Genomic DNA, 72,089 nt, shown 5'->3' with positions numbered 1-72,089 from the left:
CGTATCTTTTCTTGCTTTCCCTTCTGTCTACTGTAAGCCTAAAAGCATTTATAATTGATACACTCCTATTCTTGGTCATTAGAGGTAACTTAATTACATGTACTTCTGATAGCTTGAAAAGAAATGTTTCAAGGTGTCAAACAAGTTATGAACAAGATCCACTTATGGCAGGAGTTTTGGAGTCTAAGTAATAAAACTCACTGTGAAGAGCCAAGTGGCAAATTCACTAAGACTAAGAAAGGATAGAAAATTCAAGATGCATAATTCATAACTTGATTTCTTGTGGTTGCTAATGCCATTTTTTTGCCTAAGGAAGTATTTTCCCCTGATCTACTAGAAGAATGAACATGGCTTCTGTGTATATAAAAATGAGCAAAGAAGTTCAAGTAAATCCAAAAGGATCCACATGTAAGTCACATTCTAAGTTGCTTACAGGTGAAAACATTAAGTGTCCAATTTGTATATAGCCAGGTGTGCAATGGTCTTATAGGTCTTATCTAAAAATAAATAAATAAATAAATGTCTATGGCATTAATCTGCAGTGGGTATTAAACCCTTTTATGTCAGGGCTATGTCTGAATTGATTTTATGAGTTATTTTCATTTTTAGGACACCCTAGAAGTGTACTTCTAGTTACGACTGTCTGAAAGAAACTGAGCTTTCCCAGATGATTGTAGACAAATGTTACTTATTCTTTGGAAGGAATAAATACCTTTTCTATCCTCGAGGAAAACAAACAAACAAACAAGCAAACAACAACAACAAACAACAAAAGTCCCAACATTATAGTAGTTCTAAAATACATATTTCTGTGGCTTCACAACAGTTGTCAGGACTGGAGATACAAATATACATTCAGAGCTTTATGGCTATTTTCAGTTATATGTACATTTTCCTGCATATAGGTTTCAAAGGCTCTTAACTCCTGAGTGCAACTTAGTGTAGTCATAACACTGCTTTAATTTTGGATAACAGGCTACCTAGTTCAGGAATACAAGAAGAGAAAGATATTTTTCTTCTGCATTTTTCATTGTGGTGCCAACTGTGCCAACTGTGGCTAAACCAGAACAGATACTTTACCTAATTAGATGTATTTAAAGAAATGTTTTTCTCTATTAAAGGCTTTAGAGCTAAGCACATAATTAGTCTATGCTATAATTAAGCTGTGAATTATAGATCAGTTGGTCTATAGCTAAGAGTGCTAAGAGTATTAATTTATATTTTTATCCACTTTTTTAATATGTTTTGTCTACAATGGGATCCACATTTTCATGTGCAGGTACTATGCAGAGAGTCTGAGAAACTGAGGAACTTCTTTGTAGACTATTTCATTTTAACTGGTTATTAATTAAATTAGAGTTGTCTCTCTGTAGGTGCCAGAATATCACTTGACCAAAATTAATATGTAGTAAATGGGTTTCCTTTGATATCAAATAACATGCTGGGTTAGATGCCTAGGACCTTTGTAATGTTAGCTAGATTCTGTTTCATGTGTTATGAACAACTCCAAAATTATTTCCTGATATATCTGTAGTAGAGGTACACAAGGAAGGAATATACCATGTGACCCTGAGGTATTAAAAGCCCTAGGGAAAATAAAAAATAATATAATATTTAATGTGAATATATATGTATATAAAATGCAAAAATAGTCCTGGTAGCATAAGCAAGATTCAAAGTCTTACAAGGCAGCCTACCCACCAGACTACAAAGTCAGATTCACTCTGTGCCTCCTCTCTGGTCCAATGAAGCCCGAACTCTTATCCAACTGGGAACATCTTCAAAAGAGATGCAGACTGTCTTCCTACACTTCAGGAGACTATAGCCTGGTGACTAGGACATGCACTTTGAAGGTGGAAGATGCAGATCAGAGTTTTCAGTAAAAGGATGGGACCGAACACAGGAGTCCAATCTGCTCAGTGGGTGCACTAAGTAAGCAGTAAGCTTACATACAGCTTACATACATTCACTCTAGTATTCAACATACTACATGGGAAACATGGGAAGCACTTCTCATATCTCTTCTCCATCTGTGGTCTAAAACTGACCTACTTTAGATTTGCAGTGTTTGAAGAGAGTGGTCCTGCCATGTTCTATGTCCTCTGGAAGTGTTTTTACTGGATTAAGCTCTTGGGGTGATTCACTCCCCTAGTTTCTCAATCTAAACTGAGCTCAGACATGATCTAACTGCTGAACTATGTAAGCCTGCCAAATACAGGACAGTTCTGGGCATGTGCAGTGACTTAATAGGTACTGAAGAGATTTAACATCAAAAGTTGAGAAGCTTATAGAGATTAGTTGTCTCCAGCTCAGGAGGTGAGTCAGGACTTTACAATCACAATTTCCCCTGAACAGCCCAAACTTACTTTCTTCTAGTACTTAAATCTTGTACTAGAACTTGCCTTGAAAGCCCTCTTTATCTAAAATTAAAATAAAAAACCCTACCATTATAAAGTAGCAGGATTCCCCCCCCCCCTTTTTTTTTTTCTTCTAGTAGTCAACTGCAGAAATATCTTTCTTTAGAGAACAAACCATAGTAGCACATAAAATACTCATCAGCAGAGCAACATCTCATCAGCCATATTCCTTCACCTATGACCTTTCTTATCTGGGTAATAGCAGTACTTAACCCTTGCGTTTAAGTAGAGAAAATGTGTATAGAAACAAGAAAAATGCACCAGGCACATGACATTGAGAATATGTTTGCCTGGTAGTATGACCAGCATTACTGATACTCAACCCCCAAGCTAATTCACTTCAGTGCCATTATTTTTTGAAACAATTGGGACATGCAGTAATGTAGAAATATGCCAGAAGATGCTGTCTAAAATTAAGTCACGTGTGCTGATCATCATCACTGAATATAGCTAAAGAAATTTGATCTTTTTAGGATGCTGAATAGTAATCAGAGAGAAACTTTGTAGCAAGTCATCACACAATCCTTAGAGCTTCTATATGAAAACTCACTTTCTAAATCAACTCCAAGCCAGCTGATACACATTTGGATATTAGTTCATATGATCCAGGAGGTATAGACATGATGACCTTTATTATTACCTGTAGTTAGGTGTCAAAGAAGATACAACCAATCAAAAAAAAAAAAAAGTAGTTATAAATTTCATAATTGTTTCTGAATCTTCACCCTGGGGAAAAAAAAAAGTGTAATTCTTAGTTGTCTAGAGTTCTTGCCACTGCCACTGGCTTCAGCAAGCTTTTCTTTGATCATTACATCTACCCTGAAATCCACATATCTCTTTAAGTGCTTTATTTCCAAGTCATTCATGTTTGGAAGTAGTGGGTCAAGCTCTTTGTTGTGACAAATATAAAAGCGAACCCTCAGAATGAAACTATTTAAATGAGTCCTCAAATCTTCATAAATCTCTTTTTAGAGACTCTTTTATTAGAACTTTAAAGACATTATTGCATGGGAAAAGGAGGTTCCTCAAGTACTGAAGTTACCAGACAAAACAGAGACTGAGATGAAATCAATGTGTACATAACTCTAAGTCTGTGGGTTTTCTGTCCTTAGAAGAAAGCTCAGATAGATGGCATATTGTTCTCAGCACACACGTTCCTAAACTGCCATAGATAATAGCATGTTAATTAAATTAATTACATCATATAAGTGCACTTCAGATAAATTTCTTTGCTTATGCTACATTCATCTGAAACCAATAATACTCATTATTCTTTAATTCTTACAATTGATGGTATAGTATTTTAAAACCTACTAATTCTTCTTTCTAAATCTTCTGCCACATTGTAAGTTAGCTTGGGATCAGTCACATATATATATATTTCCATCTTTATTCAGGCTGAAGTCTGCTGGGAAGGGAAAATGAAACTTGGAAAATCAAAAGGATCTGAAAGTAGATAAAAGTACATTTTCTTTTTAAGGTGCATTTCTTTTTTGTCTTCTGATTTTTTAAGATCTTTACCACAGACTGATGTTCTCAAGCCACAGGCTATTGAACTTTCTAGTACAAAGATCCAGCTGGTACTGAATAATCACACAGAACTTTTGTTTGATCTCTTCAACATAAAGCTTTTAAAGTCAGGATTCCGAGCCTGCTGCCCACCACGCTGACCAATACTGTACCATTTCTTCCTTGTACTTCCCTGCCAGTCTGCACACATCTGTTGCCTCTTGCTTTGTCTTACATTCAGTCACAAACTTTTTCGATGTAGTTACTTGTTTCTGAAGTGTTCTCCTAAGTATTACCATAGTGCAAATAGAAAACAAGACTTACATTAAATCATTTGCTTTACTTTACTGTTTCCTTTTTGCAACAATAGAAAATGTGTGTAACATGGTTCTAGTGTGGTACTTCAGGATAACATATCTGCATTTGAAGGTAATTCCAATGCAAATGTTTTTAATATAATAAAATAAGTTCTTTAAATATTCAGCACTGTGAAAGTTGGAATCAAGATTAATATTTTTTTTTTTTTTGGTGTGTGTGTGTGTATGAGAAAGTCTCAAATATCAGTGAAATGAGAAATTCATACACAGAAATACTTGCATTACTATGTGATTCTGAAAAGTGAGTACAACTGAGAAAAGAAATAATTAAATATTTAGCAATCTCTGTTTCTTATTTAACAAGATTCCATAGGACTATATTTCCTCAATATATGCCTAATGCCTCTTAGTCTGACTCTTCAAGAAATCATATACTCACTCACCCAAGTATAATCTACATTACAAAATTCCTCTCCTGGATTCCAGAAACAGCAAATACATGACTAGATTCTAAAAATTCTGTATTTTTTTATAGAATCATAGAATCATTTAGGTTTGAAAAGACCTTTAAGATCACCATGTCCAACCATCCACCTAACACTAGAAGTTCCCTGCTAAACCATGTCCCTAAGTGACACATCCATACATCTCTTAAGTACCTTCAGGGATGGCAACTCCATGACCTCCCTGAGCAGCTTGTTCCAATGCTTAACCACCCTTTCCATTAACAAGTCCTTCCTGATATCCAATCTAAACTTCCTCTGGTGCAACTTGATTCCATTTCCTCACATCCTATCACTTATCACTGGAAAAAAAGACCAACACCCACCTTGCAACCTCCTTTCAGGTAATTATAGAGAACAATGACGTGTCCCCTCAGCCTCCTTTTCTCCAGACTAAACAGCCCCAGTTCCCTCAGCTGCTCCTTATTTATCTTATTTTCTACCCCTTTCACCATCTTTATTACTCTTCTCTACACATGCTCAAGTTACTCAAGTAACTTGGTATTCTTGTAGTGAGGGCCCCAAGACCGAACAAGGTGTGGTCTCACCAGCGTTGAGTAGGGAGGGACAATCACTTCCCTAGTCCTGCTGACCACACTGTTTCTGATACAAGCCAGGATGCCATAGGCCTTCTTGGTCACCTGGACACACTGCTGGTTCATGTTCATCTATCTGTCAACCAGCACCTCAAGGTCCTTTTCTTCCAGCCAGCTTTGTAGCCATTCTTCCCCAAGCCTGTATCTCTGCACAATGTTGCTATGACCCAAGTGCTGGACCTGGCATTTGGCCTTGTTGAATGTCATGTGATTGGATATGGCCCATTGATCCAACCTATCCAGATCCTTATACAGAGGCTTCCTATCCTTAAGGAGATCAACACTCCCACCCAACTTGGTGCCATCTGCAAACTTACTGAAGGTGAACTTGATCCCCTCATCAATATCGCCGTTAAAGATATTCAACAAAATTGGCCCCATACTGAGCCCAGGGGAACACCGTTTGTGTGACCAGTCACCAAACTTATTTAACTCTATTCACAACAACCCTTTGGCCTGGACATCCAGTTTTTTACCCAACAAACATCCATCCAAACCATGAGCAGACAGTTTCTTCAGGAGAACTCTCTGGGAGACAATATCAAATGCTTTGCTAATGTCCAAGTAAAAAACATCCACAGCCTTTTCCCTCCTCTACTAAACAAGTCATCTAATTGTAGAAGGAGATCAGATTAGTCAAGCAAGACCTCCCTTTTATAAACCCACACTGATCGGATCTGATCACCTGGTTGCCCTGTACGTGTTGTGTGATGGCACTCAAGATGATCTGCTCCATGACCTTCACTGTCACCAAGGTCAGACTGACATGCCTCTAATTCCCTGGATCCTCCTTCTTGCCCTTTGTGTAGATAGGTATCACATTCGTCAGCTTCCAGTCAGATAATCCTTGGTTATCCAGGACTGCTAATACATTTTGAAAAGTGGCTTGGTGAGTATTTCTGCCAGCTCCTTCAGCACCCTTGGAAGGATCCCATCTGTCCTTGTAGATTTGTGGGTGTTCAAGTGGTTTAGGAGGACACTAAAAATTTCCCCTTGGATTATAAGGGCTTCATTCTGCTCCCTGTCTTTATCTTCCAGCTCAGTGGGCTGGGTATCCTGAGAAGAATTAGTCTTACTGACACAGACCAAGACAAAGAAGTCATTAAGTACCTCAACCTTTTCCTCATCTCTCATCACTATGTTTCCCCCTGCATCCAATAAAGGATGGAGATTTTACCTATTCCTCCTTTTCTTTTTTATGTACTTACAAAAACATTTTTAATTGTCTTTTACTGTGGTGGACAGATTGTAATCATGAATTGTCACATATAGCTGTATTAAATCATGTCAGTTGCTGTCTTCGTAAAATGAGCTTAGTCTGCTACATAAAGCACTATTATGAATTTAAGTGATAAAAAAGGTTTAGAAGAATCCCTTTTCTTCAAGTTATCTACCACTCAGGGACTTCTCATCTGAAACATTATAAATGCCCCATTAAATATATTTGGAATTTACTATCCCAAAGGATAAATATATGAGAAAAAGGTTTTCTGTTTGTTTGTTTTTGTTTTAAACTGTATGCAAAAATTTTAATTCTATTCCTCTATTGACATGGCTGTACAGCTGCATTAAATGAAATTACAACCAAAACAATATCTACTAAACCACTTATTTCCAGTTAGAGTAGTTAGCAATATAAATATTTTAGCATTTGCTTTATTAATACACATAATAAAGATTCTACTAGGATTTACAAAAAGACTAAAGATAAAATGGATGATTCAATTTATTGTAATTTTCTTCTCTACTTATTTAATATTTGCTGTTTGAAAAACTGTGGGTTTACAATCTGCATGAAAACTCAAACCTGCAATCCAAGTGTGAGATAGAGACTCAAATCAGGGGTGAGGAAAAGTTGTCTTGTGCTAATGGAAAATATTACAACATTAAAGAGGAGTTTGTTGCAGAAATTTTCACATTGTCTGCCTCCCTTTATTGCTTTCTGTCACATTCTTATGTGACTTTTTTTTTTTTAAATTAAAAATAAATTTATTTATTTATTTATTTATTTATTTATTTTCTGAAAGAATGGTACGCATGCATCAGGATGTTGTTGGACTTTTTATGTTCATACACAGAAGTTTCTTTACATCCCATATTTATTATGCCAGAAAACTAACTGTTCCAATCAGGAAGTAACATTTATTTGTGTGCAGAAATGGCACCAGAGAATGACAATTGTCACTGCATATTATTAATATATGCTTGTTATTCAAATTCAAAATAGCAAAACTTTAATTGGAGTAGCATGAAATTTTGTTATGTAATTATACTAAGGAAATAACTCCATGTTACCTCTTCACCAAATGCCCTCTCCTCTACAGAAACAGTTAATTGGTTGTAGAAGAATATCCTACTAGAGTCATTAGGTATACTATTCATTTTCTCTGTGGCAACTTGGTCTGATCAAAAGGAAGGATGCTTGGCTAGAGTTTCTATACCTGGCAGTTACAACATCTATTAGAGCTAATCCTCTATTTTTTTTTCTTTTACTTTTATTCTATTTTTAAAAACCATTTAACTATATAGTGTTTAGTTGCAGTCTTTCTTTTTTATCCTATAGTTCTTAAGCTATGGCCTTAATTATTTATTTTTAATTACAAGTCAAAGCAGTTTTGAGTCAGATGTTCAAAAAGACTCTACAATGCAAGAAGGAGACTGTTGATTTTTATATTATCTATCATCTTTTGTATTATACCAATTATTGTGGTAAAGTACTTGGTATTTATACTGAGTTAAAAGAAATGGACCCCCAAACTGAACATGGTATTCACTTCCTGTAGCTTCAACCATTTAAAAGGCAGATATTGTCTTATCTTTTAAGCTCTCTCTACAGCGAGGGGTACCTGTAGAAGGTGATTCATTCCACTGCAAGGTTCATATCTAACACATTGTGAATCATACTTGTTCTTCTTCATCAAGAAAATCTAGGTGACTGGGTAGGTTGGTGCTTATGTTTTAGGCTGCTAAAATGAGGAGTGATAAATTTCACCTTGTTGATCTGAACCCAGCAAGGATATAAAGACAATCATTTGTATTACTATCTCACATTTATAAACAGGTACATAAATGTAATTACATTATTGCTTTACTCAGATTGACTTAGAATACCAAATTTATTTTCTCTTTTGTTCTGTCAGTCCCAGTCTGTGTCAAATGGCAAACTGTGTGAAACACGGATTACCTTTTTTCTTGCCCTCTTGTGACATGATTTATGTTGAAAAAATAGTTACAAAATATTTTTTTTCTGTTCATTTTTTCTAAGCAGTAAAGTCTGCAGGAATGAGAAACTTGTACATGATGGCTGTGTTCTTGCACCAGATAATGTGATAACATTTATCTCTCTCACTGCTAAATGACACTCTCCCTATTCTCACCAGCCTTATTTGAGACTATTAAATAGTTCAATAATTTAAAACAGTTTTCAGTTTCAGAAAAATGAGAAGAAAGTTTCCAATTTAATGGGATCAAATTTTAAAATATAACTGAGCTGTGAGGTTAAACTGTATATTTAGATTCAGTGTAAATTAAAGAGGATGAAAAACAAAAGGCTTTGAAAGTCTATTTCAGTCTTTAAAATTTAGTTAGGGAAGAAGAGCTTGCATTGCATATTACTGCTTGGAAATGACACTTGTTTGGCAGTAGCAGGCAGAATTCTTTTGCATTACCTCTAGTCAGAAAATAAGAACACTTCAAATGAGGGAAAGCTTTTTTCTTCATTTCTTCTGTTTGTTGCTCACTCATTGTTTTATTCAGAACTGCTGTGCATACAGGATCACCAGTTAATATGTTTGATGACTAAATAGTACATTGCAACCCTTACAATTCATATCATTGTAAACCCATCACTTTGCAAACTTGAACATAGCAAAATAGCATTTTAAAAGTAAGATGAGATAATAAACATCACCCACCCTTCTTGTTTATACTGCAGCAGTCAGTGCTTATTATTGTTCTGTGCAAAACACTAAGAAAACAATCATTTCCAGGCTGCATAAAAGCAGTGTAAATATCATCAGGTGTATTTAGTGCTATTAACCTGACTGTAAAGAGCTTATTTGCACAGAATGTTCAGGAAGAAACTCTTATTACTTGGCAATGTTACTGGACAATATAGTCTTTAAACAAATGCTGAAATCACTAATTAGAACCTAACCGTGCATAGAATGGAAGCAGTGTTTAAAAGCCTGGTAAAACAGTCTGAACAGGACCAAGCATCTTTCTGCTACTCAGTTATAATGAAAGTAGCAAACTTCACTTTGCAAAATGAGTTTCTTTTGATGAAAACCACATTACCATTACTTTTAGACACAAAGATAGGCATTTCTGGATAGAACTCCGTTTCTCAGCAAGGCACTTCATAACCTGAAACATAGCTGTAAATTGAGTGAGTGAAGTCAGATTCACTAGATCGCTATCATTACCATTCTGAATTATTGATTGAAATCAATACTTCTTTCTATTATAATCACTAACAATTGGTTTGCAGATAAGATTTTTCACTGTCCATATTTATACAGCTGGAGCTGGCTGTAGTTGAGTAACTCAGTCTTGTATAATTTTGCTGTTGCTGCATAAGAAGATCAGAAAGAACCAATGAAGAACAGCTGAGTATTTTTCAAAGAACATACGTGTTTTTTGGTTTGCTTTATCTTGCTTTTTGTTGTTCTTGATGTTTTCTGTTTTTGTTTTGTTTTCCCTGGCAAGAGTAAACTCAGTTATTTGTGGGCTATAATGAAGCAAAGAAAAAAGAAGAAACAATGAAAGAAGTATTGACTAAATAGATACTAATTCCAGAACTTTTTTTGGGGAAAAAAAAATAAAAAAGAGAGAGAGAGATGAAGATACCACTGTTCTGGATCATGGAAAAATACATATAACAGCAATTTTACCAGTGTTTATATTGACTACAACTACTAGGTAAATAAGTCAACAATTGGGAAAATCCACAGGCCACCACCCACTGATGTTTTCTCCCTGATAGCAGAAATAATTGATCACTTGGTATAAATAACTCCTAGTTCTCCAGTTGGAATGTTTTCGTACTCAATATTTGAAATGCTAAGAAAACATGATTTTTTTCCATGAATTACTCAATCTTGATCTTTTTCTTTACTTTTTTTTTTTTAATTATTATTATTATTATTTTATTTTATTTTATTTTTTTTAGTAAGACACTCGAGTAAGCTACTCCTGACTCAATTCTAACTCAAATATAAAAAGTAAATTGGTACATGTGACTGAACTATGAGCTACCTTTTATCTTCTGTTTAAATATGTTACACTAGGATAAGGGTTTATAAGATCCCTAATAGTATGATATCAACTTTAAAGAGACAGTGGAAATTGGAAAAGAGTACAAAAAGATTAGGAAAAGATATTTAAAATCAATTTAAATACAATAAATAAATAAATAAATAAATAAGAAACCAGAAGGCAAGAAAAATAAAATAAGTAAATGATGATAATGATGATAAACTTAATGTTTATATCTGTCCTCTGGAAACTAAAAAGACAATCCTAGGGAAGGGAAGACAAAATACTTCAAATTTGAAAAACAACCCTCTCAAACAATCGCCACGATCAACAACAACACACCCCAGCCTTGCAAACTGGAAGCATATCTGTGAACATCAGTTTTCACTCAGTACATTTAACATTTTTCTAATAAATAATAATCATAAAAATCTGATAGCTCTTTCACTCACACAGCAGGATAGTTAAAGCAATTCAATGCCCACTTATAGGCACAGATTTCTTCACTGTTCCATTTTTTTGAAGTTGTTGTCAGCTATAATTAAATCAAATATGAGATATCTGCAAGTAATGATGGAAAATTTCATAAGGTGGCCCTTATAAACAACACAAAATTGTTAAGTTACCTGATAACTTCAAGCACTTTAATCTACAAATCTGACCATGAATTTTACAAGAGCAAGTATTTTTTCAATAGCTGAGGCAATGGAGTATTTAACAAAAAATCAGAGCCTAGATCTTCAGTATCTCTGAGTAATTGATTTTGAACCCCAATCTGAAACGCTGAAAATATTTATTTTTTCTGAAAAAGAAAAAAAAGAAAAAAAATGGTCTTCAGTTAAGACCTGAGTATGCATCTAAGTTATTAGATCCATTAGAACATCATTTTACCTAATAAGAGGTAATATTTATTTAAACAGCAGGTAAATGCAAAGGGCACAGAAAAGAACTATTTTTGTTATCATCAAACGTAAGAAGAACATTCAAAAGGAAAAATCCTTGTTCTATCTTAGGAGTCAAGTATAACATTTTGAGGTCAAAGTTACTAAAAAAGACATTGTTAATATGTTGTTACATCCTGACCCTCAGTACACCCAGTTCTGCAAAATACCAGGAGATAATTTTGACATACAATTACCTTCAAGAGTTTGTTCAAGCAGCTAAATGTGGTTAGAAGCAATTTTCTACCATTAAAGCATCCACACTTCAGATTTCAGGATGAATTTTGAAAACAAAACCTATGCAACATGATAGAATATTTTGGAATCTCAGACAAACTTTTTATTGCATTCAGTTTTATGAGGAGTTTACATTTAACTGAACAGGTTTTACCTGTTTTAAACTGTAAGGATAGCTTTGTCCTGTGTAATGTACTTCCTTTATTACTATCCTTTCTCTGTACTGACAAACAAACTACTAATTTCCAGTGCCTTATGCGGAGCTATTATATCAAAAAAAAAAAAAAAGAATTGAATCTGATCTGAAGATAAGTGTTGGGTTATTTATTTATTTATTTGCCAGACTAGGGCTTTTTGTATTAGAGATGAGTCAAGCTCACATCTACATCCCCTCAGTGTTCAGAAAAGAGAAGCTGAAAATACTTTAATATAAGTGGGAAGGATATATACACAGGAAAATTAGGGAAATAATCATCATATTTCATGTACCTATAATTTATAAAACATTCTGACTTTCTCTGCTTAAAATTTCAGTGATATTCTTGGTTGTAAATGGAAATCTATTTCCAGTCGATCACATGTATCACATGCCCTTGTTCTGGTAAGATTTACTGATATTCTAAGAAAGAACCATACCATGAAGGAATTAGTTTATAAAAAACTATTATTCTAGTTGATTACACTTTGGCATGCTTGCAATTATTATATATATATATTTTAAAACCAAATAAAGTCAATTATTGATCTAATAAGGTATCAAGTACAATATTCCATATTTTCTGCTAAAAAAAACATGTTGTTTCTGAGCAGTAATGAAGATGAATTCACTATTCAGAGGGCCAGATCTTTGTGGTAACAAACAATTTAATTTTACTTCTAAACATAAAAAAGCGCATGACTACACAAAGAAGTTAAAAAAAATGTCAGTTGCTTTACAGTAAAAGCAAATCTTTTTAGTAAAGACGATACAGCCTTTGGGTACAACATATGGATATATATTTTGCTGTTCCAGAAAATGAATTTCTTGTTTCATAAATTAGAATGAAGAATAAACAATCTACTTTTCCAGGTTTTGTCCATTCTGGCAATAGAAATGAGATTTGTAGTGTACTTAATTAAAATGAGAGTTTTTTTTTTTTTTTTTCCTTTCACCATGACATTAAGCCAATGCACAAAGGCATGATCATACACAAACAAACAAAGAAACAAAAAACATGTCTATTATTTTCCTCAGGTTTACTGGAATCTTTATGTTAAGCAAGTGTGCCCATATCACACATGAAATTTGACTCAGAGGAGACCAGTATGTTGCCAAGGTCTCACAGGTCTCACAGTAAGTGACTATTGCTCTAATTGCTCTAACAGTTATATCCAAGTATTAAAAAAAAAAAAACAAAACTTTAATGAAAATTAGGTTGGAATAATTACTGAAACTTTATGGAAGATCTGAACAGAAGCCAGATAGGTATGCAGAACTTAAGTTCTACTGGCCAAGGGTAATGAAATAACTCATATAGTTTTGGCTCACTATAAGAACAAACCAGGTCAAGACAATTTAATTTCCTCTGTGAAAGAAGAACCACCTTTGATGAAAAAAGGGAAGAATTATATGTCATATATGCATTCATAAATTTTTGGCTCTCTTTTACGTGACAATTTCATAAACAAGGAAGAAAAATGTGCTATAGATAAGGCAACATTAAACTAGTTGGAAAACTGATTGGGAAAAGACTAGTTTGATACATAGTAAATAAGCAGTTCATGATGAAACTGAAGTCATTTATCTGATGATGACTATAGAGATTTGTTTTGGACCACTACCATAATTGTCATTTAATCCATTTTGACAAACAGATTTTCAACATCAGTGCAGAAGGTGTTGCAAGTAGATCAGGTTACAAATCTTGATAGATTAGAAACACTGTCCAACCCCCCCACAATATTACGTAAAATGAGGAATGACAATGACAAGATTTCAAGAAAAAAATAGCCACCAGGGAGAAATGTAAAAATGATCACGTGTATATATAAAAAACTAGAGAGAACTGAAAGGAGTAATACTAAAATGATCTGTACTGGGTCCAAAAGTTCCCCTAACTTATCACTCTGTATCAGATACTTGCCAATAAGAGCTGCTTAGGAAAAGTTTATGAAATAAAATAAGATGGACTAATCCTTCCCTAGTATAGTCTCTGAAATCTCTTATATTAAAACAGTCTTCCAATATATAATAGAGAGTTTCACAAATTAATATAATGTTCTCAGAGTCAGCTATGGATACAATCTTAAAATGTGTGGCACAAGTCTCAAGTTACAGGTTTAGTTTAAATGACAAAAATAACCTTTTAATAATAAATAGAGTTCAGCGAAGTTTCAAATCACTATCAGGAGAGATTTCTGCAACAGTAGGTTAGACAAATATTTATTAGGGATGTTTATTAGCTAATCTTGGAATGAGTCAGGGAATGAACCAAATAAACTCTTGAGATCTCTTTCAGACAAACTTTCTATGATTCCATATCTTCCCAGTCATCTTCCAAACATGTTTCAGATGTTTTTTGTTGTTGTTGTTGTTTCTTTGGCAGAGAATGTATGATGTGTTTTATGAATAAATCATGTGCAATATTTGGCTGAGGAAGATGAAGTGAGGAGGTCAGAGCTGTTCTCAGGTGGAAGATAATTCAGCAACAAAAAAACAGAAATAGATTGAAAAAAAAAAAGAAAAAAAAAAAAGAAGAAGCCATAAGGTGAATTAAATGAAAATTTAAACTTCATATGGGAACACATCACAGTACTATCTCAGTGTAAATTTAGAAGAAAGATACAGTTTTCATTCAATGAGAATTTTCTTCTCACCATTATTCAACACAATTCTGTGTTGAACGTATTTTATTATCTTCTTTTACCTACTATGTTAATAAAATCTCTCCCTTTTCTTAACTATGCTGGTATTCCATATTCTCTGTTGTAGGACAAGACTGTACATTTCTCCTGCATTATATGCCATCTAGATAATAACTGAATCTTTAGCTGTCAAAATTGAAATAATTTGTGTGCTGGAAGTCAGCTAAACACAATTATTTTTATTGCATTAGAATTATTTCATAAGCATTACCTAGACTACCACTAAAAGTAAGAAATAATATATAAAATTAAACTACTAAAGGTTTCATGTAACATTTTCTTGAGCAATTGTTGGCACTCAGCGAGACGGCATACTTATATACTTCTCAATTTACTTACACTGAAAAAAATTTGAAAAAGAAAATGCCCATGAAATTTTCATTTAGGGGAAATTTGCCTTTGTAATTCCCTGAGGGGGAAAAACAACAACAAAAAACTGGTAGTTTTTCTGTCTCTCATTACTTTTATAGAAGATTTTTCTCACTTCCATTATGGAAAATCTTATGACAGAAACAGTGAACTAAACCCCACCTTGACATTTGTACACTGATGGTAATCACGGCTAATCAGGGCAGTCCCTGTAACACATAGCAACATGATAGTTTTTCTAAACAAAAGTACACCCTAAAGGTCTTAATTCATTCTTCTATAGACAGGATTTCCCCTGCCAAGTTCAATAAGTTACACTTTTTTTCAGCTTGCTTTCTACAAAATGATTTTTTCTAACTAACTGAATAAAGCCCATATTTACCTTAATTAATCTTGTCCATTTTTGCTGTGCTTTCCCCATGATTATCAGTTTTATGTGATCTTATCATTCATGAAGAACAGTCATTTGTAAACACTGCTTCTAGACATATTTTTTCAACTCCACATCTATGATCTACTTTGCCTCACAGTCCTTAGCCAGCAGACAAGTAATACAAGATTAGCCCTCTCTCAGATATCTTATGAAAAAACTTGTTGCATATCAAGAAAGTTTCTGCAAACAATATCTGTATCAGTATTGATCTTATGGTGACGTGCAGTAGGCTCATTATACTAATTTTTTTAAAGGATGACTTCAAAGTTATTTGTGTTATTCTTCCTTCTATGGTTATGATTAATAATGCAAGGTTTGAGGAAAAAGATGGTAAGTAACATTACAGAACTTCCATGCCTGTTATTAACATTGCCTACTAAAATTTTCTGTCATATACTATTATCACACGTAAAACACTGATGTTGAGCTTGAGGTTTTTGTTGTTGCTGTTGTTTGTTTGTTTGTTTTGAAACTTATCTATTCAATTGTAAATAACAGCTTCACAAAATGCTTTGAAGAGGTAACAACTTTTTTTTCTTTTTTTTTTTTTCATAACAAGTTCATATATTTACCTTGATTCTCTACAGTAGTTTTGAACATTGTTTAGCTTTATTTTATAAATATTGTTGCACTGAGATGGTTGTATTGTTTCACTGAGATGATAAATGTAAGTGAAATATCCTCTGTTGGGTTCAGAGAAATCTAGAAAGGCTCACACTATGCTCTGTATCAAAAGTTCATACGTCACTTTCCGTGGAACTTATGACAAGTTGGTGGAAAATTGTAGCTGTAGAATATTTTGGCTGTTAAATCAAGGGAAAAGATTGTCATTGCCAAAAACAATTCCCTTTGCAATTCTTCACCTCTGTTATCTGCAACATTCTGCTTGTTATCTGTGTTCTCTCTTCATTGTTCTGATTGGCAAAGGAAGTACAGGTCACTCTGCAATGGCACCTGAATACAGCTGCACAGGCTGTTCTTTGTAATGAAGAGCTTATTAGACAATAGTGAAAAATCAAAATGCACATTTCCTGGCAAGTTGAAAGGTATCACTTTCAACAGAAGGATAACTAATGCAAGGGGGAAAAGGAATCCTTCACATTCATATCTCTTTATAAAAGGAACTATTGCATAAGTTTTGTCTGCGGTAAAATGTGTTGAGGTCTGATTAATAAGGAAGCTAACACAATGAGAGGAAAAATGTTTTAGTGGATACAAAAAGTGTTCTGATCAAATGAAATACAAGCTACATCAATAACGGCTTGAAAGAGGCTGTCTTACTGCCTGCACCAAATGTGTCGGTTTTTTGAAGTCTGCTTAGGTACATTGCTTGTGTATTTAATACTATAGTTTTCTATGTATCACTTGGTAAGGATTACAATATTGGACTGAAAACATAGTCATAGGCATCTGAGGGATATTATCAGTTTCTGGTGAGATATGAATTTGTTTCCCAAGTAGTTGGCTTCTGTGGAAAAGAGAGGTAGTTTTTTTTTTTTATTTTAATTTTTTTTTCAGGTTCACTTAGAATTTGTAGACATGCTTCACTCTTGAGGATTTATACCCATTCTGCTTAATTGAGCTGTCAATTGTTTGAAGAAATACACCACAAAAAGTCTTCTAAGAAACATCCACAGGTTGGGAACCTTATATGAAAGATGCCATTTCAGAAAGAAAAATAAAACAAAACAAAACAAAACAAAACAAAATTTGGGGAGGTAATTTCTGCAATTTAGCAAATTTAGCAAATTCAAATAGGTTGAAATAGTAGTAACCAAGTTTTTGTGCAGTTTTTATTTAACATTCTTCAAATAAAATCTGAGTTCCTTTTACTTTCTCATAAGGTAAAAAAACAGATTTGCCCGAGGCTCATCACATCATCTCATAACTGTCATTGTTAAAGATATGTAAAATACAACCATAAACTTATTTTCTGATCTTTCTCAAGTCTTCACTCATATTTAGAAATCATCTCCCAATGACACGACATTGAGATTTTGACTTTTCCACATTTTTGTATATTTTTCTACCTTTTTTGTCAACTTAGTTTTGCAATGTAAGCAGAACTCAGAAGCTAAAGATGCTATGAGAAAGATTATTTCCTTCTAAGTCCAGAATGGATCACTATAAGACACTGAGATTTTCCACATGTACAGGTTTCAGAGGTAAGATAAAGAAAATAGTACCAAGAAAACCTCTTCTGTGTTTAACCAGTGCAATAACATAAGCGGATAATTGGCCTGAATATATAGGACTATCACGAAATGAATGACTTCCCATGTATATCAGAATCAAATATATATCATGATCATTACGTCTGCTTATGGATGGTGGAGACAGGGTAGAGGGTCAAGTGATGCAATCAGACTTTAAGCCTCTGATTGATAATATTTTCATGAAATAATATTGCAGTATAATTTCAGAAGTTATATGAAAATCATTTGATCATTTAAACTGAATTTCCTTTTTCAGAAAATATTAGTTGGATTAAAAACAAAAACAAAACCCTTCAGTGTTATATTTGCCTCACAAGACTCTAGTGCGTTCCTCTCTTACTTGAGGCTTGAAACAAATATTAAATCAAAGCTTCAAATTACATATATACATATAAACTATATATATATTGTTTAAGAGCAATACATTTCCTTTCACTTTTTCGCACATTGTTGCTTTCTGTTTCTAACACACATCCTTACTTTGCATATTCCTTTATGTTCAGGAAGAAATAAAGCAGAGGTCTAGAAAATTCTTTGTCAGTGTGAGCATTTCAGCTTTTAAGGTTTTGTTTTATATGCTGCTCCATAGATTCATAAGTTTTCCATTAGTGTTGGAGTCTATCAGGTAGATGATTCATATGAAAGATATGGCTGGGAATTCTGGTCCAGCTAAAGTCACCTAAAATTAGCTGTCTACTATGTAATGGTGCCTAAGCTCCCTTAAATTAGAGTACTAGGACTTGATTCAGTTGTCTAGGCATAGGCATTTGGTACCACCTGATGTGTGCTAGAGTTTACAGTTCCACCTACAACTTGAGAGACATCCTCCATTAGGTTCCGTGACTCATGAAGACAGCTCACATCCAAGGGCAACTTGAGAGCTGGAAACGTGTTCAGGCTGCAGTCAACATCCTAAACAGTACAGCCAGTATAGCCTTGAAACTGTTTAGCTGACCAATTACTGCATGTTCACTTTAAGGTGAAGTAGACTTTTCTGTAAATTTTGTTAAATAGATCTCATTTAATAGAGCTTAGGCATATCAATACACATTCAAACATCCACATTTGTATGTCTTAATTGCAAACTTATTCCCATGCAGATCATTTTTTAATTGTCAAATTTCATAGAATCATAGAATATCCCGAGTTGGAAGGGACCCATAAGGATCATCAAGTCCAACTCCTGGCACCGCACAGGTCTACCCAAAAGTTTAGACCATGTGATTAAGTGCACAGTCCAAACGCTTCTTAAATTCAGACAGGCTTGGTGCAGTGACTACTTCACTGGGGAGCCTGTTCCAGTGTGCGACCACCCTCTCGGTGAAGAACCTCTTCCTGATGTCCAGCCTAAACTTCCCCTGCCTCAGCTTCACACCGTTCCTGCGGGTCCTATCACTGGTGTTTATGGAGAATAGGTCACCTGCTTCTCTGCTCCCCCTCGCGAGGAAGTTGTAGACTGCGATGAGCTCCCCCCTCAGCCTCCTCTTCTCCAGGCTGAACAGGCCCAGTGACCTCAGCCGCTCCTCATATGTCTTCCCCTCTAGGCCCTTCACCATCTTCATCGCCCTCCTCTGGACACTCTCCAACAGTTTAATGTCCTTTTTGTACTGTGGTGCCCAGAGCTGCACACAGTACTCGAGGTGAGGCCGCACCAGCTCAGAGTAGAGGGGGACAATCACTTCCCTCGACCGATTAGCAATGCCGTGCTTGATGCATCCCAGGATACAGTTGGCCCTCCTGGCTGCCAGGGCACACTGCTGGCTCATATTCAACTTGCTGTCGACCACAGCCCCCAGATCCCTCTCTGCGCGGCTGCTCTCCAGCGTCTTGTCGCCCAGTCTGTACGTATAGCCATGGTTGCCCCATCCCAGGTGCAGGACCCGGCACTTGCTCTTGTTAAACTTCATGCGGTTGGTGATCGCCCGGTTCTCCAATCTGTCCAGGTCTCTCTGCAAAGCCTTTCCACCCTCCAACTCCTCCAAGTTTGGTGTCGTCGGCAAATTTGCTCAAAACACCTTCCAGTCCTACATCCAAATTGTTTATAAAAACATTGAAGAGGACTGGCCCTAAAATGGAGCCCTGGGGGACCCCACTAGTGACCATCTGCCAGCCAGATGTGGCCCCATTTACCACGACCCTTTGAGCCCTGCCCATCAGCCAATTGCTAACCCATCGTATGATGTTTTAAGTTGTGTGCTGGACATTTTGTCCAGTAGGATCCTATGGGAAACTGTGTCAAAAGCTTTGCTGAAATCCAAAAAGATCACATCAGCTGGTTTCCCTTGATAGACTAGATGGGTGATCTTATCAGAAAAGGAAATCAGATTTGTTAGGCAGTACCTACCCCTCATGAAGCCATGTTGGCTGGGACCAATGACTGCATTGTCCCCCAGGTGCGCTTCAGTAACTTCAAGGATCATCCTCTCCATAATTTTACCAGGCACTGACGTGAGACTGACAGGCCTATAATTGCTAGGGTCTTCTTTCTTACCCTTCTTGAAAATTGGCACAACATTTGCCAGCTTCCAGTCTACTGGGACCTCTCCGGATTCCCAAGACCGTTGAAAAATAGTTGAGAGAGGTCCCGTGATGACGTCAGCCAGCTCTTTAAGCACCCTGGGATGAATCCCATCCGGACCCATGGACTGGTATGGATCCAGGTGAAGCAGCAAATCCTGAACACATTCAGGGTCGGTCGGGAGTTTGTCATTCCCACCGTCGTGGTCCTCCAGCTCAGGGCACCCTGGGTCCCGAAGCCCATCATCAGTGTTGAAGACAGAGGTGAAGAAGGCATTAAACGTCTCTGCTTTGCCTATGTCATTGTGAGGAGACCTTCCCCATCAAGTAGCAGACCTATGTTTTCTTTGGTTCTCCTTCTGCTCACATATCTAAAAAACCCTTTTTTATTGTCTCCCACAGACATGGCCAGCCTCAACTCTAGTTGGGCTTTGGCCACACGAATTTTCTCCCTACAAACACGAACAGCATCCCTGTATTCCTTCCTCGTCGTCTGACCCTCCTTCCAGCAGCTGTACACTTCCTTTTTTCGCCTAAGCTCCAGTAAAAGATCCCTGGTCAGCCAGGCCGGCCTTCTGCCCCGCTTGCATGACTTCCGATATTTTGGAATTGCCTGATCTTGTGTTTTTAGGAGGCAGTGCTTAAAGATTGACCAGCACTGATGGACACCAATGCCTTCAAAAGCAGTTTCCCAGGGGACCTTGCTGACTAGTTCCCTGAGCAGCCTGAAGTCTGCTTTCCCCATATCCAGGGCTGAAGTTTTGGTGACAGTTTTCCTTCTGTCACCATAAATTCTAAACTCAACCACTTCATGGTCACTATGACCGAGACAGCCGCTAATTGCCACGTCCCCCACAAGACCCTCTCTGTTCTCCAGCAACAGATCTAGGAGGGCACCTTTCCTAGTTGACTCTCTTAGCACCTGCACCAAGAAGTTATCATCTAGGTGCTTTAAGAACCACCTGGACTTGGTCGTGTCAGCCATGTGGTGATCCCAGTTGACGTCTGGCAAGTTGAAATCCCCCATAAGGACAAGGGGAGTTGATCTCGAGGCATCTCTTAGTTCTGAAAAGAATAATTCATTGGTGTTGTCGTCCAGGCCAGGTGGTCTGTAATAGACTCCCACAACGACATCCCCTTTATTTGTTCGTCCCTTAATCCTTACCCAGAGGCTCTCAACTTTGCCATCGCCAACTTGAAGTTCCACACGGTCCAGCCCATGCTTCACATACATCGCCACCCCGCCACCTCGCCTACCCTGCCTGTCCCTCCTGAAGAGTCTGTAACTGTCTTCTGCAACACACCAGCCACAGGACTCATCCCACCAGGTTTCGCTTATGCCAGTGATGTCATAGCTGTGGGACTGGGCCAAGACTTCTAGCTCATCCATTTTATTCCTCATACTGCGTGCATTTGTGTAGAAGCACTTCAAATGCGCCTCCCTACATGCAGCACCTTGTGTAGCTGACCGAAGGGCCTCACTAGCACACAGTCCCTCTGATTCTAGCACACCATCCCTTAGCTCATCACTGGCGTGCCTGGTTTTATCCCCTTCCCCCTTCGACTCTAGTTTAAAGCCCTATCTATCAGCCCTGCCAACTCCTGAGCAAAAATCCTCACTCCTCTGTGAGAGAGGCGCATCCCAATTGGTGCCAGCAGGCCTGGTGTCGCGTAGACCTTCCCGTGATCAAAAAACCCAAAGTTCTGCCGGCTGCACCAGTCCGAAAGCCATGTGTTAATGTGATGAGTCTGCTTGTCAGCATCGACCCCCCCTATTGGAAGGACAGAAGCAAACACAACCTGTGCCCCTGATCCTTTAAGTAGTCGCCCCAAAGCCCTGAAGTCCCTTTTGATCACTCTCGGATTTCTTGTTGCTACTTCGTCATTACCAGCCTGAAATACCAGTAGCGGGTAGTAGTCAGTGGGCTGTACCAGGCTTTTGACTTTCTTAGAGAAGTCTCTCATCCGAGCCCCACGGAGGCAACAGACTTCCCTGTGGGTTGGGTCTGGTCGGCATATCGGGCCCTCTGTCCCTTTCAAAAGGGAGTCCCCCATGACAATAACCCTTCTTTCTTTTTTGACAGATGAAGGAGCAATGCGGGGGGTAGGTTGCCTTGCTTTAGACACCCTCTCCAACTGGGATGGGCTTTTGTCTATTTCGTAGTTCTGATTGTTGTGTATTAGAGCCTCATACCTGTTATATAAGGGTAGATGGGAAGGTGAGGTGGGCAGGGTCAGGGCTCGCCTACCACCCTGAACAGGAACCTGCCTCCATTCCCCCCCCTTGGCTTAGGTCTCCTCCTACTGCCTGGCGGGATGAGGCAACTTTTGTCTTCTGCGTAGCGGGAGACACTTGTGCTGTGGCAGGCTCCTGAGTCTGTCTCAGAGAGGGTAGAGTACACCTCCACCAGTCAATTTCCCTCTCTGACTCCCTGATGCTCCTGAGCCTGCTCACCTCCTCCCGAAGCTCCGCTACCTGCCTGAGCAGCTCTTCAGTCTGGGCACACCTGCCACAGGCATACCCCTCGCTGCTGCTGTTGGATACCGACAGAAGACTCAGGCACACCCTGCAGCCCAAGACCTGGACGGCGGTGTGTTTCCCCGAGCCCTCCGTCTGAGTAGCCACATCGGTGACTGTGGCTGGAGAGGCTGCAAGAGATGCAGAGGCCATGGTTTTCTGCGTGGTTGATACCATGGCCAGGTTCCTCGCAAGCAGGTTACAAGTACCGATGGGAAGACCGCTGCAAAAGAGCAGCGAGGAGCCCTCCCTGCTTGCCCTGCCTGCGCAAACTGCCACACAAACTGCTGCGCCACGCCCTTCTGACGCGCCACGCCCTTCTGACGCGCCACGCCCTTCTGACGCGCCACGCCCTTCTGACGCGCCACGCCCTGTTTGCCTGCGCTGTTCGCTGCGCTCCTGGTCGCTCGCGCTCCCTAGGGGCTGCTTTTGAACGGCCGGGCAGGGGGTGCTGCTGGCTCCGCCTACGCCTCGTCAGCCTCCCTCGTTAGGGCTGCCAGGTCCTGGCGGCTCCCTAGGCTGCTTCGAGTGGCCTCGATGCCGAAAAAAGCCCTGCCTGTCTCGATCTCCCGCTCCGCTGCAGAATGTGTCTGCCCTGGTGCCGATCGCCTCGATCTCTTGAATTTGAGAGACTTTACCGTGTCTCTTGTTCTCCTTACAGAATTTGAAACTATATCCATTAGATACCAATTTGTGGTGGCAATATAAAGCCTATTTGTATCTCAGAAGGTAATTTGATCAGTTGTGACATACCAGTGGAGAAATAAGGTTCTCACATGTATCTTCAGTTTAAAAAGCTCTTTGTAGTAGTTGAGATAAACTGAGAAAATGTGTCTCTTTACAAGCAGCTACAGAGAACCACATAGACGTGTGGGTAAAACTTTAATTTGAAGTTCCAAAAGCTACTAGTAAAATTCTCGGGTATAGTAATTTAATAATTTATATATAGTAATAATATAGTATATATAGTAATTTAATAATAGATATATATTCAATACAGACATAATTTGGGTCTTTCAAGTACTCCAAATGTATCTCTATCCTCTAGTCTATGATTAACATCACTATCTCATTTAAAACATTTATAGTAAGAGATCATTTTTGTGTTATGTTGGGTATTATGTTGTGAATTCTCGTCTAGTGCTCATTATCAAAGATCTGAGCATCTTTTCTAGCTAAAAACACAACCCTTTGGTTACTTTCATCTTCTAGAAAATGTCTCATTGCTAGATGCAATGGCATGTATTTGTCAGCTATATTGTCCATAGTTATTTGCTGTAAACTGTGTGTATATATATATATATATATATATTCATCTTAATCACTCCCCAAATTTTTGAGACTTTTCTTGGAGATAGTAAAAGATTAAAAGTGTATAAGATTTTAATTGAATTATTTCTACAGTTTCACAACTGTTTTACCTCGTAACAAGAAAAGAAGCATCAGGTCATTTCATAGGACTTCAGGAAATTAGGAATAGAGATGGAGGGTCCACTCCTGCAAATCTTCCAATCTGATTACATTGCCAAAGATACTAAGCTGGAATGATTTATTAAGCTTTCTCAAATAGTATACAATTTCAATAGGAATTTTTCCAATAACCATACTGGAATTAAAACTCCTATAGTTGAATGAAAACATTTTTAAATTTTAATTTAAGGTTTCCTCAATTTAAATTATGAAATTCCTGCTCTTTGAATTCTTACCGGTTGTGACTACTTGAGATAAAATAATGAACAACATAATGAATAACATAATGAATATAAATTAATATTATTATTTTTAAATCATAAGACAACTTAGTTCTGAATTATGTAGAATACTTAAAGTTTCATTGATCAGCACTGAAGCTTGATTAGATGAGTATTGAAATCAGCAAAGCATTCAGGCAGACTGTCTGAAACTATAGAGTACTTGTAATAGTCTTCTATTTCAAATCATGTCTCAGACTCTTACAAACTGATATACAATATACTGAGAGGAAAATTTTACTGTCTTGCAGAGATGATTTCCACTAGGTTCAAATTGGAGACAAAATATATTTAGGAGGTATCTTGAACAGACAGTAGTAGATCATTGAGTTAATTGGAAGTGATGAAGCTATTTTATGTGGTAGAAAAAAATAATCAAGATTTATTAACTTCAGGTAGCAAACCAGTTTGAGAAAGCTCTAGAGATAATCTGATTATCTCATCTTATATTTAGAGATAATCTGATTTGATCATTTCTTGGACATAAAGACTACCACTCAGGACAAATATCCTGCTCACACTTCTCATTTGTGTTTCACGTTATATTTGTTACAGGTTTGTAAAAGTTCTGTGATGTGTCAAACTCCACTCCTTCATCTGGACAATGTAATTCTCAAATAAACAAACAGCCAATGAACAATTTTAATGTATGTCCATCATTAGAGAACAAATATATTAGGTTATTTATATTTCTCATATCCTCTCATCATTGTTAACAATGTATAACATTTTAGTTGCTCACTCATACAGAATTAGTGAAAAGACAATTACAAAAACTATTCCAGAGACACTCTAAAAAGACTATCAATCTCCAGGCACATTTTCAAAACTTCAGCTGACCAGTCCCTGATCCTTCCACCTGAAGAGAAGTGGCTTTCTTTATCTGCTGCTTTGATCTTTGAATATTGCAAAGAGATAAAAAATGTAGCCACTGAACTCTATTGTTCAGTTCTTACATTTCCTATTTATTTGTTTGTTTATTTATTTATTTATTTCCCATTCAGTTGCATTAGATGACGTACTTCTAGAAACACTTCAAGTACCTTTTGCTTTGGCTTTTGCAATATGTTTATAACTGCCTGTCAGCCTTCAGGTCTTCCTTTAAAACAACAGGTATTTGAATAGTTCTATATCCCCTACAGCAGAAGACAAAGGCAAAACAACAGTGAATGGATTGAAGAGGCAAAAACATGGTACTAATTATGTCAGTGTAGTGTTCCACAATGTCACATAATACAGTTTGAGGTAATAGTCATTTTTTATCTTCAAGATTTCAATATCTAAAATAATTATTTCAAAGTAAATTCATTAGGATGAAGAAAGAGACAAAATTCAGCAAAGGCAAAAATATGAGGGCTTTCACATTTTCTGATGATCTATACTGGTTGTCATGACTGAAGATATTTTTCTAATACCAAACTAATTTAATATTTACCATGTTATCAAATCTATCAAGTGTACAATTATACGTCCACAGACTGATTTTCAGACAAAGAAGACAGTTAGCGAGATGTTCAGGCTTTGTAGACAAATGATCTACAAATATTTTACCTTGCCACAAATAAGGTGAATTAGTTTTTGCAGAGCTTTATGATATGTGTAGACCTTCTAAATTCAGTTTAAATCTAAGTGATATTATTATTACTACTATGATTTCAGTCATCCTTTGAAGATGTTCTACCCTCCTGAGCCTGAGGTGTGATTGGGCTCGATATATACAATGAGCATCCTATAACTTTATCAACTTTTTATGAATTGTTTGCTGACTCTTTAAATTTTTCAATTCTATTCTGTCTTATCAGATTGACTTGCAAGCTGTGAACATGACTGTGATGCTCTTACATAATTGTTCTTGGTGGCTCCTAGCAAAATCACTTTAGGTGAATGTTTATCTTCTTGGAGATGATATGCACAAGCATACAGTGTGATTTTTATTTTCACATAGCCTCCTGTATTTATTTATTTATTTACTTACTTACTTATTTATTATTTATTTATTTTTTATATATATGTATATATATATAAGGTTTCCTTATAGAACTGCAAAACCTCTTTATGGACTCAAGTTATGCTATGAAAAAAAATGAGTTAGAGACAAAGCTGGAAATTGGAAGTAGAGAATATGGAGTCTCACACTGAAGACAGTGAGCATTCACACTGATTTACAGAAGCTCTGGACTACGCTTCAAAGTTGAGGTGCTGCAGTACACACACACAAACACACACACACATTATGAATAATAGGAAATTGTACAAAAAGAAAGAGTAGAAGTTACTCATAAATAAAAATAGAAAAGTGAGTAGTTTTCAGCTGCATCAGAGAAGAGCTATCTTGCTAAGACCTATTTAGAACTTTGTCGCTAAGTAATCAGGCCTTTAACTTAAATAGATTTCAGAGATCTCATTCCTAGAGATCATCAGATGACTCAAGGTAAGCCATTTATTAACCATATCATTTTCCAAAATATTAAATGGTATCATTTTAAACAGTAGCCGAGAAGTACAAATGCTTATTTTGTAGATACCTTTCTCCAAATATACCATATAAGGATACTCAAGTCTTTTGTTTGATTTTGTTTGTTTGTTTTGACATTTATTACATTAAAAAGATCTTTGGTAGCTATAAACTGGAGAAGCAAGACTCAGGATATGACAAGTTCAGGAGGAAGGACCAAGAGGCATATGCAATGGGATACATTAAGGGCAAAATGAAAATAGCAAATTCGTTTGTGAAGAAAAAGACAGAAAGAGCTGCCAAAAACAAACAAACAAAACAAAACAAAACAAAACAAAACAAAAAAGGTGAAAACAAGACTTGAGGAATTAACCAGGGATGAAATCTATGGGGATGGTCATAAATCTTTAATTAGAAATTTAATAAGGGATTTTTCAATGTTGTGAAAATACTGTGATTTGTCTAAATTTAAATTAAACTGGCATTTTTCTTTCATGCAGAACTGTTGAAAAATACAAGCAACAAAAGGCAGGATTGATAAATATAAGTGATGGCTTTATATAACAGTCTGTACATCTCATACTTGGGGCTTGTCTTCAATTTACAATTATACAGTTTAGATAATCTTTTAAGTTATTGGAAGATACTGGCTGACCAAGATGACCAAGGGACTGGAGCACCTCTCCTCTGAGGAGAGGCTGAGAGCTGGGAATGTTCAGCCTAAAGAAGAGGAAGGTCAGAGGGGGTTCTTATGAATGTCTATAAATACCTGAAGGGAGGATACAATGAAAACTGAGCGAGGCTATTTTCAGTGGTGCCAATTGCCAGGGCAAGAGGCAATGCACACAAACTGGAACACAAAAGGTTCCATCTAAATATCAGGAAACACTTCTTCATTGTGCAGGTGACTGAGCACTGGCACAGGCTGCCCAGAGAGGTTGTGCAGTCTCCCTCTTTGGAGATATTCCAAAGCCACTTGGACATGGTCCTGGGCAACCTGCACTAGGTGTACCTGCTTGACAGTCCAGAGGTCCCTTCCAACCTTAACCACTCTGTGATTCTGTGACCTCTATTATTTTAAGGCTTTCGTGATAAACATCATGGTCTCATCAGTGTTTTAAAACCTATGAGTTCAGATATTCTTACACATCGTATGTTTTTCGTTCAGTATTAAAAACTAAACTTTAACATTAACTAGAGACAGACTCATAAATCAAATATTAATGAGAGACAAAAACCTAATTAATAGTATATCTTTACTATAATTGAGGTTATGAGCAACTGTTGACAAAAAAAAAAAAAGAAAAGACTATGTATTTTAATAAGGTGAATTTACAACTTCCAAATTATAGCTTCTCTTTCCAATATTTAATTTGTGGAGATCTCTTTCTTTATGTTATAAGCACATATGTATTTTTATGGAGCTTATGAGTAATAGCATTTGGATCTTGGAGAAAAAATATTTAGTAATCTTGTTTAAATGTGATTTGAGGAAATTACTTAAAATAATCAAAAATAAATGTGGATATAAAACAATTGATTTTTATAGTAACTAAAATGGCTCACTGACACCTGATTATTAACCTAAATAACTGTCTCATTTGATTTGGTATTAAATAAAAATAAAATTCTACATTATAAAACACAAGTATTTTCAGTTGCTGAAGGGTTTGATTATAGGCATAATAACTATTATAGCCACTTTGGTATACAATCTGATTCTGGCCTTACGTAAACCAAGAACTATTTGATTAATTTTCTAGAGCTCTGAAAAATATTTGGATTAAACTTGATTTTTTAAGGTGGAACTTTTAAACCTTTTTTTAAAATAGGATTTCTGAAAGCCCAATTATTAACAGTCTGAACATGTATCTCAAAACAATAAGACAAAAAAATAGATGAATAAGAGGAACAATAGCACATTCATATAATGACAAGTTCAAGTGTTTGATTATTGAGCTTTTTTTTTTTTTAAGATGAAAGAAATATTTGGAGTATAAAAATATGACAGTTAAAATAGTGTGAAGATAAACCATGGGAAAATTGGAAAAATTTGTGTCAGTTTAGTTTCAATGTTAAAAGCCAAAACATTTCCTTAATTCCAAACTGAAATAAGATTTATTTTTCACATTTTCCCATCTTAATATGTTCATGAATAGCTCATTTGAACCAATATTTTATAGTGAGACATACACTAAAAATATATTCAACCTTCATTTGAGAATGTCAAAAAAAAAAAAAAAAAGATGAATATCAAAAAATAATCACTTTACTCTGGTTTCCACTCAGTCCATTGTGCTATTCAGCTATTGATATTTGTTAGTTATCTCATGGCTACATGCACCTGACTCTTGGAGATATATACTGTCACCTCTACAGTGTGAACACAACGGGATGGCAGCAGGTTCCCTGAAGTGCACTTCAAGAGAGTATATGACAAAGAAGAGTAGTTTCAGAGCTACTAAGCAGATCACAGCACAGATAAGCTGATTAACTTTTCCCTATTAGATGTAAGCATTAGTCATTTTTCAGTAAGGTGTTTTTTGTTTTATGTTTATATTTTTAAAAGACATTATTTCTTTGACAGTATATGTCAACATATCTTTCTACTGCCCTACAGTGTACAGAAATTCCAATTTTAATGGAATTTCCCCCAGTTTTTCCCTTTAAGTCAAAATGATAAAAGCCTATTTTTGTCAGACTTACGAAATAGTGCAAGTCTATAGTAAAATATATAGTACTGTGCCAAGTGCTTCATTTGATTATTGTTTTTTTCATTTTCATTTTAATGCAGTTATTCTTTTGGGGGTCAGCCATATGTGCTGCCATCCTTTTGTGCTTACCATCAGAAGTAGGTGAACTTCTTTTTCCTGGTGTTTTCCTTTAAAACTTCAGTATCAAAGTAGGCCAATTGGACTGGCTTTCACAAATTGCAGGCACAAATTGTCTATCATATCTAAAAAGCAGAGAGCATTCACAATGTATAGATTTCATTTTACAGTCTTTTCTTAAACTGTTAGTTTTCCCATCTTATTCTGCTTCCAGAAAACACTGGAGCTGTTCAGACATGGCCAGCACTTATTCCAAACCCTTACTCTGAAAGTGAAACTTCACGGAAACTTAGATGAGAGGAAATATAGATCTCAGCTGATAACAGAATTCATACACAAAAGTCAATAAACATCTATTTAACAGAACAACTCATTTTAATGCCAAAAAATCATTTGCATTTTTTCATTCTGTCTCTTGTGCTATACTGCACTCTCCATTATATAAGATATTTATTTTGTAATGACAAAATGTTTATGAGTAGATTAATTAGTTTCTGATAAGCTCAACTTTTGGACAATCTTAAGAAAAACTGTACCGAGCCAATTAGCTTCTATGAACCCTGATTATACTAGTATCATCTGTTTTCTCATTTTATTCCCTATATGTTAAGGAAATACTCAAATATAATAATATGCAAGTATCCCAGTGAAGGATTTGGATTTTGGGTCCCCACTCTTCAATATCATGAACTGAAAATGTAATGTCATTAGGCATTAAATTGGTAACACTGCAGCATCAGTGCAGGATTGCATAAGCTTCTAACTCTTCCCCTCCATCTCCCCGTCCCCCCCCCCCCCCCCCAAATGGTACAGTGATGATGAACTGTACCATCAAGTACATATCAGTAGCTAGGAGGCTATGCATTTGAGTAGAAGCATAGCTGATGATGACTTTTCAATAAATACCACAGAAGAAAAAAAAAAAAAAGGAAGAAATAAACGTGGTGAGGACCCATTATAATGCAATCCAAAAGAATATTAGTTTACTACAAAACTGTAATTCATTGACATCATTCAAAAGCATAAAGAGATATACTTTAGTCAAATGATCTTTTGTAACTAGCAAGTGTCTGAAATTCTAACTATCAAGTTTCTAACTACCACGCATCTGAGGTTCTTTAGAAAAAAATATTTATGATATATTTAAATATATTTAAAAATATGTTCAAGGCTATAAGTATCTCCCAGAACTGCGTGTTATAAGACAAACTTCTGAGAACAATGCTGTGCTGTGAAGTAACTCTGACTATGCTCATAGTCATGGGAGAACGATACGTAAGGGAAACATTTCCTAAAATAAATTCTGTTTAAGGTAGACTAAGAATGAAAGTACATAACTGTCATTAAAACTCTTATTATTTTTCAAGTATGTTAGAGTTACATTTTTTTTCCTTCATCAATATCAGAAAATTAGAAAATGAAGCAGTTGACAAAGCATCAAGTATCTTAACTGAGTCATTGATATGAAAATCTACTGATTTTCCTTTTCTCAGCCATGGAGTATGAAAAATATGTAGTACTTAATAATTAAATAACAAAATGTGTTTATTTTAAAACTTTTACTTTGTTATATATGACATCTCTCCTTTCCAGGAACCATAGCCACTATGATTTGTCCTTAACAGGAAGACATGCAAGTACTCTGGGAACAGGCACTAGAAAATTTAGTTGCTACAAGAAATTAAGGGCCTCATCTGAATGGGGATAGAATAGAAAATGGTTACATCAGCATAATTTTTCTTTTTTCTTTAATCTGATACTTGTAAAATTATATTAAATCTGCTTTAGGTGACAGAAAAAGTACCAGAAGCACAATATGCATTGAAGTGTACCAGGTCTGCAACCTCTAATGATTTGAATCTTTTTATTATAGACAAGTACTTTGTCAGATTATAGATGCAATTCATGCATTTTGTTTGAGAAATGGAACCTGAAGTCAAAACATTTTATTTCCTAACATTTGAGTGATGGTTTTTTCTAAGATGTGAAATGACTGCACACAATGCATGCAGGCCTGTGCATGATGGCCCCTCTTTGGCTGCATTCCACTGCATGAATTCTGTAGGCACACAATTATCTCAATTACATGAACGTGTGAAGAAAGATAAAGAGTAACTTCTCTGCAGGAAAGAAAAAAAAAATCTCATGTGGAAGAAAACAGTCATTCAGTCATTCACAAGGTAGTGCCAGGGTTCCTGAGCTTTAAGAATGAGACCACTGACTAGTGAATATTTTATTTACTGGTTGTAATTGAATACATACACAAAAAAGTTTTTACCTCCCACTCTAATGTTAACTGTCAAGACACTTGTGAGCAATATATAACCTGTATATTATCTATTGTTACTTCTCTGATGTTACCTTTCTGATCAGCTTCTTAGGTTTCATAAGTTGACACAGAACAGAAATTTAATATGAGAAGCTAAAGCACTTGCTGAAAACTGTTTTTTTTTTTCTTCTTTTTTTTTTTTTCCATTATATGGTAAGTTTGGTAGGCATATGTAAGAAATCTCAGGCACCTTGTTTGGATTTTGTTTTCTGGTTATACAAAAGGTCTGAGAGAGAGAGTCTGTACAACAGAATGGACACATTAAACAGGTCAGATGAAAGGACAAATGCTTCTGTTTATACTAAAGCTACTATTTAAATTACTTGTGTAGCCTTCTCTTAAGAAGACTTTTATCAGAAAAATACAAATCAAGGGAGCCTAAAAGCACAAAATATTTGATTCTTTAGCTTTCTGCTATTAAAAACAAACAAATAAACAAATAAAAAACACCACAGCAAAACAGCAAATAGATTCTCTGACATTTCTGTATTTCTGTTTAAATTAAAATTTACGTGACATTTACTCAAGCAAATTGTTAACAATGCATAAAATTTGTGCTGAGGTTTCATTTAATCAAATAAAGTCTTTCGTATTTCTTGTCCAGCTGAAATACCCTCTTGAGAACAGGAAGCAAACCTGAAGTACATTTTAAAACAACATAATGTTCTTGTACACTAAAAAGTTCAGATACATTATTTTTAGTATTAAAAATCACGAAGTCATTTTTGACCATCATGTCTTTTGTTCACATCAGATGAGCTGGTTTTTGATCCTTTACTGGTGGTTTGTTGTCAAGAAAAATGACAATAAATTTGAACTTTCAATAGATGGCAGTCTTATTCATTCTGAATTCCAGCAGTATATATGGTTTGGCAGTAGACGTATATATGAAGATGGGTTTTATTCTTGCACAAATGCCAGTAGCAACCCAAGAAGAGTGTAAGAATGTGCTATTGAGCAATATGCTGAACTGGCAATTATATGACCTGGGTCCTCGCCTCAGCTCTACCACCTTACCTGACATATAACTGCTAGCTTAGTCATATGACTACTAATGGGCTTCATTCAATTATCTAAAATGAAACAAAGTTTAAGTATCAGTAGCAGTTAGAGACATGTGCATAAACTCATACCCGAGGCTCCTCTTCTTGTCAAAAAAATGAGCACTGGTAGAGTGTGTCTGAATCAGACTACGTGCTCTAAAAGTGAATAACTTCTAATTTCACTATAAAAGCAAACTAAACAGAGATATTTAATTTTTAAATAGTTAAATTGAACAAACTTAATTTCATCTGTTACTTGTCACTTGCTTATGTTACTTGTCACTTGCTGTGTATACAACACCTATTTTAATTGTTTTTTGAATTTTGGTTGAGCCTCTGAAAACTGCTCTCTGGGACATGTTTTAGTCTGGAGAGGTGCACCATTCCCTTTGGAGTAATTTGGAGTCAGCAACATATTGTAGAACTACAGAGAATGAATGGCGGGGATGGATATATTTTAGGGAGAAAAAAAAAATAAAGTTTGAGCTTACTAAAATAACCAGAAACAACTCAATAGAAATGTTGATCTCAACATCTCAGATTGAAGTTATACTGCTCAAAAAATAAAACATTTTCTTTTCTGAACATGGATTCAGCTAAATGCCAACAACAATTGGTTCACAATATCCCTAAAACATTTACATTTCAGAAGCAAGATAGCAATTTTTATCCATAGGAGATACAGCTTTCAGGAAACACAAATCTATCCCCACAAGCACAATGGGTAGGCAAAAGTTTTGTTGTAACTTAAACTACTTTTATTTTCAAGAATTTCAGTAATTTAGTTTCTATATTAATGAAGATCTAGTTCTCTTGAATTTTAAAGATCCTAGATGTTGTTTGAGGTGTTCACTATATGGAAAAGATCTAGATAGATTTACCAAGTACCTTCATGTCCAACCTTATTATTTTAGAGAAAGTCATTGGTAAATGGAAAGTCATTGCAAAGTAGATGCTAAAGATCAACAAGTGAAAAAGACTTCAAGATATCAAAATGAAGCTTTTAAATGATACTATTCCTATGGTTTGCTGAATTTACCTTCATCATGTGGTGATTGTTCTACTTTCAGATGATCACAGTCTTAATACGAATATAGTCTATGATAGTATGAGATATACACAGAAATTGCTTTTATAAAGGACTCAAAGTAGCATCCATTACACATCATACAAGAATATGCAGGAATTTGCTCTGTATGTTCACTCCTTACCCCTCTGTCCTGGGACATGTACAGCTGGAATATTTTTGACTGAATAATAGTCACTGAACTTGTATCTTCTTGCTCTGAAAACAAGCATCTGATGCATTCCCTGGAACCTTATAAGCTTAATGCAGTCAAGTAAAATTTCCATGTCGATGTGCAGCTGCAAATAATGATTATGACATAATATTATGACAATAATAATGACAGGTTTGATTCAGATTCTATTGATATATACCACTAAGCAAGCTACATTGTTTGGTAGTGCAGACATCGGTATTTTGATGCTGGATCAAAGGCGTCTAAATTTGGAAAGAACAATTAAAATTATTAACAGAATTTAAAATAAAAAAGTAGATATTAGTAAACATTGAGTAGTACTTAAGTGTAGAGCACTTATTTCTATCATTAACTAATTGTTTAACTTAGGAGGATATAGATTTACCAGTCAGTAAACACTGAGAACGGTCTGCTTCATTAAATTCCACTGTTGCTGATCTGAAATTCTTATCAAGCAGTCACTGATTTAAACAAACAAATAAACAACAAAACTTCTATTATTAATATAACACTAACTTCATATAAATTTGAGAAAATACATGCTATTTTCATTGACTTATTTTATTTACACTGTCACTTAAACAAAATTGCAATGGGTCAGAAAAAATGTATGTGGTAAACACATAAAAGATTCTCTGGCTCCAAAAGGTGATCTCTTGTTAAGGTTGAGGTGATCTCAACAGTTAAGGTTTTCAATGGTACATCATATTGAAGAAGAATAAAAAAATAATCATGGTGTTATTTTTGAAGCGGTAATTTTTTCTTTGGAAAATGCAGTATCAGGCACAAAGGTGTTATCTGTCTGTCTTTTTGTGGAGAAAAGTGTTTAAAACTGAAGGGCCTTAAGGATATAAACCAAACAACAAGGATTAAAAGGATAATCTGTTACGTTTCTGAAATAAAATAGACAAGATCGACAGTAGAAGAGCATACTGAATAATGTTGTTCCTTAATCCTTTTAGACATTTATCCCTAAATTAAGTTTGTATCTTATAATTCTACATAATTTGCCACAGAGCACTTTCCTGAGTACAAATGCTTGCAGGCAGCATACGTGCAAAAGTATAATAAATACCTGAAGCTGCATTAGTGAATCAGAACACTTTGAGAAAGGAAAGACATTTTCTGAGATGATTTTAGAGATGCTACAGTGATTCAAAAATATATTAAATTACCCATAGGAAAAATACAATATAAGTCAAATGCACCATCACTGAAATAAAAAGGGTCTGATATGATTGTCTAGGTAAAAATGAAGAAATAAAGCTGTAACTTCATCATTTCCAAAAAAACACAGCTCCTGGCTCTACCTCTGTCACTTTTGACCACTCTAATGGATTTTTGTTTTTATAAATGTATCCTTGGCTTGAATCTTCACCTCCAAAAAATAATAATAAAAATAAACAAATAAATAACAGTTTAATTCCTATATACCTGGACTTTTCAACTTTCAGTGACAGTATTTGTTTCTGGTAAAACCAATATGTCTCTAGTAAGATGAAATATGATTTAAAAATAGACCTAGAATCTATGTGATTTTAGTTAAGCCTTTTATAAACAATATAGCTTGCCTTAGGTCAAGTAGCAACGTGCTTAATCCTCAACTCCAATACCCATTTCAGCAGACAGCTTTTTGACAGAACAATTTATTAACTTAAGGGAACCTCATATCTAATCCAACCTTTTGTTCAACCTCCAAGAATATTACAGATGTGCCTCTAGTACATCATGCAAACATTGTATTGCCTGCTTTGTTCTCCCTTTTACACAACTCCAGATCAGATGACCTTTTCTTTTTCCTTAAAGCTCATATTCAATTTCTTTACTCAATACTGTTTTTACAAGTCAATTTACCATTATGATCTGCCTACCTTTGTTTTTGCACAAGACAAGTCATTGACAAGTGATTATAGCTTATTTTGTTTGCTGTATCTACATTATAACAAAGTGAATATAGACATAGTCTAAAAAAATCATTTTTGTAAGTGTTTGATAACTGATAGTAAACTCAGCATAAGCAATTTCTATCTGCAGTTCAGAAAAGTGTGAAGGCAATGAAATAAAATACTTTTGGAAAAGCTATAGAGACTGAGCCTTGTAATTGAGTAAAGTGGTTTGCCATAAGAACATTAGTTCAGACTGATATTGGTTTTTAGTTCAGTAAAAGACACTCTAATCAAACTCAGTGTTATTTAGAGATATTATAGAAAGAAAGATAACTATACAGTTCATTGAGATGCATCATCAAAAGATTTCAATATGATTTTTAAGCTAGTTAACAATTGTCACATGCTATCATTGCAAATATTTCAAAGCAAAAGCCCAATTAGTATTGCAAAAGCCCAGCAAATTAAATCATACCCTCAGTCGCTTTTGTTCCTTGGTCTGATATGGAATTGTATCCAATAACAGATTATGACATTTTGATCACCAATTTTTGTCCCAAATATATTTTCTTTCCTGAAAGAAAATAAAAGAAAAAACAAAAAAAAAAGATTCAATTAATCACCTCTGAAACTTATACAGGTATTTCTTTACAAGAAGGCTTTACCTATTCTTGAGCATGATTATGATTCTGAAACCAAATGGAATTTGATTTCATGGAGACTCTATACAACACCAATAAGACCCAACTACTTCTCTTGACTGTCACTCTTGATGTAAAAACTCATTTATTTCAAAACAACAACAACAACAAAAATTAAAAGAGTATAAGTGAAGTTTTAAAACTATGATGCCAGAAAAAAAAAACAGTACTTTAGTATGTTATCTGCATAGCTTACATTTCCACAGGCTTTGCCAAAGACACTACAGTAAATCAGGTTAAGCTAAGAACAGAAGTTCCTTTAATATTACCAATTTATTTTGAATATATACTTGGGGAAAAAAAAAAGACAAAAAAAAAAAAGCTAATTTAAGACACTACATTTATAAAAATAGCTGCTTATATATTGTTTAGAGTAGATAAACATGTATCTGATGGCTCAAGGCTTCTCAAAATCACTCAAAATCAATTTACTTACTAAATAAATTTTCCCCAGCATTAAACAAACTTCTTCATAACAATTTAAAACAGAAAAAATATTTTGTTACAAAATTCCAATGGAACTCCACAATAAAATTCAAGGTAGAAATAAGTTCTATCTGAAACACGGCTCTTTGATATTTTTACAACATTAAGTTGAGAAGACAGATTTTCACCTGCATTTGGAAGCTGGTCATTGGAAAGTTATTGCACAGTTGAGTTAATAAACATTCATTCTGAAACTAGTTTCAGTCAGAGAAGCCCTACTTATATATATTAAAGTGTTAAAATAAGGTCTATATATTAAATAAAGTGTTTAAAAAGAAAAAGAAAAAAGAAAAAAAAGTCATAGAATTATATCATAGAATGGCTTGAGTTGGAAGGGGCCTTAGAGTTCCATCCCATTGCCACAGGCAGGGATGACACCCACTAGATGAGGTTACTGAAGGCCTCCTCCAACCTGGTCTTGAATACCTCCAGGAAGGGGGGATCCAAAACCTCTCTGAGCAACATGTCCCAGTGCCTCACCACCCTCTGAGTGAAGAATATCTTCCTCACATCTAGTCTAAATCTCCCTTCATTTAGTTTAAAACTGTTCTCTCTGGTCCTATCATTATCTGTCCATGTGAAAAGTTGCTCTCCATCTTTTTTATCAGCCTCCTTTAAGTATTGAAAAGCTGCAATGAGGTCACCCCTTCTCTTCTTCAGGATGAACATGTCCAGGTCTCTCAGCCTTTCTTCATAGGAGAGGTGCTCCAGCCCTCTGATCATCTTTGTGGCCCTCCTCTTGACCATCTCTAATAGGTCAACATTCTTGCAGTGAGGGACCCAGACCTGGATGCAATACTCCAAATGGAGCCTCACAAGGGAAGAACAGGGGGACAATCATCTCCCTTGACATACTGGCCACTCCTCTCTTGATGCAGCCCAGGATGCAGTTGGTCTGGGCTGCAAGCATGTACTTCTGGCTCATGTTGAGCTTTTTGTCCACCAGAACCCCAAAGTCCTTCTCTGCAGGTCTGATCTCAATGAGTTCTTGCCTAAATGTGTACTCATGTCTGCGATTGCCATGACCCACGTGCAGCACGTTGCACTTAGACTTGTTGAACCTCATTAGGTTCATGTGGGTCCACTTGTGAAGCTTGTCCAGGTCCCTTTGGATGGCATCCATTCCTTCTGTTGTATTAACTGCACCACTCAGCTTGGAGTCGTCTGCAAACTTGCTGAGAGAGCACTCAATCCCATTGTTTATATTGTTGATAAAGATATTAAAGAGTATTGGTATAAAAAAGAATGTTCCTTAGCCTAAAGGCCAAGTGGCTCATCCCGGTTTACCTACATACATAAGTACTTCTCCAAATTTTTTTCTTATTTAGATGGAAATGTGAATCAAAGCTATATAAAACTATCAGTTCAGGAATCCCAATATTTACCTCATTCAAACCTCTAAATGAGGCAAGCTTCCTATTTATTACCAGAAATCTACTGTTTCTGTTTTATCTACTGTTTCTGATTATTTCAACTTAGGTCTTTTCCCTTTGCTTTCCCTTTGCTTTCCCTTCGCTTTCCCTTCCCTTCCCTTTCCCTTCCTTTTCCCTTCCCCTTTCCCTCCCCTTCCCCTTTCCCTCCCCTTCCCCTTCCCCTTCCCCTTCCCTTCCCTTCCCTTCCCTCCCCTCCCCCTTCCCCTCCCCTCCTTCTCCTTCTCCTTCTCCTTCTCCTTCTCCTTCTCCTTCTCCTTCTCCTTCTCCTTCTCCTTCTCCTTCTCCTTCTCCTTCTCCTTCTCCTTCTCCTTCTCCTTCTCCTTCTCCTTCTCCTTCTCCTTCTCCTTCTCCTTCTCCTTCTCCTTCTCCTGTCTGTTTCAAGGGGACCTTAAAAACACAAATCACTTATTTTTAAATCTGTACTCTACAAACAGACCCATAAACGCTCTGATGACAAACAGTATGTCATCATCATTCATCACAATTAGTGGCTGACCAGGGAAACCTGCAGATTCATGTCTGCAAAATGTTGCTAAACTACTTCCTGGAATTAAAACTTGTTCTCCAAGATATATGTATTGTCAATGATCTCAGAGAATGAAATGTGGGGAAAGATCTAAGACGTTACGAACTATAATTGGAAAGGATATAGTTATGTACCTATCTTCAAAAAGTTTTCATAGTTACTTGTTTAAAGAGGTCCAGAAAAGCTCACAGAGTATTATAAATTTGGAAATCTTTATTCTACTTCTTAAAAGAGAAACTTCTAAGTTCAACATGGTTGACTCATGCTTACTACAAATGTCTGTATGTGAGCTGAAAGTGTTCACATTATTAAAGTCACCTGCCACATAGTTTAGCTTAATATTCAGTAATTTATTAACTACTCCTGAAGAATGAGATGGCTGTAGTTGCACTACAAATATTTCACTAACAAAACCTTTTAAGATTTTAAACACTATGCAACTTGCTAGGAAAAAAAAAAAACTCTATGCAAAATTGTTTATTTATTTATTTACTTCATAGCAAATCAATCATCTTAAATAGGAACATTTGAAATAGTTTCTATGTGTTTCTTAAATCTGTGGTAGATTTCATGTGAAAAGAACACACACATGAGACATGCTGCTTTGAATTAAATAGGAAAATAATACATTGATCTCATGATCTAAGATCTTTGTCGTGCTTTTGCTAAAGTAAGCTGTAGCTTACTAATAAAATAGAATTATACCCAAGTTGAACACTAATGTGCTAAGAAGATTTCTGTCTTTTGTCTCTCACCAATCACGTCTCTGTTTTCCTTTCCATAGTTTCCAGGAAGATCTGCTCTATGATCTTGTCAGGCACAGAGGTGAGAAACTGTCTTGTAGTTCACCAAGTTTTCTTTTTCCCCTTTTTAGAAATGATATGTTTGTCCTTTTCCAGACATTGGGAGCTGGAGTTAGACTGGTGGATGCCATGCCTGAGAGAAAGACTCCGGGGTGACACACCCCAAATAATGATGAACCCCTGCCCTCTCGCTGTTGGGCAGAGGGAGAGGACCTGAGAAATGGAGAGGAATGGAAAGAGAGTCTGGTGCTGAGAGTCTGGTGCCATTGAAGGAATTTTGGGGGTTTTGATCACGGGGAGGTTTACTCAACACCTGGCATGATGGCTGCAGATGGGTCCCACCTGTCTCAAAGGGGGAAATGGACTCTATCCCAGGAGCTGGCAGGGCTCATTGAGAGGGCTTTAAACTAGGTATGAAGGGGCATGGGCAGGAAATGAGGCTCAATAGAGATAAGCCTGTGGGAGCAGTGCCAGGGCTGGGGGTGAGGGCAATGGTGCAGCTGAAGTGCATCTACACCAATGCATGCAGCATGGGCAACAAAAAGGAAGAGCAGGAAGCCATTGAGTGGCAGGCAAACTATGACCTACTTGCCATCACTAAAATGTGGTGGGACCACTCCCATGACTGGAGTGCTGCAATGGACGGCTATAAGCTCTTCAGAAAGGTCTGGAAACTAAGGAGGGGCGTTGGCATGGCTCTCTATATTAGAGAATGTTTTGCTGCTTTTGAGCTTGGGATTGGGCATGATAAGGTAGAATCCCTGTGGATAAGGATCGGGGGGATGGCCAACAAGGTGGACACCCTGGTGAGGGTCTGTTATAGACCGCCAAACCAGGATGAAGAGACAGATGAGGCATTCTATAAACAGCTGGCAGAAGTCGCGCAATCACCAGCACTTGTTCTCATGGGGGACTTTAACTTCTTGGACATACTGGAAAAACAATACAGCCCAGAGGAAGCAGTATAGAGGGTTCCTGGAGTAAGTGGGACAGCTTCCTGACTCAGCTGGTTAGTGAGCTTACAAGAGAGGGTGCCCTGCTAGACCTGCTGTTCACAAAAAGAGAAGGACTGGTGGGAGATGTGGTGGTTGGGAACTGTCTTGGGCAGAGCGTAAAACTGCATCCTTGGACTTTCAGAGGGCTGACTTTGAATTGTTAAGGGCACTGACAGGGAGGGTCCCTTGGGGGTCAGTCCTGAAGGGCAGAGGGGTCTAGGAAGGTTGGATGCTCCTCAAGAAGGAAGTCTTAAAAGCACAGGAGTAGGCTGTTCCCGTGTGCCATAAGATGAGCCGGCAGGGAAGACCAGCATGGCTGAACAGGGAATTTTTGCTAAGTGTCCAGGAGAAAAAGAGAGTTTATGTCCGGTGGAAGAAGGGGCAGGCAACTTGGGGAGAGTACAAAGAAGTTGCCAGCATATGCAGAGAAAAAATAAAGAAGGCCAAAGTGCAGTGCGAGCTCAACCTGGCCATTATGGTTAAGGATAAAAAAAAATGTTTTTAGAAATATATTAATGGTAAGAGGAAGGCCAAGGAGAATCTCCATTCTTTACTGGATGCAGAGGGAAACATGACTACTGAGTATAAGGAAAAGGCTGAGGTTTTAATGCCTTCTTTGCATCTGTCTTCAATAGTCAGACCACTTATCCTCGGGTTATTCAGCCTCCTGACCTGAAAGTCTGGGGCGAGGAGCAGAAGAAACACCCCACAGTTCAGGTGGAAACAGTTAGAGGCCAGCTGCTCTACCTGGACTGCCACAAGTCCATGGGGCCAGATGGGATCCACCCGAGGGTGCTGAGGGAGTTGGCAGATGTGATTGCTGAGCCACTTTACATCATCTGTCAGCGGTCATGGTCATCCGGAGAGGTCCCGGATGACTGCAGACTTGCTAATGTGACACCCATCTATAAGAAGGGTCGTAAGGAAGACCTGGGGAACTACAGACCTGTCAGCTTGACCTCAGTGCCAGGAAAGGTGATGGAACAGGTCATTTTGAATGCAATCATGCAGCATATGCAGGACAAACGGAGGATCAGGCCCAGTCAGCATGGGTTCGTGAAAGGCAAGTCCTGCCTGACCAACCTCATCTCCTTCTATGTCTGGGTGACCCACCTGGTGGATGAGGGAAAGGCTGTTGACGTAGTCTACCTAGACTTCAGCATGGTCTTTGACACAGTCTCCCACAGTGGAGAAGCTGGCATGGAGAAGCTGGCAGCCCACGCTTTGCTGGGTTAAAAACTGGCTGGATGGCTGAGCCCAGAGAGTAGTGGTGAACATAGTGAAATCCAGCTGGTGACCAGTCACAAGTGGTGTTCCCCAGGGGTCAGTGTTGGGGCCCATCCTCTTTAATATCTTTATTGATGATTTGGATGAGGGAATTGAGTGCACCCTCAGTAAGTTTGCAGAAGACACCAAGCTGGGGGGAAGTGTCGATCTGCTGGAAGGTAGGAAGGCCCTTCAGAGGGACCTGGACAGGATGGGTGGATGGGCAGAGGCCAATAGGGTGAGGTTCAACATGGCTAAGTGGAGGGTCCTGCACTTTGGCCACGAAAACCCCATGCAGAGCTACAGGCCTGGGGAAGAGTGGCTGGAAAGCTGTGCAGAGGAAAAAGATCTGGGGGTGCTGATTTATGCTCCACTGAATATGAATGAGCAGTATGCCCAGGTGGCCAAGAAGGCCAACGGCATCCTGGCTTGTATCAGGAATAGCGTAGCCAGCAGGACCAGGAAGGTGATTGTCCGCTTGCATTCTGCTCTGGTGAGGCCACACCTCAAGTACTGTGTTCAGTTTTGGGCCCCTCACTACAAGAAGGACATTGAGGCCCTGGATTGTGTCCAGAGAAGGGCTACAAAACTGGTGAAGGGCCTGGAACACAAGTCCTATGAGGAGTGGCTGAGGGAACTGGGGTTGTTTAGTCTGGAGGAGACTCAGGGGAGACCTTATTGCTCTCTCCAGCTACCTGAAAGGAAGTTGTGGGGAGCTGGGTGTCGGTCTCTTCTCACAGATAAGTAGTGATAGGACGAGAGGGAATGGCCTCAAGTTGTGCCAGGGGAGGTTTAGGTTGGAAATTAGGAGACATTTCTTCTCAGAAAGAGTAGTCAGGCATTGGAATGGGGTACCCAGGGAAGTGGCAGAGTCACTGTCCGGGGGAGTGTTTAAGGAAAGGTGGACGTGGTGCTTAGGAACATGGTTCAGTGGGTGACATTGGTAGTAGAGTGATGGTTGGACCAGATGATCTTTGAGATCTTTTCCAACCTCAATGATTCTGTGATTCTATGAACTTCATCCAGCAGTTCCCTTAGGACCTGCAGATGCACCTCATCACGTCCCACAGACTTGTCCACATTCAGGTTCTCTAGACACAGGGGAAGACAGAGTTTCTTGACCACAGAAACACTGAAAACAAAGACACCAAGCATTCAAGTTGTTAAATATTAGCCACCTTTAAGTTGTTTTCAACATTTGGATAAAACAATGAATCACATATAAAAGCTTGAACCACAGAACCTTGCAGTAGTAGGCTATGGTCTCTGTGAAATATACTTACTCAAGCTAAAACCTTCTGGCAGATTAACCATGATGGTATTTTCATTTAGATAAGATGTTTTGAAGAGTACATTTCAAACACTAATAAGTTTTTTTTTCCTTTTTTTTTTTTTTTCCCCTCTGTTTATAAAACCTCATCTTCTCTTTCGATTTATTTTTCCCATCTAATCTTATGCTGAGTGGTCCCTTGTATCTAATAATAGCTATTTTTCTTATGTTCACTAGTATGCTGACATCACAGAAAAAAAAAAAGTGTAAAAAAAAGTTGTTAACATAACATACAGTTGACCTGGAAATACTCTGAAATGACTTTTTGGATAGGAAGGGGAGAGCAAGCATTAATAGTAGTAAATAAAATTGGGCCTTTAGACTAAAATTACAGTAAGTGCCTTCACTGTCATCATGGCAACAGAAAAACTTGTTAACATTAGTTAGAAGAGAGGTCATTAATAAATGGTTTAGATGATCAGATAAAAATTAATCTCAAGCAGATTAATGTTAAAAAAATAACCACATTCTGGAACTAATGAAGGAATCACACAATGCTTCAATAAGACCAGGTCAGACTACAAAGGACATTATAAATTTTAGTAAAGTAAAACCAGCCTGAAATATACAGTTGCCAGATATAATCTGAACTAATAGCTTTTTGGAAGAAAATAATTGTAGTCTCATAGTCTTTCATCTTCCAAGTCTTCGGGGGGCAGGTGGGGTGCAGTCATGTCAGGGAGAGAGGGGGTTATTACAGTAAGGTCCTTCAAACTATGGGTGTGAGTTAAGACAGTTACAAATATATACATTCCAACTTCTACAACCATTTCCCACATAAAATGATTCCTGGAGTCAGCTCTATAGTGCCTGTAAAAACCATGAGCTAAGATGAAATCAGCAGTGCGGAATCATTTCAGGAAAATTAAGAAAGACTTCATTATTGCCAATAACTTTATTTTGATTTCTTTGATATACAGTGAAAATATTGAGCTTACTTAAGGTCTTTTAAATAGAAAGGTATACAACACAGAATAAATTGCAGAATCTGAGCTTAAGTTACAATAATGTTGAAAACATTTAAGCTGAGAATGCACATGAAAAACGTTTTTATGTTTCACACAGACATTAAAATAAGAATGTTTTCCTTATAGGCTACATTTTCTTAGTACAATAAATGTTTGGGATTGTTGTCTGACACTCAGGTCAACTCGAATACATTGACTTACAATCATGCTGTTAAATTTATTTACCCTGTGAATTCACTGACTTGTCCTATCTCCCAATTAATTCAAGAACTCTTTGGGAAAGTTATAACCAATCGGGACAAAAAGGAGGCATAGTATAGTCAAACAATTGTGTACAATAGAGAAAGAAGGGAAGAAAACAAATCTCCCATTATTGTAAATATATACAGAAGATATGTTTCAAAACAATAGACATTAGGGAAACATATACTGAAGTAAGTTTGTTTCCATGCTTTAGGTAGCAATATCTACCCAGAAAAGTACATAATCTGCTGCTATGAGAATTATTTTCCTGTTATTAAGATATATCTGTAAGATTATTTTATTTCCAAAAAGTTTTTTTTTTATTTTTTTATTTTCCAAAGGAAAAAAAAAAAAGGAAAAAAAGGAAACTACAACTGGATTTTAGAAGGAGTCCATATTTACTTTTACTTTTTCCTCATCAACTCCATCATCAGTGATACCTGAAGTTAAAAATATCCTCTGATTGTCCGGTAGTCCCACTATATCTAGTAAGAAGGAAAAAAAAATAATCAAGATAAAGCATGTCTAGTAGATATCATCAACGGGACGTTTCATCATATGTCCTAGATAACTTATTCCATGCTCTGCTGTTTATTTAGAATGATCTCACTGTCAAAATAGTATATTAAAGCATATGTGATTTAATTACTTTATAGTTTTTATACATTTATTCATTTATTTATTTACTTTTATTAATATCCTTTTAAAAGGAGCAATGACTATTGTCATGGTGGGTTTTTAGTTCCAGTTGATTTTCTGAAGACTGCATCAGAGCTGTGTAAATGAATGTCTTCTTTTCTTGTAGCTAAAGAAAACCCACTGCAGCAAAAATAGCTAGATTAGTTGGAAATGAGTTTAGTTCCTTTAATCCCAATTCTCAGACCTAGATTTATTATTATTAATATTTATTTATTTATGTATTTTATCTAAACAGATTGGCTTTAGGGCTTTTCATAGCCAGGGTACTGCTTCTGTTTCAGTGTTATGATGTTGTCAGAGAACACACCTGAATTCTCCTACAGCAGTCATGCTACCTATCCAGACTAAAAATCCAGGATTTGTTTATCATAGAGAATTCTTAACAAAAGTTTTTAAAATATTGTTTTAATTTTTGCATGAAGCACAAAGTAAAAACTGAAATATAATATTTCAGAAATATAACCTGAAAACAATAATCTCAAAATTAGAGATTTTCCTGTAAAATGTACTCCAGTCTTAGTTTTGAAATTAGTTGAGACTGAGCTACTCAGAAGAATATTCTTCAGAGCAGACTTTGTCAAGACTTTTAGTTAATACCAGTTTTCTTCTGCTGATTAATACGTTTTTAGCTCATACACAGGTAATTAAGATAATTAGTATCATGTTTACGATCTGATAGCTCAGAGGTAATGCAAGAAGCTAGCATGAGTAATGAAAGGGCAAGCAGTAATAATCTAATGATGACATTTATTACCTACACCATCATCCCATAGACTGAAAATTTCAAAAGCCACCTTGCTGACAGATTTGTCCTGGCCTATCTTCCTTCTTTTGCTGCCCTGATGGAAGCTACACGTTAATGGAAGTGAGTAGCAACACGGTTTGGTTAATCCTGAGAGGTCCATGAGCAGACATACAAAAAGGCTTTGGCCTTGAAACAGATAATTTCAGAACATGTCATTTTTACCAGTAACTGTTTTGCCAGAAGAAAATTTATAGCCATGAGTTAGCACAGTGCTGCTGAGAGCACAAACATCCCTATGTTATCACTCATAAGAATAATTTCCTTGGAAATGGATTCACTACTTCCAAACACATAGAAGTTCACCTCCAGTTCTATTTCAGTCTACTGCTCAAAACAAAGTCTGAACTTGAGATTCCATCATGCCATATCTCAACAGACAATTGACAAAATAAATAAATAAATAAAAATTGAGCCTTTAAACAGTGAGATCTTGAAGTCACAAATACACAACAGACAAATGGTTGTTGAAAATACATCAGTTTTGCTAAATTAATTCTTGAGGTAAAAATCCGTACTGAAGTATGTCATATGAACTGAATAGTTCATAGTTCAGTAAATAGGTGTACTGAAGTATGTCATATATCATATGAAGCATGAGGCCTTTTAGGCAGGACCACCATCTCCATTTTACTAGTGAAACCACTCAAGCACAAAGGAAATGGAAGAGTGTCACTGACAAAATGAGTCTTCTCTGAAAATAAATTCACAAGTATACTTACTATATGGACCTGTTTATGAAAAAGCAAAGAAGAAAGGAGGAATAAAAGAAAGCAAAATTCCAAAAGTCAGATATGAAAACTGCAACTTACTTTGCTGTAAGAAAGGAAATAGCAAATATTTAACTTTTCCAGAAGATATTTTTTAAGCATTTTCTAGTTTAAACTTCACTTCTTTTTTTTAATACATTTCGATTTCAGAGAAAAAATATGGAAAAAGGTTTTATAGTTCTATAGAGCTGCAATTTATGCAATTATGATAAAGATATTTATAAGCATAATCACAAAAAGGGAGCCATAAATGGGAAACTGAAAACTCAGAATTGGAAGGCAAAATAAACAACCTTCATTAGGAGATTTAATTATAAAAGCAGGCCTATTAAAATAAGTCTAGTACCTATACACTTTCTTACTTTTTAAACAACAAAATAATTTCATTAATCCTACTGAGAAAAATAATTGAAGTTTATTGTCAGTGTTGCCCACATAATTAGAAAGGTTTAATCATATTTACTACATAGTAAGACACGTAAACCAAGATATTTGCAGGAAAGTAAGTCTTCACAACTTCAGAAAGACTGACTATTAGAGAAACTTCTCAAAAGTTCTCAATTTTATAAAAAATAACATTTCATTAAAAAATATTAACAATCTATTACAGGTAAAAGAAATAAGTTTTCCAAACAGTTTCTTCTAAAGGATAGCATACGGATTTTTGTTTCCACTTTCTTTTGTTAATAACTTGACTTAGCAATAACTTGTTAATTTCTCCTTGAATCATTTTTCAGTATTTTTATTTTCATTGACTACTCAATTTTGGTCAACCATGCTCAAAATAAGAAATAAAGAATTCTCATTATAACATGCATGGTTAAAAAAATAGGCACAGCTTTAGCAGTGTAGATCCTGTGTGAAAACATTATTTATATGGGAAACTGTAAAGAATGAAAATTATGAAAGCAATTGAGAGCTATTATAAGAAAGTACAAAGTATGTGAGCATTATTTTGAAGTTCAGAAACAAAATATGTATGTTGATGTACATATTTTTATAAATCTTTATAAATCAGAGTGCAAATGAAGCATACAAAGCACACAAAATATATTATTCTTAAATTCAGCCTAAAAAAAAAACTTTTCCAATTATGTTTGTTTCAAATAGCATTTTTAAAATAAAATTTCAACAGAAAATGCAACAGTGAAAGTGCTTTTATTTGAAAAATTCTTTTTGTTCCCTTAAAAGTTGCACTACTTCCTGAAATTGTACTGGAAAACTTGAAAAGAAAACAAACTACAGGACTGAGTTCTAAAATTTTCTGGACCAAATCTTGATCTTATGGAATGCTGAGCTTGCTGTCACTGATCCAACAAAATAATTAGGCCCAGAAATTACAACCACAGGTTAGCGTCAAGGATGAGAGGGATGTTTCATTGGATTCAGCTGGACAGTTACAGTGTTTGAGTCCAAAACTACTTGTTCTGCTGGGATGAGTCCAGAGCACTTAGCATATTGTTAGATAGACACTTAAATGAGCCACAGATTGATCTTGTCCTCAGGTTTAGGGCTGTGCAACTCATTTATTAGCATAGGCTGAAGTGATGGCAGATAATTACAGAGAAGTTACTGCAATGAACTCTGTATATTGCATGTGTGACAAGACACAAGCAGCAGGATTCCCAAAGTCTGTTGCCAGAGACCTGGCGTAGAGGTAGTTAAGCCAGAAAATGTCAGACCACACCCTTCTCAGTGAGAATAGCACATCCATACAAAAATATTTCAGCTGTGCTGAAAGAAGTATTAAGTACCATCTCTTACTTACCTAGCAGAGAAAGTAAAGATTAAACTATTTCTTTCTTATGATTTTATACGTATCTTGTATTCAATTACTCATTCTCTCTAAGAAATATACAGCATGTACATTCTCATTTGCTAAAGATATTTTATTTATTTAATCAGGAAATAGGATAAGAATTACAGGGAATAATTAAAATAGCTCAGAATTTAAATGGTAAATGGACAAGCTAGTGATGAAGTATATCTGATTCAGACTTCAAGAGTTTGCGAAGACATATATCATAGAATAGAATCATAGAGTGGCTTGGGTTGGAAGGGACCTTAAAGATCTTCTAGTTCCAACCTGCCCACCATGGGCAGGGATACCACCCTGTTTTACAGAATATTTTTTTTCATTACATTCTATAGTTGTTTTTAAACCTCTTTGGGTATTTGCTAAGAATTGTATTTTTTCACATCTCTTCATTGATGCATTTTCTACTCTCATAATTGCTCTCAAGATCTTTTCTTGAGCTTCTTTTAGTATGTCAAAATAACCTTTTCTTGAGATGGATTGAGCACTTCTTCACATAGTGCTCCAGATAATGTAACATCATAGATAATCCCTCATACTTTGTAAGCATTCTTTTGGGTGGCTCTGCACAGAGCCAGGAGTTCGACTTGATCCTTAGGGGTCCCTTCCAACTCGGGATATGCTTTGATTCTATTATTTTATGATATTCATAAAAATACATAAGGACAAATAAAACAAATACAAACATTCCTGCTGAAATCATTAATATAAGGGCAAAATTTTAAAGGCATCCAAGTGTCAGGGACACACTAATTCTATGCGCTTTGATAAAATCACATCTCTTGATCCACAGTTTCTTTCCTGGTTAGACTATGGTGAACATTGTGGCAAATTTAATCTATCTGGAAAAAACCTATTTCATAGAAAATAATGCAAAAAATGAGATATCTAAATTATTTGAAACAGCATATCAATACAAAATTTAAATACATCTATTTTTAAGAATGCTTTTTTTTTGTACTTATATTTTTATATTACATATATTTATTATGTTTTTTTATGTATATAAGAGTAGAAGTCAAGGGAAAATGCTATTTGAACAAAATGACACTTTGCTTGAAACGTAACACTAAAAATCGTGAGAGATCCGGTATCCAAATAAAACAAAGAAGCAAGCAAACAAGCAAAGACACACACACACACTTCAATTCATTTCTAAAATAGTCAGCTAAGGCAAGCTATTATTTTACTTATCTGGCTAAGCACAACATTTAACAGTGGAGGACCATAAATTCTAGCAGTTCTGAACATCACCAGATACAAACCATACAAGTGAAATAAATCCACAAATGCTTATTAGAACTTACTCTAGTTTTACCATGATTTTCTAAAAATAAAAATGGACCACTAAGATGCAAATTTACTGTGCTGTTATGCATGAGGAAATAGAGAAATTTACGTGCTTTGATTCCTCAATCAAGGACTTATAAATCATCATACTATTAATACTTAAAGTGGTAAGCAGGGGCAGTGGTAACAAGGAAAGGAGAAGGATCTAAAAAGTGCTAAGGTGGTTGTGGTTATGGCCATCTCATTAGTTCCACTCAATATTATGCCTATAGTATAAGGCATATGATGCTATTATGAATATTTTGTCCCTTCCATCTTTCAAGTTTTCTTCTCCCTTTGCACAGAAGTTGAAGAATGGCCTTCCTTACTTGCCTCCTTTTTTATCTTTCTTTTTCCTTCTTTTCTTCCTTTTTCAGTGTCTTATTTATTATTCATTACACAAGATTAACGAAATACATTATGACTTAAGCTATCCAACTATCTTATGTATTTGACTTTCAATATCCAACTGTATGTTGTTACAGCACAAATCATTGGGTTTTACAAGCACAAAAGAGTATTGAACCATTAGGTCAATGTTCCCACAGATGCAGAACATTAGGTTACTGTTTCAAAAAAACATTACCTACCATTTGGTAGTCTCAGTTGTGTGTACATAAATTGGTAACCAGTGTTTGACTCAGTTTACAAAAGTAATCAGAACTGCTCACTCAGTCCATTTCCTGGCAACTACAGTGATTCAATAGTGGATTGTCATTAGTAGATTGTTCATTAGTAGTTTGTCTATTCAAACAGAGTAAAATATCACTACAAAATCTAATCCAACTATGTTGTGAAATCCATGAAGTGTGTGTAATAGCTTTTTATTATTTTGGCAATATTTTTCTTAGAAATTCTTCATTGATAAATAGAAATTCAATGCTCAGAAGATGAAAAAAAAATAAATCAGAAGCTCAGGCTGGGGTATTGTAAGACCTGTTTTGATATACAGTTTCTACAGGATTGTTCTATATTCTGTTTTTGTCAGATCTAGTTTTAGAAATGATAACAGAACATTAACTGCATAGAGACAGACTGTTCTACAATTTATTCAATATCATTATCAGGAAGCATTCCTTTAAATATATCCAGATCTCTTTTCCCTTTCTCAAGTGATAGCTCAATTTCATACGTGATTCCAGTACTCTTTGTGTTCTACAACTACCCAAAACTATCCCTGTGCCCTCATACCTCCAATCTTCAAATATTCAGGGAGTTATTATATATAATATTCAGTGAGTTTGAGTGGGTGGCTGTGGGTACTTCAAACATCCAGTTGGAAGTAAAAAAAGTTCATATAATTATATTCTGCATTTACGAAGTTCATAATTTCAACATATATTTATGCATCTCAAAAACAAACAAACAAACATGGTCACAACATTTTATTTAAGTTATTTTCTCCTTTCAGCATGCTCTATTTTACAAATGTAATATTCTCTATATCTGTTTCTGGACATAGTTTCCTACTGTAGGCAAAGATATAAAAAAATGACTAAGCTGACAAATAAGATTTTCCATATACACTGTTATATAACGTAACAAAAATTGTTGATGTTTTTCATCTCCAAATTTAAAAGCATGTTAATAGGGTCTGATTTTAGATCTTTGCTGAATGTCATGTGACTAGAAGGATCCTCTAAAGCCTTTTCTTTACAGCTTCTGAACCAAATATGCCCAACATGACTATTTAAAATCTTAATGGTGCACAAACACTGTTGCTGTAGCACATTCATCAGACTGGATATTAGGAAAAGGTTCTTCACTGAGAGGGTGCTTGGGCACTGGAACAGGCCCACCATGGATGTGGTCACACACCTGCCTCCTGGAGTTCACAAAGCGTTTAGACAACACTCTCAGACCTATGGTTTAATTTTTAGGTAGCCCTCTGCGGAGCCAGGGTATGTACTCGATGATCTTTGTGTGACCCTTCCAACTCGGGATGTTATATGATTCTGTGATTCAGAAAGAATAGCCCGAAGACCTGTCTGAGTCACTGTCCCATCATCACTTCTGGAGGGGAACAAGGTTTCCATGCAACATTCTCCCTTTTTCTCTTTTCCCACCTTCTTACTATGTTTTTTTTCTCTCTGCGTCTCTCTCTCTCTTTTTTTTTTCTCTTTTTTTTCTCTCTTTTTTTTTTTTTCCCTGTTAAATCACGGCCTTCATGTATCTTCTTTAATTCACTGAAAGTGATGATTTGTATATCTTTATGTACGTAAGGCACAAGCACCAAACAGGTTACATTTAAGTGTTTAAGCGTCGGAAGTTAAGCTTCAATGAATAAAACAGTCCAGGGTCTATTCTGAAGCCCTGAGGCCAAGCGCAATGGCTGAGCTTATACTGAAATGGCTAAACACTTCAAAACAGAGTGCATTATTCTTTTTGGGAATCACCGTTCCTTGCTGGACTCCAGACTATATTCATGCATTTCCTGAGAGAACAGTAACAGACCTAGGTGTTTTATTTATTTTTATTTCGCTATTTCTTTTTTTTTAAGATACCCCAAGAGCAACAAATTCTAAAATATTTCAACCTGTTCTGAAACTGAAAAAGCTAGATTGACACACACAGACTTTAAATGAAAGGATAATGTAACACTCTGGGCGCTCAGAAGGCATGTGTTTAATACCCTGTTCCATTACATTTTCTGTGAGACTCGGCTTGTCTGCTTTTCATTCCCACACCTGCAAAGTTGTACTTTCCATTCTTCCCAGCAGTACTGTTAAAGATTATAAGGCTGGCTGACTTTCTGGCAACTGCAGCTCTGTCACAGTGCACAAATAAATAGGGAATGATTGTTCCTAGCTCTGATCATTAGAACAAATTCAGTCTATAACTGTCTTGATTATTTTGGAGTTCAACAGCTATTACCACAGAAACATTTTTAATAACTTCCAAAGTGCACAAAATACACTAGAATTAGGTTAATTCTGTGGTTAGGCACTGCACATAATATGCAACTACCTGGGTCCCCATGGAGACTGCAAATAATGCACATTCTAAATAGGAGCTTAATCACCAGATCAAAGCATCATACCTGCCTATGATTTTTTTCCCTTGTTTACAAAATGCCTTTATTATCTGCAATGTTAAAAAGAGATTCTCAATTTTAAAATACATGATGTTAGTGAAAACAATACTGCATACAGAAATCCTTGGCACAGAAGCTCTTCTACAGAAACTCTATCCCATCTCTGGAAAATATTTATTATGCTTTAGGATTAAATAAAAGGTTCTTATTTTTCTACATTTTATATCCCAATAAATACCAAATCATCATAAGAATATGATCTTTTTGATAAGGTATTTAGACGTTTATTCTTGGACAAATTGAGAAATTCTTCAATTTCAGTTCATCTTCCATTTAACTAAAGTAGGTTTTCTATATAATTGTGGCTTTTTTGTTTGTTTGTTTGTTTGTTTTGTATATATATTTATATATACCCATTAATTTTTCATTTGGATCATTGATATATAAGATCAAGAGTGATTAGTGGAGATAAGTAACTGGGAACAATTACCTACATGGTTATATACTATGAGAAAAAGACAAGAAAAATCCCATTTGCATCGCCTGAAAATAAGACAGGCTTGTTTTCTGAAGTAACATGCTTGTTGAATTTTCAGTCTTCTGTATGCAAGTGTCTTTATAGCATTTGTATATTAGACAAACAAAAGACTTTCTGATGATAGGTGAAATCAGATTTAATAGAAGCACCTTTAAAGACTTCCTTCCTCTCAATTTATACAAATGGATATGTAGGATACAACATACTTCTACAGTTTTCCCCTCCCTTTCTGTGATTTTCTAGAATCCAGTTTCATGTCCTCTTTCTAGCAATGTGGATGTGTTTTTGTTTGTTTGTTTATTTGTTTGTTTGTTTCTTGTAAAAGTTCTTCTACCACAGAATCAGTTTAGTGAGGAACACAAAATGGCATCTTAAAAATTCTTCATGTAATTTTGCCAATCCATATGACTAATCTCACATTCAATTTCAGGTAAAAAAGCAGAAAAAGTGTAACCCTTGGCTGTATCAATAAGTGCAGAATATGTGCAGACACTGCCTTGTTCAAAATGCTAAATTCTTAGACTTCAAATATTGAATGTAACTATATTACTTGCAGGTTATAAAATTACACTCAATAAAAACTGAAACTCAAAACTGCATCTTGTAAACATGGCATATTACCTCCTTCCTTAAAAAGGACTGAAGGAATTGTCTTGGTGAACCATATTTTTCATTTTATTTCATGAGCCTCATGATATGTAATATCAATATGAAAAGAGGCTTAAGGGCTTATCTCATCAGTCCTTCTGCTGTGCCAAAGAGTCGACATATATTTTCATACTATTTCACAGAGTGGCTAAGGCTGGAAGGGACCTCTGGAGGTCATCTGGTCCAACCCAACTCAAGCAGGGAAAACAAGAGTAGGTTAGCCAGGACCATGTCCAGGTCGCTTTTGAAGAGCTTCAAGGACGAAGACTCCATAACCTCTGTGGGCAACCTGTTCCAGCGCTCCGTCACCCACACAGTGAAGTGCTTCCTGATTTCCATCAAGATAGTCTGCAAGGTGGGGAAGAGGTTATTGTCATGTATACCTCATGGGAGCTATAGCTTTCATTTGAAATGTTGGTAGACTGTTTTGATAACTGAACACACATGGGGAACGGAATCGGGCAGGAAAACCAGAACTCAAGTTTGAAGTTATGGGATGTATTAATATTGAATTTTATTTCAATAACTACAATGACATATTTAAATGTTAACATATACATATATATATATAAGAACTATTTATGAGAACAGCCCAGCTGCTGAGAAGACAAATTCCACTGTTTATCTGACCAAAGTTCTGCCACATCACATTGTCTAAGTCACACTAGTTACTCAAAGGGTAAACCTAGTTTTGAGCTCATGATTTGGAGGGCTGGCAGCAGGAGAGCCACCTGGAAAAGGTTCAGTCATCAAAGGGGTCACTTTTACACTGGCTACTTCCTATAAATGAGGGTATCCTATTTTCCTAAATCTGTGCTGAGTTTACTGTCTCAGACTACAATTATGAAATGGTATTCTTTTCCTTTAATGAACTTGATCGAGATTTTCATGAAAATACTAGCTTGACAAGCCATAACAATGCAAAAATTTCCTAAGCTAGTGCACCACCCACTAAGAATATTGCTCTATATCTGAATCAGACATGAGTCAACATCTAAGTTAGTTAGAAGGGGATAAGGTGGAGTAACACAAAATAAAACTCATTCTTTTCAGTAACTAGAGAATTAAAGTAATATTTTAGATCAATTTTCCTTTTAGATCCACATTTCCTTTTCAGTCTGTTGTGATCTCAAGGACTAGAGGATGTGGGGCAAAAAGTGTTATTTTTGTTTATTTCCTATCATCAACCTTTGATTAGCCAACACAGTTCCCATCATCAGTCAACAATGACTTTGAGGTTTTGTTGCCTCACCCATAGACCCAGGCAGGTGTAGACTAGAATGTTTGTTCTTACATTTAAAAATACTTCAGAAGATGATATTGGGCAATTACTCACTGTGGCCTGTAGCAGTCCACTCAGCTTCTCATCTGCCACCCATCATGCTCTGACTTCGATATGGCTGAACTCTGGTTGTGAAGAAAAAACATTGCTGTTTCTTTGATTCAATTCTAATAATACAGTTTTTGTGCTTTATAAATACTTTAAAAAAAAAAAAAAGATCCAGAAGAGTTCCTGATAGGAAACAGGAACAGGAAATGAGAAAAATGATGTGTATTCATAGCATTATTTTTCTACCTTTTCTTCCTTTTTTTCCTACTGGTAAAGCATACTTTACCACTCAAATGCTGAGTTATATCAGAAGGTGTTACAGTATGAGCTGAATTTTATCTTACATATATTATATGTTATTATGTATCTATTTAAACAAATATACAGTCAAAATAATTTTGATACATGTTGCTTTATATAGCTCTTCTTTACCTATTTTATCATTCCATCTTTTCTTAGTCTATATACAAGTCAGCTGTTGACATGCACAGTAGAAATATTAAACAATATTCTTTTTCTTCCTTTGGAAATCAATTTTCTCTCATTTTAGAGATACTTGGCATTAAAGTTGTGTGAAATAATTAGGAGGGATGAGAACTGGAGAGGAAATTAATTCATGTGTAATTAATGGTCTTGAAAGTTAAGAAAAATAGGATGAATTGCATCAATGTGATACAGCAAGTAATTTAACAACAGACGAATATGATTTACTCTAAAATGAGGTTGGTCTTCAGTTGCAAGAGACAAAAGAAATGAGAGGTGAAAATTCTAAGTTAACTGGATAGAGGGTAGGAAAAGATCTGTATGTTATAAAAGTCACAGAAGAGATTTGATCTGACATACCATACATGCTTTAGGAAATGTGAATGCAAAATGGAACCAGAACTGGAAGGAGTCAGTGAAGTGGTCAGAGCAAAGAAAGATATATTTGTAAGAGGCAACAAAGACAGCTTGTTTTACTAGGCTTATCAATACCGTAAGGACTAGAATATATAATGCATATATAAGTTCTATATATAAATGCACAATAAATATACACATGTATCAATACATAGGTTCTAGATATAAGCAATGCATACCTAATAGCTGTAAAGAGCAAAGGTTTTCCACAGTTAAGTATAACTCTATGTGAAAAAAAAACAAAAAAAAAAAAAAACAAAAAAAAAAACAAACCATAAATGTTTGGCCTAAAAATTATTAATATAAGATTTGGAACTGCTTTCCCAGAACATTTTGTGGTAGAACAGGAGGGATGAAACAACTGTTATTAAGATGACAATTGATGTGTTTATGATATGATCTTGATACATGGTTCCCTGATATAATAGATTACTAGGCACAATGACCACAATATTTGTAGCTGTCTGAGATGTTGACCTGCCAATGCTGCTAAGCAACACCTTATGGCACATCTTATGCTTCATGACTACTTTGAATGCTGAATGGCCCCCTGCCAGACAAAGACTCAAAATTCAGTAAACATATTTCATCAACCATTCAAATGTACATAACTAAGCAGAAATGTCAAAGGAAGTGATAATGAAGGTCCGTATTTTCATTCAGTCAGGAAATCACTCATGATCCAAGAAATCAAATTTAAATATCTTTACTAGATAATTTTACCCCATCCCAGACGAGACACAATAACTAACCATCTATAAGACTTTATTTGAAATGCAAGGTAAAACAGAGCAAACTTTAATACCTGTGATTGAAATATATAATAATGGAGCATACTATTTAACATTACTTTTAGAACTTTATTTCTTTCAAACCTAGAATTGATTTAGCAAAATGTAGGATTTCTCTTTCTATAAATAACAGATAAAGAAAAAAATATTTCCATGTGACAGTGACTTGCATTAGCTTTCCCTTAATATAGAATCACTGATGGAAGAAAAAAAAAAAGGCAAAAAAAAAAAAAGCTCTACTTTCAAGTATGTTAGGACTATAAGTAGAATAGAAAAACTTCAGTAAAAATCTCTGTATATGCTACATATGTAGCATAATACTAATATAATATTAACATGTGAAGTAGATATGTTTGAAATCTCAGGTACCTGTTAAAATCTTTTGTTACAGAGACCATGGCAAAGGACCATGGTAGTCCCATATAATACGATTCTCTTCATAGTTCTGGTCATCTCCAAGCTCAAACAAGGTTACATCCTCAGCTGAAGGGAACACCACTGTCCGATATTACAGTGAACTGGAAAAAAAAAATCCCAAGTACATGAAGTTTCTTCCCAAGAGTAAATGTTATTTTTAATTGGTGAAAAATAGAGCATGCTAATTCTATCAAATCAGTGAATGAATTACATATGTGACTATGTTCACCTGATTAGGGTAATGCTTATAAAGATGAATTTGAGAAGGGAAATTTAAACATCTAAAGACAATTATTATTTGAACGTTATTTGTGCAGCAAACTCTATAAGAACTGTACTCTATTAACATTGGAATATTTCTCATGTCAGTTTTTAAAACTCATGCATTGCTGAAGTACTCTCCAAAATATCTTCTGTTGTCGTCCATAGTCTTCACAAATTTTATTTGCCTAGCTAACAGCAAAAATATCTACACATCCTGTCCTATAAAAAAAGATGAGTACCCCTCTATTTTTTATTTTTTTTTTCTGAAAAGCATGACATTGCTAAGGATTAAAAATTGCCTGTCCCCCTATTTGCAGTTAAGGCAGATTCTGTGTTCCAGTTCTCTTTGGTAGAGAAAAATAGATAAACTTTCCTTAATTCAAACATGAAAGAAGCAAGAGAAACAAAATAAATACATATATAAATAAATAAAAATTCCACCTGAACACACACACACACACACAAATATATATATATATATATATATTTCCTGTGAGATTGATCAACATTGTCACAGGTAGCCCATAGAGTTGTTTCATCCATCCATGGACATGGTCCTGGGCAGCCTGCTGTAGGTGGCCTTTCTCGAGCAGGGGTGAGTTGGAGAAGACGAGATCCCTGCCAACCTCAGCCACTCTGTTATTTTGTGATTTTGTGATAATACTGTATATATATATTTTTTAGGTATCCATTACCATTTGCTTGTCTAAATCTGTTGCAGTTTAAAAAAGCCACATGATCACAATGTTGCGGACTTTCATGCTAATGTTTTCAGTCACATTCAGAATTAGTCTTGTCCTACATTTAATAATATCATGCAAAAGACCTAATGTGAGCAAAAGATATATCCTATACCTCAGTGATATTAAAAAATAAAACATAAAATAAAATAAAACAAAACAAAACAAAATTAAAATAAAATAAAATAAAATAAAATAAAATAAAATAAAATAAAATAAAATAAAATAAAATAAATAAAATAAAATAAAATAAAAAGAGGAGAAATTAATTAAAAATACTTCTAGTACTACATCATGAAAGTATACAATAAATCATAATGTCAACTTAAGTCTTTTTCTTTGAACTAAATCTAAGGTGTTATTGTCTAGGGTTTCTGAGCAACTCATTCTCTAAACTGCTTATTTAAGTTAATGTGCAAAAGGTTATTCATGCTTCAGTGCTTCTATATCAGCTTTTACTGAAAGGTTGTTTTCAGGTCTATTTTTATTATGTTTGCTGACTGATTAATATTTCACTTCTTAGCAGCAATTGAAAGAAAACTTGGGATGATAAAACAAATTAAACTATAAGCCTTCATCATACTTGGATTGCTGCCCAAGAGTTATGTAAGTCAGACAAATAATCAACATGCGATATGGACTTTATCAACAGACATTTTAGGTGAATGTGTTATGGAAATAACTTTATGTTAAATTTTTAATTTTTAATTTTTTTATTTATAACTACATAACAACAATAGTAATTTAATAATAATTTCAAAAGTAAGATCTACAATGTCAAACATCAAATCCGATGATATCCTATATTAATAACAGCATATGAATAGACTTATTTTCTTTAGCAAAAACAAGAACTTTAAAAGAATATGCCTAGGAAGCAGTGCATGCAGCTGAACTGGCTGAACCTCACAATAGTAGGCCCCTGCATTCGAACTTTACAGGCAGTTCTTGAATAAGCGAACGATATCTATACCGTAGTGAAAACCAATAAGCAGTTCTATTTCCATTCAAAAGGTGTTAGGTGGTCCACTTCATCGTGATATGCCGTTACAGTACAACACTTAAAATGCAGAGCAGGACATAGCTTTAATTTGAATAGGGTAAGAAGAGAAGTGTATGTGGGTAAGGTGTACTGTGTCATTAGGAATATTCAGCCAGTCTGGGCAGTTGTCCTCAAGAGCAAGATAGAAATCTACTGTCTGATTAAATGTTCTGCTCCCAGGAAATCACACCCTGAAGACCAATTTTCACAAAAAAAACAAAAAAAAAAAACAAAAAAAACCATTTAAAATAGCAGCTAGATAGACAGAAAGTGACAGAGATATGCTTTAAAATGTTAAATGTATACACAGATAAGATCACTTCTACTATATCAACATATATTATGATGTATATATTTAGAAACACATATAAAAGACTACGGACGAAGACTAATGTATGATTTTGAACTGCTATTTCCCTCACACCAACATGAAAAAGCCTCTTTTTAGTGCAAGAAAATAGAACTTTTTCTCAAATGTTCCTTCAATGAAAATGGCAATATGTATGTAGAACTGACACAAAAACTTCACCATACTACTGGCAATCACTCATCAACTTAGCACATTGATATTCACATCAACTGCATTATCACTATTATTCTGGGCCTTATCAGTGTATGAGATGGTGCACTATACTATTGTACAGAAAGATGAGTATATCTAAGCAATAATTATGTAAACGATTATGGAATTATCCTTTGTCTGAGAAAGACATTAATATAGAAAATTGTGTGAAAGGAGCCTTTTCCTCTATGGAGGATGTCATAGAATCATAGAATCATAGAATATCCCGAGTTGGAAGGGACCCATAAGGATCATCAAGTCCAACTCCTGGCACCGCACAGGTCTACCCAAAAGTTTAGACCAAGTGACTAAGTGCACAGTCCAAATGCTTCTTAAATTCAGACAGGCTTGGTGCGGTGACTACTTCACTGGGGAGCCTGTTCCAGTGTGCGACCACCCTCTCGGTGAAGAACCTCTTCCTGATGTCCAGCCTAAACTTCCCCTGCCTCAGCTTAACACCGTTCCTGCGGGTCCTATCACTGGTGTTTATGGAGAATAGGTCACCTGCTTCTCCGCTCCCCCTCGCGAGGAAGTTGTAGACTGCGATGAGGCCCCCCTCAGCCTCCTCTTCTCCAGGCTGAACAGGCCCAGTGACCTCAGCCGCTCCTCATATGTCTTCCCCTCTAGGCCTTTCACCATCTTCGTCGCCCTCCTCTGGACACTCTCCAACAGTTTAATGTCCTTTGTACTGTGGTGCCCAGAACTGCACACAGTACTCGAGGTGAGGCCGCACCAGCGCAGAGTACAGGGGGACAATCACTTCCCTCGACCGATTAGCAATGCCGTGCTTGATGCATCCCAGGATACGGTTGGCCCTCCTGGCTGCCAGGGCACACTGCTGGCTCATATTCAACTTGCTGTCGACCACAACCCCCAGATCCCTCTCTGCGGGGCTGCTCTCCAGCATCTCGTCGCCCAGTCTGTACGTATAGCCATGGTTGCCCCGTCCCAGGTGCAGGACCCGGCACTTGCTCTTGTTAAACTTCATGCGGTTGGTGATTGCCCAGCTCTCCAATCTGTCCAGGTCTCTCTGCAAAGCCTTTACACCCACAGCAGAGTCCACAACTCCTCCAAGTTTAGTGTCGTCGGCAAATTTGCTCAAAACACCTTCCGGTCCTACATCCAAATTGTTTATAAAAACATTGAAGAGGACTGGTCCTAAAATGAAGCCCTGGGGGACCCCACTAGTGACCATCCGCCAGCCTGATGTGGCTCCATTTACCACAACCCTTTGAGCCCTGCCCGTCAGCCAATTGCTCACCCATCGTATGATGTTTTTGTTTAGTTGTATGACGGACATTTTCAAATTCTGGACAACTGAAAAGTAAAAGCAATTTTAATAAGCTGAATGTGGGGCACAAATCCTTCCCATAATTATGAAACTGATCTGTGGCATATCTTGACCTGCTATCCAAGCTATCCTGATTCTTTTTGTTGTCATGTTAAGAGTCTTAAATGAATTAGAATGAACAATTTATGCCCATTATTCTATTGGTTTATTATGATTAAATCCACAAGAAATATATTTCTGGAGTATAGTTAAAATACATTGTTTCTCTCATGACAGGGGCTGACTTCATAAAATCTTCATAGTGGTATATATCTCCCTATTCAGTTTGTTGTTTTTTTCTGTTTTGCTTACCCACAAGAGGGTAGGCATAATATCACATTAAGATACCATATTTATAGTATTTTTAACAAGACATTAAAAAATGTATAACAACTAAAGGGACAATGTTAGATCCCTTCAGACTTACAATTAGTCTTACAATTAGTCACTGAAAAATGAATTGCACATACATATAAATTTGACATGCTGAATTAAAATGATATTGACTGCATGCTCTGAAGATTTATAATACATAAGCTGTAATTCTTTGGATTCACTTTCCTGACATATTGTTCTATTTTATTATATAAAGTTTGGATGTGATGGCAAGTCCTGAATATGTTATTCAAAGGACATATAGATTTAAGTGGTACTATAAAAAGTAATGTGATTTTTTTCTCAATTTCTTCCCTAATAATTCCTAACTTCCCACTTTCCATTAGATTTTCCATTGAACATGAAATATTTCAGACAGCTATCTGCGGTAGCCTATTTCCAATACTGTCCTGATAAAAAGCAAATCAAATCCTCTGTATCCAAGTGCTTCTATTACTTTCCCTGAAAGACTGTAATCCTGTAATCTAATATCTAAAACACAAGCAGATATTTTTGAGTTTTTAGAATAACCTTTCCACTAAAACGAAGTCCATGATTTCCTGATTAAAAAAAAAAAAAAGAACTACACAATTATATATTGGGGTAAAATATTTAATGCATTTTAACAGTACAAAAAAAAAAAAGTTTACCTCATTATGGACTTGGTGCATTCTGACTAATCTATTATTTTTCCAATAGTTATTGGAATATTCTAGGCACATTTTATACTGCACATGAAACTGAATCCTTGTAAAAATTAATGCTGCTGCTGAAAAGTGTTTTTGTATTATAAAGACTAGAATTAATGTTTCCAATTATCTACATTGGAGGGTGAAAAAAAAAACATCTCAGGGTCCTTGAGAAGAAATGCATGCTTTCAGTGGGCACAATTTAAATGAAAATCAATATTTCTAGGAACAGAATAACTCTAGAGGTAACAGAGTAAATTAATTATAATGATTGGCATTGGCAGGTTACATCTCTGGTGAACATCTACCCTAGAGAAAGTGTTCAGCATAACAGAATGAAATATGGGAGAAGTTTTCAAAAAAACATTTCACTAGAAATATCTATTTAATAGTGCGAAGCTCTGAAATCAGTGGTGTTAAAGACACTAAAGACTTTCTCTAATAACAGTTACTTGAAACCTCCTAGCACCCCTTACTGGCAGGATATTGTTCATAACTATTAAGTAAACTAAGTCAGAAAAATAAATAAGCCTTTTAAACAGGAGCTCTGCCTGAGGAAAGGCTACATAAACAGAACCTAAATAAGCTTGAAAGACGATCTCAGCTGATATAACCTAGCATGGATTTACTGATTGAGCAGTGCCACTACAATTAACTGTTGCTGAAGTTCTGGCGCAGGGTGTTTAGTTTACAGAATATGGTCTCAGCTTTGCAATTTAGAAACCAAACATGCCTTATTTGAAACAAGACTTGAATGGGGATCCTTCTAGGGTTTATTCTGTTAGTATCAAGAATGCTGAACGACCCCAGTTCTAGGATAAGTCATTACCTGTGATTTCCTAAACTCATAGTTTAGGTGGAATATAAAGGGCCATTATGAATCATGCTGTTTGGCCTTATGTTTAGCACATGTCAGAGAATTATGCCAGCTGAAATACAGTGATGAGCAATTACTGTTGCTCTCTATTTAAATGTTTGTGATGCTTGAGCAGCTGAAGACTACAGATACCAAGGCATAAGAGAAGACACACTGAGGATGAAGAATATAATTTCTAGGATCTTCCTTTTCTACTGCAGTACAACAGAATTACAATGGATTTGCTGTAAGACTGCATCTCCTGGGCAAAAGAAAAGGAATAATTTCTTCTGTTTATCTCCCTAGAGTCTTTATTAAAACACATATTTGGAAGACATTATGTTATTAGCTGATTAGTAATGCAGAAATAGTTTCCAACGTGAACTTGATTTTCACATATGCCAGTGATGAGCGTTCATTATTCACTCCTTATGGTTTTGTTTTGTCTTTTTAGACAGTCACTTGACAGCAGTAATGTTTTCCTTTTGAGAAATTCTGACAATTTCTTTTGAAGAACTTTTCTGTAAGAAGCTGCTGTGCAGGGAGTCAAAGCAATGATGCGTTACAGAAAGAGAAATCATCCTACTGACTCTGGGGGCTGCACACACCTCATGCACAAAAAGTCACCTTCCTGCCAACAGTGCTACTGGGCATGCCTGAGTTCTCTGATGATGAAGCTAATCTCCATATTAACACTTACTGCTGTCAGGCCAAATAGGGTGACCAGTGTAAAGGGAATACAGACAGCATTGCCCAACATGAAGCTGGTTGCCAGCTGCTGTTTCAGCCCTGAAGGACACATGTAATTTGAGTAATTTGGAGCAACTTTTTTAGACAGACCTGAACAACACGGGTACAGCTTTGAGGGAGGAACACTAGCAAAACAAATCTCTTGTGTTGCTAGAGCACTAACTTGTGTCAGGTTGGTTCTTCTTCCTTTGCTTTAGAGAAATATTTCCTAACTGATACCTATAGGGAAAGCATTGCTTCTATAGTACAGATTTTCACCAACAGTTCTTTATACTCTCATTCCTAGAGCAACATTCAATTATTCAGATTAGTTTTGAATCATTGTACTTATTGTATGTAATCATTCTATGAATTCTTAACTCCAAATTTTTCAATTATTTGTAAAGATTTCTCTCACTGTGTTCATCCAATTTCACTCTGCTATTTCTCTGTAAAAATAATGAGGTATATAACTGTCTTTGAATCATATATGAATATATAAAAAGCTTTTTGGGAGAATTGCAAGCATATGCTATGTACATGATTTTTCCCATTGGATGATGGGCAGATCTACTGAAATTACTGTAGTAGTTTTTCTGTCTCTTGTTGCCATGTAAGAGCTGCAACAGGACCCACTTCAATGGGTACTGAATTTGAAGCCAGACCAGTACTGGGGAGCTAACAGATAGTGGTAGCTAAGCCTATGCTTCTTCTTCAAGTATGTGGATATACATACATAGAGGCAGTTGTATCACCTTCTGATATATACATAATCATCTGCATTCATTGTAAATGATGACTAAATATTTCAGGTATTTTTTATTCTTGAATAAATGAAGGTTTTTTTTTTTAATTATTATTTCTATACAGATTTTTAAGCATAAAAAGTATTCTAAAAAGAACTACTCCTGGAAAGATATCATAAGATGGATGGAAGATATCATAAAATAAAATAAATACAAAAAATGCTAAGGAAAATTATTGGAACAAATGATGTAAGCTGAAGTCATGCCAGGTTTCATATCACAGAGTTGATCTCCTGCACGTCACGCAGCATGGATAGTTCCATTAATGCTAAGAAATTAATCTGACATAAAGAAACTGTGAAACCTATGTCTTGCCCAAGTGAAAATATGATCTCTAATTTCATTCATGCTTTAGGTTTACTATTTGCAGTGCCTTCACTTCAGTGGGATAAAATAAATTGGAAAAATGCTTTAAAACCTACCACTTTAGAAATTGGATTTTCTTTTATATTTCACAATTATGAAATAATTATACATTGAGTATTTAGAAATTTTCTTGTGGGACACAAAACTGCATTTATAAATAATGTTTCAGGATGTGTTTCTTAGACATGTAACATGAACGTGAAAACTGTTCCTCCTTTCTGTTTCTTTCTGTTTAAAACTTGCCTTGAAGTGCTCTGTTCATCACTTAACACATGAATATTTGATCACAGATTAGTGATGTTTCTAGGAAACAGCTCATTGATTCATAATTTTGAAAAGTGAATAGTGATAGAATATCAAATTCTAGATTAAGATGATAAAGATTTGCTTTTCACAGAATTTATTCTTAAGTTTGGTGAAAGCTAGGCTGTTTATTACTAGCAGTTCTACATCTGCTTGTTATATTTATAGTAAATTAAAGCTGTGACTTGTAGAATTAATTTTCATAAGAAAGATTATCAAAAGCATTGGAAAAAAAATTAAAACAACTTTCTGCATTTCCTTTATTTTACAAATCAAACTATCTATAGCTATTTACTAGCTATTTACTCCTTGAATAGTTATATGGAATGTAACTTGCAGATTACCATTCCACTTTTCTAATTGGTTCACATCATGAAAAGATTGTAGCTCAGAAATTTCAAATGGCATATTACATATGACAGAGAATATTGTCTGGATGTCTTAAGTATAATTGTTTAAAATAATAATAATAATAAAAATAATGATAAAATGCTCCCTAACCTGTACTTCCGCTCTGAATTATCACCTAAATGTAGATCCTTGCACCTGTCTTTAGTAAGTGTAGCTTGTCATCCATGAGATTATCTGTAAATTTACTCCCATTTATTTATAAGTAATAAAAGTAGTTCTCATTAAATAAAATATCAGCAAGTATATCTCCATGACTGAAACCTGTTGAAGGTTGATCCAATTCATAGATTATTGTGTCATGAACCACTGGTAATATTTCTTGTTGTGATCATCAAGCTAACTATGAACTCACCTCTAAGCAGCTTGTTCAGACTATCCTCATCATCATAAGTCTTGTCAGGTGGATTTTTATTTATTTATTTATTTATTAATGTCAGGAAACGCAGTGCAAATAAATTTATAAGAATTTAAATACTGATTTTGCTACTGTTTTTCCACTATCCACTGAAGATGTTGCCCTGTCACAGAACAGTTGCTCAGCAACAAGTTGTCCCAAAACAGCGCTGGCTTTTATTTATCTCATACTTGTCTACGAGCTTGCAAACAGTTTGATCATTTTCCACTATTTTTCCATGACTGGTTTACAGTTTTCCGATCTTCCTTTCCCCCTTTTGAAAAGAAATTAAATAAAATTCTCTTTCCCAGCCTTCAAAATGTTACTCATCTCTTTGTTCTGCAAAAGTAATCAATATTATCTCTGAGATTGTTTCAGACAGTTTTCTGCAATCTTGAGATTAATTTTATCTGAGTTCTGATCTCTAGACCACTTGTTGCCTGTTCTAGATGGAAATTTTATCCTTTTGATTTATTTTTTGTTGAATAGTCTCTTCATTATAATCAGTCTAACTTTACTGAAGACTGATTCAAGAAAAGCACAAAGTTCTTTGACCTCATTATCTACACTCCATTATGTCCATTTTGAATTTTCCTTCTGTTTGTATTATTCTTTTATGCTTGTCCTTATTGTTTGAGATTGCAGTCAATGAAAAATTTGTGACTCAACTTCTCATTAATAAATTGATCCCTCTATTAAACTCTTATATTTTCCTTGTATTGAAATATTGGTTGCCAGGTAAATAATTTTAAAAAGATTTTCATGAAGCTTTATGAGACTTATTTCAGTTCTGTTTTGAAAATCAGATATTCTGGACACTAAAAACCATTAGAAATTTTGCACTCTTAGCTGAAAACCGGAGATAACAGATTTCTGACTGAAACTCAGATGCAGATTCATCCCAAATAAGTCTGTTTTGATGAGATTTTTTTTTTTAATTCCATCTCTTTTTAAAAACAAAATGTGCTTAGCAAATTGAGACAGTGCAAATCAAAATTCACTGTATTACTTAATTTTGATGAAGTTCATTACTGTTTATTTTATCTTTTCAGATGTTTCACAAAGCCCTGTGATATGTTCTAATTAAAATTTTACAGAGCAAAAAGAAAAAAAAATCTATATGTTTAACATGTTTTCTGAAAATCAAAAATATCTTGGTAATCCTCAAAAACAAACATTACAGTTTAAGTGGGCAATTTTTAAGGCATTTTATAATTGAAGAAGTCAAAGAAAGACACATTACTACATTTAACATACTATGTACATCCACTTTTCAGTTTTGGCTCATGAGTTTTCGTGACTATTTCATTTTCTCTTCTCATCCTGTATCAGTCATTTCAAGCATTGAAGTCAATTAATTGTATGATAAAACTGATATTACCTTTTAGTTTCTAATCTTAACAGGAATAAAGTAATCAAGAAAGGTATTGAAGACTGCATTAGCAGGGGATTAGCTGTATAAAACAAACACTGCTATCACAGTTCTAAAAAGCTTGATAATGTCCATCAGGATCAGCGTGCACAGCACTGATAACTATCCCATACGAAGGAAGTTACCTCAGAGAAGGTGAGGTATAAGGAAACAAAATACAATATCCCAGAAACCTGCTTTGACCTTCCTAGCGTTGGGGTTGGGTTTTCAGAATGCAGAAGTATTCTTCAGAGTGATACAAAAGAAAATAAATATTTGAGTGACTTGTACATATTTGTTTATTCATCCATTCCAGTAAGAATAAAAGCACATGCTGTATTAGTAAAGTGCAAGATAGGAGTGGGGTCCCTGATGATCCCATTAAAAAAAAAACAGAATTTTTCATACGAGCCAGGAAGCAAAACAGAAGTTGTTTGAAAAGATGACTAACAAACTTAAAGAGCATGCTGCAGTGTAGTAGGAATAATTACCTTAAATTATATACACTAATTTATAAATATATATATTTTTTGTTCATGATAAGGTCTAGTGCATTGTGTGGGTAAACTCTCTTTGTGAGGTTTTAAGTCAGTATTGCCAGCCACAGGCATTCAAAAGTTATTTTAACACCACACCTGGTGCCCACCCCACCCAAACAATGAGATTTGGAAGAGAGCACCAGTAGGAGTTACTGAGTTTGTTTATTTTTGTACCTCATTGTGAATGTTTATCCTCCAACTAATCTTAAGTCTGGAAGGCTAGAAACTGTTTTTAAAAGAAAGCTGAGGTTTCTTAGGTAATAGTCTGTTTTCAGTAGTTAAAGTTTCAAACAAGAAAACAGAGAAGACAAAACCAGCAAAGAAAAACCCCATCTATCATACAACTGATGAGAAAATACTCTTATATCACAACATTTGCTGACAATACTAATGTTTTCCATACAGGAAATGAATAGTGAAAACACATGGAAATATGTGGCCAAATAGTTTTCAGTATTTGTATTATCCCTCTATGATAAAAAACCGATGATCTCTGTAACAAGTGTAATATTGTCACATAATACAGAATCTTGGAAACTTATTTATTACATTTTGAAAATAAAAAGTCACCACCATTAGAATGATGATAATTGGAAGCAGCACCATTTTTCACAGATCTTTCAGTTTTCTCACATTAGCTAGACAGTGAAATGGATAACCCATTAGAACTTTTTCCAACTCTAGCACATGGGATTTCAAATTATGTATGAAGTGCATGGCTAGGTCTATAAAATAATCACCATCATAGGTAACTTAATATCAAGTTATGACTTGTGGGTGGGTAGGCACCTTATGTGTAATTTGTACCAGAGTTAAGAGCTTCAGAAAGGGATTCTCAAAAGTCAAGAGGCAGAACGAGGTTGTCTTAAATACCATTCATCCCTCTTTTCTTTGCTGCTCAGTATATAGCAGAGTCCTCCTGGGTTGTCAGAAGTCAATATGAAGCACAATGTTCATTTCAAGTAGATAAAACTGGTACAAAGCCCTAACACTCATACTTGTTTTCTCTCTGGATTTTCAAAGAACTGTGTGGCTTTTTTACTGAGTTCTAACACAAGGGTAATTCATAAGTGGCAAAGTCCTATAAGCAGAAGACTACACAAAGTTTGTTTATTTATTTATTTATGTATTTATTTGCTCTATATCATAACACTGAGACAGTAATGTTGATAGGCTTAAGGTTTATAATGTCTGGAGAAAACAGGTCTAGTTGGGGTTGGACGATCTGACAACCGGAGGTCCCTTCCAACCTTAACAATTTTGTGATGATAATACTATGGTGTCATTCAGAATAACACTAACTTCTGTTGTCCTACTGTTAAGTTTATATTCAGCATAAAAGGCAAATAGGAGTGAAGTCAACTATTCTAGCCACTGAAACTCAAACATAAGTATTTGCTTGAGTGCAAGCAGGTTCAGGTCCATATTTTTTATGTTTTTATTGATCTCTTAAACTGTTTTTTTTCTCCCTTGCTGATGTAACTTGACATATTAATTTGATTCAGGGCACTATTTTAACCTGTTACCCTGATCTCTGGCTACATATTTGTAATTGAGCTCTTGACACCACTGCAGCAGAAGCAGCATAACATAGAAACCCTTGCCTTGTGAAAAGAAGGAACACGGGTAGCCAAGGTTGCAGTATCCACCCTGTGTATTAGCAGTGCTACCAAAAGCTTGTGGGGCTAAGTATAAGCTCCGTAAGAGGCAGTTGTCCTCTGTCTCTGTTGGCCTGAAGACACCTGCAATTCCCTAAACACAGAGCAATGCAAACACCTGCGGAGCAGGAATTGAATCAGCCTGCTTTTGCTTCAGCCCTCATCTACTGTTTAGTGCAAAGGTGTAAATGAAAAGAGCTCTTTGAGTGAGTTGTGGTATGCAATAGTTTTAATGTGCTTTACCTGTAGGGGCATATAGTTAACATCTAATAGATAGCTTGATGATTCACCTTTGCTGCTGAGGGCAAAATGATCTTTCATTCAACTGAAGTGCAATTGGTTTGTTCTATAAATCTATAAATCTATAAATCCTTTTCTGCCCTAAAAGAGCTGTGTTTTTACAGAAATTCAAAGATTGTAAACCATGCTCATTCCTGGGTTTTAAAAAAAAAAAAAAAAGGAAAAAAAAGAAGAGACAGAGAGCCTCAGAAATGTAGAGCTGATACTTTAGAGATGGGCAAGGGCAAAACAATATCTGTAAACCTGAAAATTCTGTTCTGATAAATAGTCAGACTGGCCCATTCTCATGTACAGACTCTTCATAGTTAGCCTGGAAAATATATCAAGATAGAAACAGTCTTATAGACTGAATGCTTCAGAATGATACCTGATCCAAAATACTTTTCTAATGAAGATGTTCTTTAATTTTTCTCTATATTAATAGCGATACTCTGAAGACTGCACAATATGAACAGTCAACATTTAATGTCCCAAAATTACAAGCACAAAAGGAAGAAACTGGAGACGGCTGCTGCTTGTTTTGTTTGTTTTGCTTTGTTTTACTTGTGTTCAAAATACTTGCTGCTCTCTTTAATTTCCTCCAGCAATATTCAAGGAGAGAAGCTTTCAATGTTCAGATATTACCATGTGTGTATCCATATTCTAATCCATTTTTTCTTCTCTTTTTCATATGTATCCAAGATTATGTACATTGCTGCATAAGCTTGAAGTAGTTTGGAAGGTATTCTGGAGAAAAAGAAAGTTTATGTCCGGTGGAAGAAGGGGCAGGCAACTTGGGGAGAGTACAAAGAAGTTGCCAGCATATGCAGAGAAAAAATAAAGAAGGCCAAAGTGCAGTGCGAGCTCAACCTGGCCATTATGGTTAAGGATAAAAAAAAATGTTTTTAGAAATATATTAATGGTAAGAGGAAGGCCAAGGAGAATCTCCATTCTTTACTGGATGCAGAGGGAAACATGACTACTGAGTATAAGGAAAAGGCTGAGGTTTTAATGCCTTCTTTGCATCTGTCTTCAATAGTCAGACCACTTATCCTCGGGTTATTCAGCCTCCTGACCTGAAAGTCTGGGGCGAGGAGCAGAAGAAACACCCCACAGTTCAGGTGGAAACAGTTAGAGGCCAGCTGCTCTACCTGGACTGCCACAAGTCCATGGGGCCAGATGGGATCCACCCGAGGGTGCTGAGGGAGTTGGCAGATGTG

General features: G+C 35.8%; 1 long non-coding RNA gene across 4 annotated transcripts; it reads right to left on the bottom strand.

Moving 5' to 3' along the window:
- Positions 1-32,091: 32,091 nt before the first annotated feature.
- On the bottom strand, positions 32,092-58,206 carry LOC310902179. Of its 4 annotated transcripts, XR_014586534.1 has the most exons (4): positions 58,068-58,206; positions 56,014-56,084; positions 36,766-36,864; positions 32,092-34,507 (listed from the first exon to the last, which is right to left on the bottom strand). It is a non-coding gene; the product is annotated as an uncharacterized lncRNA (long non-coding RNA). The 4 variants fall into 4 exon arrangements; XR_014586535.1 differs by lacking the exons at positions 56,014-56,084; positions 58,068-58,206 and adding an exon at positions 40,192-42,420; XR_014586536.1 differs by lacking the exons at positions 56,014-56,084; positions 58,068-58,206 and adding an exon at positions 37,606-39,071.
- Between the last annotated feature and the right edge of the window lie 13,883 nt (positions 58,207-72,089).

Source organism: Anser anser, assembly GCF_964211835.1.
Source record: "Anser anser genome assembly, chromosome: 1".
Classification (NCBI taxonomy): Eukaryota; Metazoa; Chordata; class Aves; order Anseriformes; family Anatidae; genus Anser; species Anser anser.
This window is presented reverse-complemented; position numbering and strand designations above follow the sequence as displayed.